General features: G+C 45.5%; 2 protein-coding genes and 2 pseudogenes across 2 annotated transcripts; 2 read left to right on the forward strand and 2 right to left on the reverse strand.

Moving 5' to 3' along the window:
* Positions 1-13,211: 13,211 nt before the first annotated feature.
* Positions 13,212-14,072, forward strand: LOC120839881 (sulfotransferase ssu-1-like). Its single transcript, XM_040210264.3, has one exon. It carries the CDS (start codon positions 13,212-13,214, stop codon positions 14,070-14,072), a length of 861 nt encoding a protein of 286 aa, XP_040066198.1.
* Positions 14,073-22,040: 7,968 nt separating this feature from the next.
* LOC115323562 lies at positions 22,041-34,596 on the reverse strand (annotated as a pseudogene).
* A 5,943-nt stretch (positions 34,597-40,539) lies between these two features.
* Positions 40,540-44,017, forward strand: LOC121046530 (annotated as a pseudogene).
* An 8,601-nt stretch (positions 44,018-52,618) lies between these two features.
* Positions 52,619-53,473, reverse strand: LOC115323561 (sulfotransferase ssu-1-like). The gene has a single exon (XM_029983947.2). It carries the CDS (start codon positions 53,468-53,470, stop codon positions 52,619-52,621), a length of 852 nt encoding a protein of 283 aa, XP_029839807.2. The 5' UTR covers positions 53,471-53,473.
* Between the last annotated feature and the right edge of the window lie 18,616 nt (positions 53,474-72,089).

Below are 72,089 nucleotides of genomic sequence, written 5' to 3' on the forward strand. Positions count from 1 at the left end.
CAAGTGAGGCCTGCAGTCTCGGTCAAAGCATACATGCATAAAGCAAACACGTTTCGAATTTGCTGGAGGTGTGTCCCCTGTGACTTCTGTCATCATGTCTGCAGCGAAAACAATTTATATAATATTAATAATAATAGTAGTTACCCCCCGCGGAGCATTCATAGTTACCCTACCCGCAGAGCTGAATGTTGGGAGGTGGTCACTCCCAGAACAAATTATGGCACACAAACGCTGAAATGCGCTGTTCCTAAATTATTTAATCTATTTTTAGCTAAAGGTATTGATCGGGACAAGTTATCGTTGAGTGAAGTGAGGTCACCGTTTTTTCACTGGTGATTAGTATAGTTGCTATCTTTACTCCGCGTTTTGTTCTTAATACTATGAGCTTGTTTTCGTTTTTGTTTGCCCGTCCTGATCTATATGTCAACATTGTGATGATCTAAGGTATTGTGCTTAACATGTTGTGATAGCGATCATTTTCTGTACATTTGTGTTTCTCTTTTGATTGATGTATTATTTCCCCACTCTGTCGCTGCTGCTGTAGGCGGTCAGGAACCCGTCAACTGTACCTCACAACTTTCTTTCCTGATCGCCACCATCATCTTTAGGTGGAAATAAACACTATTATTATTATTATTTCAAAAGTTCACGCGTACTAATAAAAGCCGGCGTTCCACGGGGATCCGTTTTCTCACCTCTGCTTTTTAATCTATAAGTCAACGACGTTTCAGCAGCAGTGTCTAGTTGCAGTATTTTTCAATATGCGGACGACACGTTACTTGTATCTCGTCATCCCAAATATGAGAGCACCGTTCATTAACTGAGGCATGATGCATTGCAGACAATGAATTGGTTCGATGAAAATTTGATTTCAGTAATGCGTTAAAAACAAAACTGGTTTGTTTCAGAAATCTATTAAAGAAGGTGGCCCTTAACGTACCACTTTTGCTACATAAATCAAGGCGCTCGAATTGTGTTTGTTCTCCGCTCGAGTATGTTAATAATGTGAAGTATTTAGGAGTGTTATTTGATTCAGATATGTCACAGAATTCCCATTTGGCTCACGTTCGTGGAAAATTGCGGAGCGTTAGCTGTTTGCTGTACAACCAGAAGGTGTTTATGCCGTTTTCAGTGAGGAAGTCCATTGCGCATGCCATTGGCTACAGCATACTGCGGTACGGTATTACATTGTTCGAAAAGTGGGCAAGGTCGTGGCAAATGAAAGTTTATCGTATTTTGGGGGGCTTGTTAAAGAGCGTTGGCTATCACTTTGATTCTTTTACTGATATAAACGTGTTCAAGTTTTTACGTATTACGAATTTCTCTTCCTTGTTTTTGGAAAGCGTGGTTCTACGCTACTTTTGGAATGATGATTTTAAACGGCCCTTTGTTCCCAGCAGGAGTGTTCGTCACACGGCCCTTTTTATTACCTCCCGGTGGTAATAAATTTATATGGAGGGCGTAGTGTGTCCTCCATATAATGTACCCTCCATTATCAATAAATTTCCAGGTCACATCTTTGAGAGCACAACAAAGAGAAAACTGAAAAAAAAATGCTGACCAATTTAAGCTTGTAGTAACCCTTTGTTGTTCTGTTTTACTTATCTTCTGCATAGTTCTTATCTTATTTTGAGTTGACCTTATTCTTTGTGTACTTTCGCCATTTCGACTTGCCGGGTCCTGTCCCACAAGCCTCCCGTGGCTTGGACAGACCCGTATTTGTATTGTGTCATTTAATACACATGTAATAAAAGTATTGTCAATATTTTCACAATTTTCAATAACTCCTTGACGTCAGGGATATTCCCTGACGACTGGAAACTGGCAGTGGTTGTTCCGGTACTGAAATCTGGAAATAGTGGTGATGTTCTTAATTACAGACCGATTTCTCTTCTCTCTTCTTTTTCCAAACTCTTTGAAATGGTAATCCATCAATTTCTCTCCTTCAAGTTTCGTAGTATAGTCATTCCTAATCAGCATGGTTTCATGTCCGGCAGATCGACATCCACCAATCTCGTATCTTTTATGTCTGCTGCCTCTGAAGTAGTTTGTAATAGAGGTCAGCTTGACGTTTTTTATTTCGACCTGAGTAAGGCATTCGACGTAGTCAACCACAAAATCCTCTTATACAAGCTTTCTTCGTACGGAGTATGTGGTTCGGTATACAATTTGTTAAAAAGCTATTTGTCTGATAGGCATGCCTACGTCCGCGTCAACAATACTACCTCGTCCTTGTACAAGGCAAGCTCTGGAGTGCCTCAGGGATCTGTCTTGGGCCCCCTCCTTTTTAATATTTTTGTAAATGATGTCTCTCGAGTTATATTAAATTCTTCATTTCTGCAGTACGCTGATGATATAAAACTTTACAAAAAAATATCGACCTTAGAGGATTGCATCGCGCTTCAGAATGACGCATATTCCTTCGGTCGTTGGTGTTTAGACAATGACCTCCGTTTGAATCATTCTAAAGCAAAAATAATGACATATTCTCGCAAGACCCATGATATAGTCTTTCCATATAGTTATCATGGCGAACTGCTGTCACGTGTAAGTGAACTGAGGGACCTTGGAGTTGTCTTTGATTCAACCTTGAGATTTGACACTCACGTCATCAAAGTGGTTCAATCGGCCTTGCGCACGTTAGGTGCCGTGTCTCGCATAACGAAGGAGTTCAAAAGCCCGTCCGCTTTTTTTACGCTGTATTGTTCCTTAGTTAGATCCCAGCTAGAGTACGCCTCGGTTGTTTGGAACGGCATTTCCAAAACTAACAGTTCATCTGTCGAGCGAGTCCAAAACAAATTTATTTCTATCTTTAAATATCGTTACCTTGAGAATGGTGATCCTTGTCTGAACGGTGTGTGTAACTCGCAACTTGTCAACTTGTTGAGCCTCCAGCAGCGTCGGGTGAAGGCAGATTTGTTGTTTTTGTTTAAGACCCTGCACGGCTCGATTAACTCTCCCAGCCTTCTGTCCGAAGTGAGCCTCAGAGTTCCACGTGTGCCTACACGGCTCCAATCATCTTTTTATATAGCTCGACATTTTAGCAACCTAAACCCGATCCAAAGATCGGCGGAGTGTTATAATCGCTACTCTGACACAATTGATATTTTTAACTCATGCGGGAGCAAGTTCGGAAATGCTGTTCAAATCTTCCTCTTGCAGGAAAAGGGCTGATCAGTTGAAGCGCTGATGTAGTATTTGCTTTTTGCTCTCACACCTGGTGATGTCTCTGTTTTGTGCTTTTGATTTCCCTTGTTAATCTGAGTGTTTTTCATACTTGTTAATATTTTTATTCTCAGACTGGAGAACTACGTTCTCCTTCTGCACTCGTGTGTATGCGTGTTTGTATGTGTGTGTTTTTGCTCATTTTTTTTTAGTGTGCCAGCACTAAGACCGATTGGTTGTTCCTGGACACTTTAATAAACATTGATTGATTGATTGATTGATTATTATTATTATTATTATTATTATTATTATTATTATTATTATTATTATTATTATTATTATTATTATTATTATTATTATTATTATTATTATTATTATTATTATTATTATTATTATTATTATTATTATTATTATTATTATTAAACAATCAATAAATAAATGTTTATTAGAGTGTTCAGGAACAATCTCGCGGTTTTGGTGCTGGCGCACTTCAAACTACAAATTATAAAAAATACAAAAACACAATTTTACACAAGACCCAACAAATGCAGAAGGGTAACAAAGATGCGAATTCTACTGGTGAGAATCATCTGTTCAAAGGAAAGTTAAAGCGGGCAAAGTAAATGTGAAGCATCGAAAAGACATCTGCAACGCACACATATAGTAAAAACAATAAATTTCACACAGTCAGTCATTCAGCACTTCTCAGTCCTGCTCAAGCATGAACAGGTTAACAATAAATTTATTAACAGCCCAATAGCACAAGCCAAATATATCAAGTACTTTTGAGTGACGATTAAAACATTCAGCCAACCTGAGGATTGGGACTAGCTGATTAAAAGCTCGAGAGATATAAAAAGATGATTGAAGACGTGTACGTACGCGTGGAACTCTAAGTGTTACTTGAGACAAGAGGTATGGTGAATCAATTAGGCCATGCGTGACCTTAAACAGAAACAACAAATTTCCTTTCTCCCGACGCCGGTGCAGGCTAAGAAATTTAAAAAGTTTTAGCGTATCTTCATAATTCTTATGAGGTACATCATCCTTAAGATAGCGATGCTTCATGATAGAAATAAACTTCTTTTGAACTCGCTCAAACCCCACAGAATTGGTCCGAAAATTCCATTCCACACAGCCGAAGCGTACACTAGCTGTGACCTTGCAAGAGAGCAGTACAATGTGAGAAACGCAGGCAAGTTTTTAAACTCTTTGGTTACAAGACATGCGGCACCCAAAGTGCGGAGAGGCAAGTTGACCACCTTGGTAACATGGCCATCGAACCTCAGGCTTGAGTCAAAGATGACACCGAGATCTTTCATTTCACCGACACGAGACAGGATTTCGCCGTGAACATTATATAAACAACTGGTATTAAGCGTCTTAGAAGAAAAAGTCATGAACTTAGTTTTAGAACGGTTTAAACAAAGATCATTTATATAAGCACTACTGGAAGAAGGAACATGCGTCTACCCGAAGCTTAGTGCAATCCTCTGGCCTCACTATTTCCTTGTAGATTTTTATATCATCCACGTATTGAAGAAACATGGAATTCTAAATAACACGGGAAACATCATTTTCAAAAATTGAAAACAAAAGTGGACCTAGGACCGATCCCTGAGGAACACCAGAGCATGTCTTATACAACGAAGATGACGAATTGTTGACACATACATATGCGTTTCGGTTGCACAAATAGTTCTTCACCCACTCAATTAATGAGCCGCACACACCGTAGGTGGAAAGCTTGGACAATAGCATCATGTGATTAAAAGCGTCAAAAGCCTTACTGAGTTCAAAGTATATAACGTCGAGCTGACCCCTGTTACAGACCACCCGAGCTGCGGTCGACATAAAAGTTACAAGATTAGTGGTTGTTGATCTTCTAGAGATGAAGCCGTGTTGATTAGGAATTATTACGTTGCGAAACTTGAAAGACAGGAATTGATGAACTACCATTTAGAAAAGCTTAGAAAATTAAGAAAGAAGAGAAATAGGCAGGGAGTTAAGAACATCACAATTATTTTCCGACTTCAAGACCTGAACCACAAATGCGGTTTTCCACATAATGGGGAATATTCAAGACTTAAAGAGTTATTTAATATTAAAAAGATCTGACAATTGCGGTGGGTATTCCGTCGTGGCCAGAAGATAATGTGCCTTTCATTTTCCGAACTCAAAGCTCGACACATTCTTCGTCAGCATGGATGCAATTCACCATTTCACTGAACTCAGACAAGTTGAGCGACGCGGTGCATGTGGAGTCCGTACTATCCTTGTAAACCGACCTAAAATACTCTGCAAACAACTCGGCCGCGAACCTCTTATCTCGCCCGATGTCCAAAGGAGTGTCTGACTTGATATTTGTTCCACGTCGCGATCTAGCGCATCTCCAGAATTTTTTCGGATTTTTAACAAAATCCGATTCTACCTCAGCATGGTGGGTTTTGCGATCGTGCTTTAAAAGCTTCTTACGCTGTTTTCTACAACTGTTGAATTCTGCTTCCCACCAAGGAAGACCGTTTTTCTTAAATTTATTATGAAATAAGTTTTTCTTTTTCAGAAGCATCCTTAATTCACGAGAAAACCAGACAGAAAAAGAATATCTTTTCTGAGCTCTTAGAGGGATATAGGTATCCATAGCCTCCTGTAGAATCCCCGTGAACACTAAAACTTCTTCATTGACATCAGTGGATTCAAAAACATATGACCGGTCAACAGCCGATAAATGGTGGTACAGTCCGACGTAGTCTCCTGCCGAGAAGCTATACGATGCTTGCGGCGGAGAGGCATCAGAGTGACTGCGAGTTGGATAATTAAAAATAGAGATTACTAAATCAAGCGCGGGGTGGTACATATCCCCAGGCACCATTGGCATTTCACTCAGAGTCACACGTGTACCGTCCGTATTTGAAAAAAACATAAATCTAAAACATTACCTTGCTTATTAAGAGATTGTTGAGCTGCTTCAAATCCAAAAAAGAAGTATAAAAGTTGGTTGCGTTTGTGCTTACAATAAATGCTGTCAGTCAAGACGTTGTGATCAGTCCAGTTGATACCTGGGGCGTTAAAGTCCCCCAGAATAATAAGATTGCACCCCTGTAACTCGTTGAGTTGTTCTAAGCCAACCAGACAACGCTGAAAATCATCAGGTGGCGTTTGGGGGGGGGGGGAGAGATAGGACAGACAAATAAGAACGCGTTCTCTCTTTGCGTACTTTATTTCGACGAACAAGCTCTCAGGAGAGTTTTCTAAATCTTGACGCCTCCTTGAGCTGAAACGACTGTCGACAGCGACCAACACACCGCCTCCCACTCCAGCTCCTTGAAACAAGTCACGGTCGCGCCGGTACACAACAAAACCAGGCGGACAGTAATCGGAGCACCAGATGTTAGGATGTAACCGAGTTTCCGTTAGACAAAAGATTGAGTAATTAGACACTGTAACGTTAGAAAAAGAAACACCGGCTTTTGTGCGTAAGCCGCGGACGTTTTTATAGGTAATAATAATAATAATAATAATAATAATATTAATAATAATATTGTTAATAATAATAATAATAATAATAATAATAATAATAATAATGTTATTATTGTTAATAATAATAATAATATTATTATTAATAATGTTAATATTGTTAATAATAATAATAATAATAATAATAATAATTTTATTCAGGAATGCAGATCTCGCAGAGTTGATGTCGGACTGGTCCAAGCCAGCTAGGGCTTATAAGACCAGGTCCAGAGATTACACTAAGAAAACAAGCAAACATGAGTAAGAAATGCAGCTTTATAAACAAAATTTAAAAAAAAAATTCACGAGTACGGAAATGTTACAGTTCCGTTGGAGACATAGCATATTTCTTTAGAAGATGGAAAAGTTACACTATAGAAAAGGAAGTAAACACAAAATACACACACGCACGCACGTTGTCATAAGAACAGCACCACAGCGAATAGGAAAGTGCTTCTCGAAGATGTGGCTGAGAAGAGTTAGCAATCGTAATCGTATAAAAAAAAAAGATATATATATATATATAAAAAAAACAAATGCACACACTTGTTGGCGTTTTTCCAGGACACAGGCCTCGAGGTTTGCTCAAGGGTTTGCTCAGCTCACTAAACAAAATTTGATAAAATTCACGAGTACGGAAATGTTACAGTTCCGTTGGAGACATAGCATATTTCTTTAGAAGATGGAAAAGTTACACTATAGAAAAGGAAGTAAACACAAAATACACACACGCACGCACGTTGTCATAAAAACAGCACCACAGCGAATAGGAAAGTGCTTCTCGAAGATGTGGCTGAGAAGAGTTAGCAATCGTAATCGTATAAAAAAAAAAGATATATATATATATAAAAAAAACAAATGCACACACTTGTTGGTGTTTTTCCAGGACACAGGCCTCGAGGTTTGCTCAAGGGTTTGCTCAGCTCACTAAACAAAATTTGATAAAATTCACGAGTACGGAAATGTTACAGTTCCGTTGGAAACACAGTGCAGTTCTTTGGAAGGTGGAAAAGTTACAATATCAAAAATGAAGTAAATACAAAATGAACACACGCACGCACGGAAAAAGACAACAAAAAACAATACCGGCGCAAAAGCAAAAAAACAAAAAAATAGGCCTGAAATTTTGGAAAAGTTTGGAGCCAAGCAATAAGGTTGTGTGTAGAAATTAAAATAAAAAGAAGAAAGAACGACGACGACGACGACGACGACGACGAAGTAGCCGTGTTCCAAAGAAAGTTTGTTTTAAAGAAACAGCGTAAAGCTGAACGCTCGTCAACCCGCGGCCTCTCTAGGGGGGGAGTATCTGTAAGAAGAACTACAGCCACAACGAAGAAGGAAGCAGGGATGCTTGAGAGGCGCGCAAAGAGAGCACGAGAGTGAGCCAGTTTTCGGCCATACCTACCAGCGAACAACCTTCACGTTTATTTCCTTTTTTGTAAATATGTAAATATAATACATTATGGGCGCTCGCGACTCCTCGCTTTCATAAGAACCCACAACATCAACCACATACATGGCGCAAGCACTTTTAGAGCGCAGTCTTAGGCGCCCGTTTCCGGCTTGAGCGGCGTCGCCGTCGCCGTCGGCATAACCGTGAGGTCGCGTAACCCCCTGAGGTCACGTAACCCCCTGAGGTCACGTAACCCCCGTGAGGTCACGTGACCCCGGTGACGTCACGTGACCTTACGGTTACGCCGATGGCGACGGCGACACCGCTCGGAGGGAGGAGTTGCAGGCAGGATCAGGAGGTGAGGACGAAAGAGGAGAGGTATACCTTCCCCTCAGTACCCTTCTCTCCTCCTCCTCAAGAGCTGCGCTCTAATTCGGCGTTTCAGGGAGTTGACATTTGGATCATCTCTTCCAGGTATATGATGGTGCACAGATAAGAGTAAAGAGCTAATGTCGAAGTAACTGTGTATACATTTAAACAAAAATTCAAGGCCGCGCTAGCACTGTCTTGCTGCAAGTTCAGATATCTGTAAATTCTAGCAAACCTTTCTGTATACGTTCTATATTTTTTGAGGCACTCATACTAAGACTGTTCCAGAACTATTCTCCGGTAAAGCACAAACAGAAAATATACCCTCGAAAAACGTTTGCTAAATCATGCGATTAAGCCGAGAAGTCTGAAACAAAAGCTCAAGACATGTGACACATGCGAGGTAAAAATAAGTTTGGAGTCAAGCAAAACTCCAACGACTTTTACAAGCAGTACACGGTTAATGGCCGCTCTTCCTAAGCGGTACACAAAATAAGTAGGAATTAAAAAAAGTGGGACTGCGGCTAAATAAACCTTCAAGTTATTTACTTATTATTTATATATTAATTGGTATATTACAATCTGCTGGTCAAGCTGGCTGTGCAAAAAAAAAAAAAGAGGAATACAAATCGCAAGCAAACACATGAAACATACGTAACAATAAATGTTACGATCTCGAGGCACTTTCGAGAGTCGTCTTGAGGGGTCACTTCTACTCATCTATCCCGCAGGCGCAGTAGTGACGTCGTTATTGCTAAGTGTTCCCGAATAGCGCCTTTGACCCATGGATACATACCTGTTCCCGCAAAATGACTGAATTCTGTAGAGATATGACACCCAAGTAATTTTTCATTGCACAGTCAAGTAGCTGCTTACACAGTAAAACACTAACAAGTTGAAGCCAGGTAAAAAATAAATAAATATTTCAATTTTCCATGCATTGGCACTCTAATTTAGCACGCAAGTGCGAGGGGGGGGGGGGGGAAGTAAGTGTTGTTTGAAAATATCAAAGGGCACATATGCTTAAAGGAAAATACAACACTGATAAAAATCCTCTTAGGGATTAGTGTGCCGTGAAGGCCGAACAACATAATCATCTACTGCCGAAGAAAAAAAAAATGGTTTCCAGATTTTTTTCTCCATTCGCTCTTGCTGTCTTCTCTCCTCCTGACTCCACGGGAGCTCGTCTCTGAGCTACTCCCAGCAGAAACAAGAATGGTCTCCCTCTTTTGCGAGTGTAAATAAGAACTTAAGAAAGAGTTTCTCCGCTCTTGCTGCTCGTCTACAACATCGACTTAAATTCAGCCGAAAAGAACACAGAGTCGAAGCATGGAAAAACGCCTCAAAGATATTGTCGGAAAACGGGGGCATTTACTGCTCGAAAATTGCGCAGATTGTTCCATTAAATACATGCTTTCGATTTCAGGTGCCATATATGTTTACGTTTTTTTTTTTTTTTTTCTTTCTGTAAAAACAAGTTTTCGCTGCAGAACTTATTTTACCGATATTTTCAGTTGCGCGAGATTTTCGAGGCTGTTTCGCAATCGTTTAAACTTTTACACAGCGATAGCATAAAACTAGCATAATCCTGGAAAAACACTGTGTTGGCAGTCATCCGGCTAAAACTTGGTCCACTGATTGGCAATGAATTTAGCGGCAACGTTCAATTTGACATGGTAGTCCATTTACCGCTTCTCCTATCCTTGTCGTACAAAGAATTTAGAATCTGGTTTACACTCCTGTGAAACGGGCACCTTAAAGGGACCATAAAACAATTTTTGAAATCGAATTTCCTCCACCGAACTTTGTAAAATATGTAAAAAAAATTTTAAAACACAAATATATTAGCCAATAATTTTTTTTTTACATAGAACTTTTAAAAGGAAAGCGGACTCTTTTATATATTTTTCCCTTCGAAATAAAATGAAAGAGGAAGCTCTCTGCATTTTCACTGCGATGCATCCGCGGTGCCAAAGCACGTCAGACAAATCAACGTCGCCTATCAAATAAGAGCCTACCTCACCAGTACTGCGATCATAAATAATAAATAGCCGGCGAATGTTTCTTAAATGTGTTAAAACGTGAAAGCCGGTTACAACTCCGTGTAACGCCGAATTCGAGCGCAGCTCTTGAGGAGGAGGAGGGAAGGGTACTGAGGGGAGGGTAGACACCTCCTCCTCCTCCTCCTCCTCCTCCTCCTCCTCCCCTCATTCTTTAATATGCTGCGGGAGGGTCACCTGACCTCGGGGAAAGGGGGGTCACGTGACCTCGGGGGGGGGGGGGGGTGTCGTATGATTTCGGGGGGAGGGAGGGGGGGTCACGTGACCTCGGGGAGGGGGCTACGTCATCTCGGGGGTCACGGGACCTGGAGGTCACGTGACCTTGGGAGGGGTCGCGTGACCTTGGGAGGAACCACGTTACCTTGGGAGGGGTCACGTGACCTCAAGAATCACGTGACCTCGGGGTGACCTGGGGGTCACGTGACCTTGGGGTGACCTTGGAAGAGGTCACGTGACCTTGGGGTGACCTTGATTACGCCGACGGCGACGGCGACGGCGACGCCGACGCCGCTCAAGCCGGAAACGGGCGCCTAAGAGCTGCGCTCTAAAAATATTCTGACAACCAAAGTGACAAAATTTGCCGAATTTGATAATGCTTGGAGAAATGCGCCGTCTATCGTGAGGTATACGAAGCAAGAGGAAGATGAGTCTTCTTCTGGGCTATTAACCCATGAGCGTCGTCTGCCGAGGAGAGCCCGGCCAATGGCACGGCCGCGCGCGTTGCACCCAGCTCGACGCGCGTGGAGCGAAAGCTCGCGCTGCAGCAGCCAGCGATCCTGGGTTCAAGCCCCTCCCCTGCCCGTTTCGATCTGGATGAGCATCGTACCAACGTGCGGTCGTGTATCACTACTACGTGAGCGCGTTAAAGACCCCAGGTTAGCAGTCGTATTACAATTGCGAAATTTCTCATCTACAGTGTAAACCAGTGTCGCCCCTACTGGCAGACCGACCTTACGCTGTATAAATCACTAAAACGTACAATTTTTTGCACGCCGGTCGCGGTTACTGCAATCTTCAGATAAAAATGGCGTCGGTGGGGATCGTCGACGGGGTCGGCGTGGTGAAAGTTCATCATTTCGTGTAGAGTGCTATCCTTGACTGAGTTCTCGTCGTGTGTCACGCTGACAACCCAGCACGTCCTAAAAGGGAAGATTCATCTACTCGTGAGGCGATGCTGTGGCGGAATCTTCAAGAGAAAAAACGCTGGTGCTGTCGTGTACGTTTACGTCGACTACAGTGGCACTTTCTTATTTTGTCTTATTCCTTATTTTGCGCAATACATGCGTGTGCTCAGGTTCCAGGAATTACTAATGCGTATTGTTTTTTGAGGCGTGTATAAAGGATGCGAATTTCGACGTGTTTTAATCACCCGAGAAAAGGGATTAGTCTGAGAGTTCCTGAACTCTCCCAAGGTCTATGTGATCACAAAATCATATTCCTACGTTGCTATATCGCTGCTAATATTACATCGACTTTTGCAATCATAGAAAAGGCATGTGGCGAGATTTATAATATCGGCAAAGTCTTGCATTGAAGTAGTGATTTCTTTTATTTTTCTATCCTCTCCGCCCTGCGAGCCTATCCTGGCAAAAGAAAAATTAATACAGCTTGAGCCCATAGAAAATTCTGTCGATTTTCTGCTACAAGAGTGAGTGACAGCTCGTTCCCCTTTTTAGAGATACCGCGGGAACGACCGACGGCGGCGGAGAAGGAGCTGTCGTGCTGACGTCCTGCTGCGCTCGTTCCAGCGGTTGCAGGAGAGCGTACGCTCGGCGCAGAGCGGTTGTTCCGGTCGCTGAGGTCACAACGAACCCAGTCCCAGCTGAAGCGCTCGGTTCAAGTGTCCGAATTACAGTTTGTGTAGTCCGGAAATTCAAAATAAGCGGCTGCAGTTTCTTCGCTTGACACTCGAGGAACCACGTTGAAGCATTGGTGCAGGCTCATCGGTTTAAGATCATTCGTGTATGGTCGGAACATTCGATACATTGGAGTCGCTACTCGTTGTCGTCTGATCCTGACTAGGAACGGGAGACTTCGTCGGAAAACTCACCGCACTCTCCAACAGGCGTGCCGGCGTATAGGACCAGATCGATATTGTCGCTGTAGCGCAACATATCTAATTAAATTTCGCTCAGCTACGATGTCTCCATGGCTATCACGGTGATGAGAGACGCCGATTCAGAAAACATGTGGGTAGCATCGGCGCCATCAGCGCAGTTGAACCGTGTGGTCACACCTAATGGCAAACCGCCAGCTCGCTGCTAACGCTGTCATTCTCCTACTGCCGAGAGAACTTCCGGTTCCGGTGCGAGAGTACGTCACGATCATAAAAATTACGCCGCGGCTTGTTTTTGGGGGGAGTTGGAAAGCAATAAAAACTCGATATTTAATTATTTCTTCGCGTATAAGTTAATAAACTGAGAAGAAAACGGATGCCTGATTGGCGTTCAGTGAACATCGAAGGTGTAATATAAACGACGTCTGGCAAAGGTAAAAAAAACGTAATTTTATGGTTCCTTTGACGACCTTCAAAACGAACTCCTTTTAAGGTTAGACGAATCAGTGCAGACCGATGGGCCCGAGATCGCGAGCTCATTCGCCAATCTTTTAGAGGGGGCCTGAAGGCCTTTAATGAAGGCCTTTAATGTGCTCTTCCAAGACGAGTCTATGACTGACAGTTTAACGCCTACTGCTTTCGTTTCCAGAGAATGAAAGAGAGAGACCGACCCACCTCCCAGATCATTGATGGCTTTCGCTTGCCTGGATATTTCTCCGAAGTGGTCTATCGGAGTGGTCTACGCTACCAACCGGAGGAGACCGACATCGTATTGGTCACCGTCCCCAAAGCCGGCACTCACTGGATATTAGAAATCGTCAGAGCATGCTTCCGAGTCGTCAGGGGTGTCAGTGCGGGCTGGAGCTTTCTCGAGATGCACGGTCTGGACGGCATCCTCAACGCCGAGAGACCGCGAGTCATTGTTACTCATCTGCCCTTCCACTTGACGCCCTTCTCGCCGTCCACAAAGTACATCTACCTGGCTAGGAACCCTAAAGACTGCTGCGTGTCTTATTACCATCACACAAAAAAATTGCCTGCTTACGGCTTTCAAGATGGAACATTTGACGAGTATTTTGAGCTTTTCATTGAGGGCCTCACGGACTTTGGCAGCCACTATGAGAACCTTTTGTCTTGGTACGCCAAGAAAGACGAGCCTAACGTGCTGTTCCTAACGTACGAGTCGATTCATGCTGACATAAAGGAATCGGTGCTCAAGATCGCTGGTTTCGTCGATGACGAACTCGCTAAGGCGCTTGCGGAAGACGAAGCAAAAATGGCGGCTGTAATTGACAGTACGAGTGTGACGAAGATGACGAAGGATTGGGATGCGCAATTCGTGAGGAAAGGCGTCGTTGGAGACTGGAGGAATCACTTTTCAGAAGAACAGTCCCGGCGGCTAGAGCAAAGGTTCTTCAAAGAAATGGAGGGTACTTCTGTGCCAAGGCTATGGGATAATGTGGACTGGCTTCTAGACCGGAAAGAAGCTGCTGAGATGACTGTGTCTGTTTAATGTGTCAAATAATAAACCATAATTACTTCGTTCCACTGTTACTGATAAGATCGATTTCTGTCTTGTTTATCATTGTCTTTGCTGTCTTCGACTACATAGTTGGAGAGAGCCGAAAGCAAAACTTCAATCATAAACGTAACACACCGCGTTTTTATGTTTGCTGTTTTCTTTTTCGAGTCTCGGCCATCTTCTTGTAGCATTATCGCCAGTGAGTTTGCCCCAATACAAAAGTCGAAGGGAGAAGCAGGAGGGGTGAAGATAATAAGCCAAGCCGTACATTTTTAATCTCTCAGTGGCTGTAACTCAACTGAAATTTCATGTATACATTCATTAAGATGAATGAAATAAATATTTTGGGTTGGGAAGCTCAAGGCTTTAACTACGATACATTTCAGGACGTTGCTAGGAACCCCTTCATTGGAGTGGACGAGCTATGGCTTAATTTTAAACCTAGGGTGCATTCATATGTGCGTTCCAATGCGCGTAAACTATCAGAACTTTCCCAAACGAAAATGCCAGATTCAGGCCGGAATGAAAAATGCCAGTTCCGCCTGGATCTAAAATTGGGGCACCAGTTTGTATCCAGCCTAAAACCACGCAGTTCCAGAAGGGATAAAAACTGGTGCCCCAATTTCCGGTCCAGGCGGAACAGACTTGTTCCGTAATGCTGCAGAGCCACTGGTATGCAGGCGGAACTGCCTGGGTTTGGTAGATTCTAGCGGCTCCGCCGCGCTACACTCTACCAGAGCCCCGCGGCTCCGGCATGCCGGTAGGATGTAGGTCCTCCGGGACCCGGCGGTTGATTAGATCACCGCAGCCCGCTGCCGCTGTGGAAATCGTTGCGCGGAGAAGAATGCGATAGTATCGCAAATGCTATCGCACAAGTTTCGCTCGCCACACAGAACTACGCTCACGCTTTCGCCAGGGCACAATTATTTCAACGCGGTCATGGACAAACCGCAGTGGCTACGAGTGCGAGCGACTGGCTTTGGCGGGTGCTGTGACGTGATTCTGCCAAGGCGCGATCAAACGCGACGGTGTCTCGCCCGTAACGGCTAAGGGCATCGCGCGAAGTCCAAGACCCACGTAGGGCCTCAGTGCCGATCGCCGGGTGAGCACCGGCGCACGATTAAACGATCGTTTGGTATCGAACGCGTGCTCCAATACATTAACAAAATTATGTCAAGAAAAGCATGTTTTGTCATGGTTTTGCAAAAGGAAGTTGAATGCAATATCGCCTATATATTTTCCAGTTGCTAGTGGTGGAGGCTCGTAGACCTGTGGCCTCTGGTTATGTTTATGAACCGCCATATCTATTAACTTGTCAGCAAAACAGAATGAGCCCGTGAGCACAACCCAACACGCAATGAAGCATCATTACACAAAAGGTCGCCAACAGGAAAAAAGTAATTAAGCCATGCAATAATTATTAAGGCAATGAGCCCTGCACCGCCGTGCTCCTGCCAGTTATGTGCGGCATAGTTATGCTCAGAAAAGCATTCAGCTGGTATCTCTCTAACAGTATATGTACTATCCTGAAAAGAGTTAACATCATCATGATAGCTTGCGTTTTTTCCTGAGGAGCGCATGGCTGGTGACTTGCGAAAAAGCTGACGTGCAAAGGCACGGGGGGGGGGGGGGGGGGAGGCGTGAACGCAAGCGAAACGCCGAGTCAGAGAGCAGCGGAAGCTGCGGGCCCCCAGCGCCGGGAAAATATCACCTGACCTACCCGTTAAGGCCGATTCGCGCGATGGACTAATCCGCGGACGGATTGATCACGTGACGACATGTCCGCGGTTCGTTCGTCTCCCAAGCGCATTCACACGAGGGAGACCACGAACAGACGCCAGCGAGGATGGACCGCACCTCTTCGCCACCCTACAGTGCCGCGAAACTCCAACATCGCACCGTGGCACCGTTGTCCAAGAGAGAAATTGACGTTTGCTACGGCGATAAAGAATCCTACGTCGCTGTTAAGTGCAGATCGAGACAAAACACCGGGACAGGCTTCGCGCGAAGCGCCACTAACTTTACTAACCCAAAGTATGACCACGTGGTATGACAGTGACACAGGCATGGTCCTGCTCGAGAAAGCTTCGGCGTAGACGCGACGAAGTTCTGGGCTCGCAGAGGGGCGTTTGGAGATGCCTTCACGCACTCTGCGCTCGTGCAAAACACTCAAGCATACCGCATCCACAAGAGAGGTCTTGCTCGGTGAAATCCTGATTGGACGTGCAAGAATTATCGCGGCGTGCTAGATGAGTTTTGACAGGACCTTCTTGAAACGGACCCGGAGGAGCACCGGAACCTGCGTCGCGTCAGCTGGACAAAGTGTCTGGAGTTTCTTTCACGTGTCGAACCAAGAATCGCGCGACAAGATGAACCAACGAACGGACAAAACACAACGATGCGCCATTTTTGTTGTGAATGCCTAGAAGCAAAAAACCAAGAAAATCATGTACCATTGCCAGACTAAATGCTTTCCAAGTCAATCTCCCACCAAACGTCCGCGAGTGGAATAGGCGCTCGACTTTATCAGTACGCGCGTCCGCGGGCGAGGCGCGGATCGCACGAATGGGTGACGTGCCGGTCACGTGGTACACGGTCCGCGGACGAAAATCGCGAATCGGTCCGTCGTGTGAATCGGCTATTAGGAGCGACACGCGGAGCTCAAGATTACGCCACACACTCTCAACGGTGGGTGGGCTGGGGTGGCCTGTAAGTCCGCTGCGGCCGCCCAAATAAAATAAACTGCCGGGCGAAAAAAAAAAAAAAACGAGGAACGCCGTTGAACGCTGTTAAAAGAAACGATGTTTTGCTCAGCGATCCTGTTTCTTTTTTTTTTTTTTTTTTTTGCGGAATCATCTCTTCCTTTTCCCCAAACTACGCTAGCACGCAGAGAGATGGAGAGCGGCGTTTCGCTTGCGTTGACCGGCTGCCCCGCTGCCCCCCCCCCCCCTCCCCCGCCTTCCCCGTACGCTCCAGGTGGACTGGCCCAGATCAGCTCTAGTTACATTGCAAGTCACCAGGTAAGCACTCCTCGGAAAAAAAACCCCGTTCCCGTGTTAACTCTTTTCGCGATAGTGCAATAACCAGACATCTTAAAATGTGAATGATAAAAAGAGAAAAAAAAATGGGCTGACATTACAGGAACTTGTTGATGTACGTAATAAATGACATGGGCATGTAGACGCCACTGGCAAGGTCATATAATTCCGTAGGCTCTTGGAGGGGGGCAGTATTTAAGTAAAGGCAATACTATCGCAGGCCCACCAGGATCACAGATTTCTTGTTTGATGGCTATTCCATTTGTGCAACTTCACCAGCCGTCATCGTTTCAATGACCACAGTTGCCGAGAAATGAAGGCATACACATCACCACACATACTTCCATGTACTTTCACAGTGATCACAACACAAAACCTCTTGCTTGCCATCAATGGATGCTAATCACAGCTCTGCACACAATCTTGCTTGCATCACAAGGTTCAGCATTCTCCCTTCCCTGATAATGCTGGCCCACAAAGAAAGTCGCAAGTATAGACAAAAACTTACATGATGCATTCATAATATCCAACTGGTTTTCTTCCAGGCATGGGGTTGCAGGATTTCTTTGTCACCACCAAAGTTCACATTAAAATTTAACTATATGTAAGCAACATATCAGCTTTGCAATTGCTACTGAGACGAGATGTAATACTAACCAAACAGCCAGCAGCCCGCTCAGCCTCCTCCCAAACACTATAGTAAAGATGGTGACGATGGCCTTACTTTTGGAGAGCGCTTTAACGTGGGCACTTCGTCAAATGAGTGAAAGTTTTATATGGACAGTGTCCATATAAAACTCTGTCAAGAGACAACCGGCTAGGGCTTTAAGCATAAGGGACAATTATGTTTAGTGAAACATAAAAAAATATAAAGAGTAAGGTACTATACCTTCTGTTATTTACTACATAGCAAATTGGGCCAGTTGGTATGAACTCAACATGAAGGGGAAAAAACAGCTTTAAGTATGACAATGAATAAGTGAAACACACAAGAGGATGAAGGTGACTGAACTGTAGTTTTAATAGTACACGGAAAGGATAAAAGGAAATATATCTTATCAAGCAGATGAAACACAAACGAAAGTGCTGGCCAACGGTGTAGTGCGAACTGTGCAACTATCTGGTGCCACTCATGACTGATCGTAGGTGTGTCAACAGTACACCACAGTTGTAAGTCAGCTTTCGTCCCGTAATGTGTGTTCCTCTTTGTAATTGTAATACTAGAATCAGTTTTTCCCATCATGTTTAACAAAGGATATCTGATCAAAAGATTATTTTTCATTTTGGGAAAAATGCGTGTTAAAGTAAAATCTGCTCGACAATGACAGAAGCTGTATATATAATGCTTTATTTGGGAAGTTGACGTACAGCTTAGGACATCGGGCCAAAGACTACAAAATGACTAGTATGTTAAATACCTAACTGAATATCTAAAAAAAACAAAGGTAAGTGACGTAGTGTATTATAGGGAATATGATGTTCCCTATGATAGACTAAGAGAAGGTGAAAAAAAATGCTCAGATAAGTAAATTATAAGAAAAGGCACTCATTATGACATTAAAAAAAATATCACAACAAATGTTCCCAAAGAAAACAGCGTGATGTACAATGGGGAATATACCAAGATTAAAGATATGCAACTGTGCATACCATAGAGAAAGCGATTCACTACAAAGTGAGTAGAACATCAAAATACATAATAAAATATCACAAGGAAAAATGCTTTCAGAGAGACTGCACACGATCATGATGCTGGCTACATTTTTGCTGCCTTTTCACCGCCATCTAAAATATTTTTAAATGACAATCATAAGCACGAAGCACCTGATGTAGTACTGAGAGCATGCGAGGAAAGTAAGTTACGTTTTCTGGCGACAAAGATAAAGTAGGTATTGTGGCGAGCTCAAACTCTATCGGAAGGTAACACCAGTGGTCGGAACAAGATGATGTAAGTAATATTTCTTTAATTTTTTATCAGACATTTATGGCCAACAGAGCCACAAGTACGTGGAGATAAATAGCTTCTAATGCCACAAACTGACCTATTTTCTCACTGAAAATTCCTGAAAGTAGCTTTGAACTTATGAATATGATAGTGCTAAGCTCTAAAACATTCACATTTAGGTCCAACCACTAGTGCTACCTTCTGACAAAATATGAGCTCACAGTAATGTACAGTTTATTTTTGGAGTAAGAAAAGATGTATTTCCCTCAAAAAACACCTTAGATATTCCAAGTGCAAAATCATAAAAAAGGGTAAACTTTTCTTGTCCTCATGACATTCTTGCGACATTTCTGGTGGTGTTAAGCATAGCCTGAATGGAGCAATGATCTATTTTGTAAAGCCACCAATTGTTGATAGGATGGAAGCTTGGGCGAGTTTCTACTGCGTTATACGAACTTAGAGCGCAAAAAGAATGATAGACAGAGCAGGCACGTTGCCAGAATTTTGTTATGGGGGGGGGGGGGGGGGGGGGGGGGGAGGGCGGGGTGCTTGCCCATGACAAAATGCTGTATGAGGGGGATGGGGAGAGGAGGTCCCAGCAAAATGAACGATTTTTTTAAAGGGGGGGGGGGGGCCGGGCCCCATGCCCCCCCCCCCCTCCCCTGGCTATGTGCCTGAGACAGCCCCCCCTGGCTACGTGCCTGAGACAGAGTGAGACACAAGTGAGCAAGGACAGCGCTCTCCTTGTTTATTTGTGTCTCACTCGGTCTGTTTGTTTGTTTTTTGCACTGCAAGTTTCTATGAAGTGGCCAAACTTTGTATAATGATGGAGATCTCAAGGATCCAAATAATCAGATCGACTATCAGTTCCAATTGTCTCTGGCATCTACCATAAACATATACCAACTCATCTGACATGAATTTTGGTTGAATTTCGTTATGAGATTGGCCGCGCCCGCAACTGACCAAGGAGGCAGCGAGCGCGTGGCCTAATGGTTATCGTGCCTGCCTCCCACGCGAAAAGCCAAGGTACGATTCCTCGGAGCGACGCATCTTTTGTTATTCCTGCAATTTAATTTTCCGGTAGTTTCGGGTATCTTGTTGCGTGTTCGAGATGCGAATGTTCTAAGCCTCGAACATTCTACGCCGATTACTCCAGAAGCTCACGCATGTACAGGTCCCCTCAAAGTAAAATGGAGCGCGGGAGCGGCGACCAAACTGCAACGCCGCGCTATCTAATAGCGCTGATTTCCTCCTCCCAATACTCTGACTGACTGACTGAACCGGAGTCAGTTTTCGCCTGAGCGTTCGACTCTGCTGTCACGTCGACTTCGACGCCCGCGGCGCTCTGCTTTCTTCTGTTCCCTTTTTATTTTTGGGCACAAGATCGCCCCATTAAACGTTTTGTTTCTTCAGTTATTATCGCCTCATCAATTGCCATTCGTGACAATATATGGGGCAAACATTTTTATAAAAATATTTCAGATAATGCTACAAACAGCATGAGCAGCTTCAACAAGATAAAAGGAGTCATACCGACTACCTAAAAAATTGTTGGATATGAGAGGTCACATGCGAAATTTGCTTAGAATTTTGTTGGTCGCAGGCATTGAAGTCACATGCCATGCATGCTGGTTTCATTTGCAGCATATTTGCAAAACGCTGCTTCTACGCATAGGAATAATTTTCTCTGGTAAACCAGAGAAATTAAGCAATATGTGCTGACATAACTTTTACTTGATTTGATAAAAAAATGGTCATACTGGCTTGCACTACTTTAAAGAGATGCTGAACTGAAATTTTAATTTCAGAAAATAAGGCAGCAGAAGCGTTTAACAAGATTCTAAGAACCGCAAAACATTACTCATCCGGCGACATTCCCAACATTTTTAGAAAAGAAATGCGTGACTGAGCGAAGAATGTGACGTAGACATTCTCCCGGAGCAGTTGAGAGCGAGAGAAAGCGGCCTGGTTTTTCTTCTCCTTAAGTGAACGAAGCAAAGAGGAGAGCGAATGAGAATCGCGACGTGGCATGTCTTGTCAGCCTCGTCGGCTTCGTTCAATCACGTCCTCCTTTTCCAAAAATACGGCCATCTATTCGAAATACCGCTGCATGAGTGATCTTATAGGGCCTGTAGCGTCCTGCCTTTCGCTCCGGCCTTGTTTTGTGAAATCCAAATTTCGGTTCCACATCCCTTTAGAGATAAACCACCACTGCCCAACACTAACACTCTAATTGCGAATAATTTAGCATGCTTTTTGATTGTTAGTTTCAATAATGTATTACAAAAGGTGTATTATTAAACCCCTTGTCCCATATAATACACCCCAAAACTTCAATTCGACGTACAGCGCCCTTTAATCGAACAGGCTGCCCCAAAGTTCACGAGGGGCTCGATAGCCGTGTGGTACAACTTATTAAAATAGCTGATGTACCGTATTATTGACTGCAAAGAAAAAGGGTTATTGGAGTTTTCTTGGCCGTACTGCAAAAGCTCCGTGTTTTATTTCTTTTGTCTTTGATACGTACTTTAGCAATTTAATACGTTATATCGCACCGTTATCAAGCCCCTGGTACAATTTGGTGCTGTCTGTTCGACTATAGGGCGCTGTATGCGCCCAACACTAACACTCCGATTGCCAATAATTTAGCGTGCTTTTTGATTGTTAGTTTCAATAATGTATTACAAAACAGTGCTCTTTAGGCTAACAGGAATATACCATAAGATTTTAACCCACACCTTGTCCTTGTTTGTGCTGAAAAATTTACGCATTGTTCATTTGAGTCAGCGATGTAAAAGGGGTTAGCAATCAACTTAAATTATGTTCCTCAGCAGGAAATGAAACCCGCTCCCCCAATGCACACACACTACGTAGCGCCATCAAGTAGTACACTCTGTTGTCTACTCATCACGTGACTTTACTACAGGTGTGATGACAACCACAAAAAGATGGCAGGACTCAGTGCCTCTGCCTTCAGCAGGGGTGGCTAGATTAATATTGTCGAGGAGCGGGAAGTGAAATTATCAGGGAGCTGTTTGGTTGGAATGATTACAACACTGATTTGTATGCCAGGACTATTGTCCCTCTCCACATGTTTTCTGAATTATATGATAGATACACGCTGCGCCATAGCTTAATAAAAGCAATGACGCAGCTTACCTTAATAAAAGCAGCGTGATTTTACAGTGCCTTAGTTTCACATACCTTATTGGTGTCTGCCAAGTGCTTTCATCGGAAAGAAAAAAAGATAAGACAAAGGTAAGCCACTAAATACAATTCACAGGTCTTTGAACTGTATGTGTAGCTCAGCCTTTCATTTAGTACTTCGATCCTTGCCAGAATATTTCGTGCTAAATTGTGCACAAATAACACGCTGCCTCTACTTGTCATGTGGAAAAGAATCAAATAAGCTATCGAAATTTAAGATCCAGGTCACGTACCTTTGATCTGCAAACCTTTCCGACTGCTGATTTTATGTTTTTTTTTTTTCACATTGAGTACCCATACCACGGCTTTGAACGCAGTAACTTTACGCCCTTTTGCCTGTTGCTCAAGGGCATTCTTGCACAAACAACCTTAGTTTTTGGTCATAATGATATTGTTATCATACGCGCCGCACTTGCGCACACGAAGAACCGCATGTGGCTCACGAGCCGCAGTTTGGCCGTCGCTGGAACTAGAGCCGCAGAATGTTCCCAACGGTGCCTACTTACAGCAAGTATTGAGCATAGCTTGAACTATGCCCAGGCGTTTTGACTGACCGATATCGGTGGCGACATAGCCGAAGTCGTCAGTATTGACGTGAAACGAATAGACCAGAATAACTGAAAATTGTATGTAAAACGTATCGCTTGACCTATACAGGCCTACCCCGGACTTGGGTGATTCCCAAGGCGAGAGAGACCAAACGAGCGAGACCAAAGGAGTGCAACGACCTAGAGCAAAGAAAAATAATTTTAATGAGGAAGTGGAGGTGAAGGTGCAGGTGAGCAGCGCAATCTTTTTTTAATTGATGGAGAGAGAAAAAGCATGCAAGGCCGCTCGTCCGCTTCCTTTGTCGTCTGCTCGTCCGCTCCCTTTGTCGTCTGCTACGTACTAGCGCGCGCGCGCTTCGGGATCTCGGAGGCCGTGGCGCAGCGGCCAATGGGAGCCCCGTCGACGCACACCAGCCAATGGAACCGAAGGCGCACGGAAACTAGGACCCATTTTCGCGCTTCCCTCTGATGACGTCAGCTCGCTCCACTGAACCAGTTAATGCTTTCGCATTAAAAAAAATTGATGAAGAGAATGTGCACAAGCACAGTCGTGGCATAACCAGTCATGGCAAAGCGCCGTCATGCTGACGAACTTGGTTGACGCTCGACTGGAGTGCCACGGCGTGATTTTGAAACAAATTTTGGTAGTTTTGCTGTTCTGGAAACATTCAATGGTTTTACCCTAGACTACTCCGACACACACTGGGTACTGCCATCGCTTGGCCATAGTTTCATGCATTTGGTGAACCGATGTACGAGTAAAAAAAAATGCATGGCTGTGGCCGCGGAGGGGGATCACCTTCAGCTGCCGGTTTATCACTCTAAGCTCCTTTACGTCGTTGGGTTGAATGCATACCGAATTTAAATTAACAATTCTTCCAGTAGCGTAACAAGAACTAGCCCACTGCCTGTTTTCACGCCAGCTGCCTTCCTTTTGGGGAGGGAATATCTTGTAATATGATATATAGCACGCCACATATTGGTGTTGTTAAGAACGTATAAGCAGAGTAGAATTCCAATTCTTCCACCAATAGTGAGTATAAAATTAAAGGTGATCTATATAGCAAAACACTGCACCTTGCTTGTATGCTTGTGCTCTGAGCTCGCTCAAGCGAGTGCCAAGGCCGTTAATCAGCTTCAATGGGTCTGCGCCCCAGGTTGGCAAGCTGTTCTTCATTGTAAACTTTGAAACAACCAGGATTATATATTATGCCCATCTATCTTCACGTTTTCTTATGCATGCCAGGAACATTCTATGCAGTGGTTTATTTTTGTACAGAAGCCTTTATGTAAGAAGAAAGAAAAGTAAATGTAACTCTAATTTCAAGAACACCTGCTGGAAAGGACCAGTGAAAGCACGTGAGCACTTGCTCTATGTTGGCACCACCTAGGTAGCACTCCTAGGAAATTCTACTGGTTTTATAATTAAGCGGAACCTTGTAGAATTTCCTCTGGCTACTTCAACTGGCATATATCCAAAAGTGTGCCTATTAAATTAGTCTAAAATGGCACCTTTTATGAATAGTATTAAAACCACTTAAGAATATCAACCTAGAATGGCGTCGACTCCTGTCTGGTTGAGAGCCGGACGGGTGACGTCTTGACTTCTGAAGAGCCCATGTGCACCGTGTCCCGTCATGGAGCACGCAAGGAGCGCCTCGTTCGTAAAAATGGTGGTTAGCAGCACCAGTGCCATACTGGGGGCAGTCTTGCATCGTCTCACTGCTGCGAGGCTCAATTGAGGGAGGAAAATTTCAGATCCCGCCAAAAGTTCCACAGCCTGTAATAATACGAAGTAGTGTCAAATCCTTCATTTTTACGGTCCCACGTTTTTCGCGTATCAGGCACAATGGATGTATTCACGGCCATTAAATTTTACGAATTTTAGAGGACGGAATGCGAGCCTTTACAAACCAAAAGATTTCGTGTGCTCTTAAGGGACAGCTCCGCCGAAGTTTCTGTGATCACAGACTTCTATTAAGGTTGCACCATCTGTTATCCCATGAGCATGTGCATAAAGTAACTCGACTGAAAGGCGTACATTTCAGAGACAAAATTATTCTTGAAACTGATGCGCTCGCGTCCCCACCACCACTCTACAGGCAACACCGAACTCAAGGTGGCAGTCATCTTGTATAGCTGGGGCTGTGACGTCACATATTGTGAGCCAGGAGCTCCCTGCATAGCATTCTGCCAGTATTTTTCACGGTGGCCACACTGGCCACCATAAGGGAGCAGCAGACCGCGAACAAATCTAACTCGCCTCGTTACTCTCCTAATCCAGTGGAATTGCACTCAACGCGATAATACCTGGAGCAGCAGTTCTTCCTGCATTCTAGCTACCGTGAACACAATATGTGACGTCATGGCCCTAGCTATTCAAAATGGTGGCCACCTTGAGTTGCAAAATGGTTTCGGTTTCGATGTGGACTTCAATTTCGATTAAAAACTCAGCAAATGTTTTTTAGTGAAATTAACATATTTCCCAGCGCAGTTTATTCCTGTCATTAAAAAATATGTACTGTTGAAAAGCACCAAACCAGGAGCTGCCCTTTAAAGAGAAGCTAAACAGGTTTTAGAAAAGAATGATCTAGAGATAAACTTCAGCACATTTGTATCCTGTGAATTCGAATTGGAACAGCTTTTCCTCCAGAAACATCAATGCAAACAAATGTGATAAACATTTGCTGGGGCGGGACGTCACGTCAAGCGATTTCAGCTGGGAAGCGAAGCTCGAGCGCCATCTCTCGATGACTAGCAGCGAGTAGCGGCAAACGCTTGCGTATGCAAAGAATAAAAAAGAACATCACATGTTTTTACTTACTGGATGTTTACTTACATGGAAATATGTGAACATCACATACACGTGTTATTAAAACATTTCATTCGTTTTGGAGCCTTATGTAAGCTCAGAAATCTTGTTTGGAATTAACAGCGACCTCAGCAGCACCGACCGAGCAGACGACAAGGCAAGCAGTGTACACTGCCGCGATCCGGCGCTTCACAAGTGCACAGCGTCATCCAGTGCAGCACATTCTGTTCTCGCCAAATAGCGCATCGTTTGCTACAGATGCCTAGTTCCCGCCGCAAACCTTCACGAGTGTTCAACGTTCACTAAAACTTATACAAACAGTGGTAGCAGTACTAACCTTCCGTTTATCAGACCCAGCATGGGAGCTAACATTGGCAGCAAAAGACGAACAACAAATGCTTTTTTGATCAATCAGGTACGCCTTGCGGAGATTCCAAGGATCCCTTGTCGTGATGCCGCTCCTCTTTAAATATCTCCCAGTCATGCTTTTATGCCGCGTAAGGCGGGGCTTCAGCTCTACTTTCTGAATGGTTTTATGGCTCCTCCAGGCATCCAGTCTAAAAATAAATTTGGTATTCGTGATTTTCCAGGCCAAATGAGGATGACTCGTGTTTTTTTTTAAACACAGAACTGTTATAGGTTGGCCTTTAAATTTAGTGAATTTTCTCATTCTTAAAGGTCGCGAAAATGAGTAGCTTGCAAACATTAGCAGCTCTACAGTATCACTCATGTCTGTGATATTATGGAATAGTGCCTCCCTTTGTTGGGCGCTTTAAGTTAAGGCGCTTGAGTGCGCTCCATCCGTCACAGCGCACACTCCAACTAAATGAAATGACCATATCTCACTTCCAGCGCACACTGATAGAGCGCACTCTGCTCACTTCGTCGTAGATGGAGCTCGCGCTGCCCAGCTTCCGGTAAGACGACATGTTTCAGCTTTTACGCTGGAGCGTCAGGCATCCCAGAGTCTTCCGACAAGAACTAGCAGGAAATAGTTTATTTAAGTTTTGATTCGATTTTTTAATTGCCGCACCAACAGCGTGCAGCATGAAAGTAAACTTTGAATTTATTTAATGCCTATAGCTATCCTCAATAAAAACAACCTTTAGGTGGTGCTTCTGGGCAACCAAGGTGAAAACAGAGGTTGTTAAGTTATGTTCCAAAACTGCATGCCCAGGCACAGGTGCTGGCCGGCAGTAGTAGAGTTCGCTAACCGCGTCCATTGCTGTCACAGACGCCTTAAGTTGACCCACTTATACACAAACGATTACCTTGGTGCGGACAAGGCAATAAAGACAAAATGTTTAGTTGGGCTAGTTTGTTCATAAGTGGAAATGATCACCAAAGGGACGGGGACAATTTAAGAAGACGACAACACGGGGCGCACTCGCAACCGAGAGTTTATTAGAAAACACAAATACTTGAATACCTAAATAAAACCATCTCACTTCCAGCGTCCCCACTCTTTTCCCAAATATAAAAGTTATTTATCTAACAAAGCCAGATAAGGCTCGCTGATGCACTTATCAGCCCCTCTTGTTTTGATGATGAACGCTTCGTGAATTTCTCTGTCTGGTTTTTCGCTGCGTCGTCCCAAAGTGGTAGTGTTGGACAACAACAAGCTGCACGGTTATCGATCACTATGCACAGCCAAATGCCCATACGCCGCCTGTTTGATAGTGGCTGCGTGCTCTCTCGCACAATCATTTATGCAGCGGCCTGTTTAAGCAGCTGTGCTCTTATGTAGGGCAAACAGGCGGCTGCATAAATGATCGCGCGAGAGAGCACACGACAACTATCAAACAGATGGCATCAGGGCATTTAGCTGTGCATTGTAATTGGTGCCCGTGCAGCCCATTGTTGTGAAATACAAGCATTTTGGGACGACACAGCAAGAAAAAAAAAACAAGCAGAGAAATTTACAAAGCATTCATTATCAAAACGAGAGGGGCTGATAAGTGCATCAATCACAATGCACAGCTAAATGCCCTGATGGCGCCTGTTTGATAGTTGTCGGGTGCTCTCTCGCGTGATCATTTATGCAGCGGCCAAACAGGCCGCTGCATAAATCCACAAGAGAAATTCACAAAGCATTCATCATCAAAACAAGAGAGGCTGATAAATGCATCAGTGAGCCTTCTGTGGCTTTGTTAGATAAGGATAGTAGTCCCCGTCTCTTTGGCACTCATTTCCAGGCAATGGAGAAGTCTCCACACATGCAATGAGCAAAGAACACAAAATAACAGATGTTCTGGATCCTATACAGGTTCCTAAATAAGGCCTCTGGGAGCCACAATCTTGCTGCTGGTGTGTGTAGGTCGTTGAAGCCTTGCTAAGGCGTGCCCATGGTGTAAATTGGAGACTAGTTTTTGAAACATGAATGCTAACATCCTAAAGGGTTTCTACATACGTATCATGTTGTCATGTTTCTTGTGCCGAAACTGGCACTGCGAAGGGTGCGGTTGTGGGGCTGGGGGTGGAGGTGGCTTTGGGGAGTGTTCTTTTAGATGCTCTTATGGGGAGTGTTCAAGTGAGCGATAGTCTTGTGGAGGGTCTTGTGGCACGTCTTCTAGCTCCTCTGGCTCTTGTGGCACGTCTTCTAGCTTCTCCGGCTCTTGTGGCACGCCTTGTGGCTCCTGCCGCAGCGGCATGCCATCTGGTCTGTCTGGTTGTAGCTCGTCTCGCAGCTCCGGACCTTTGTTGAATCTGACCACTTGGCTGGTAAATATGTTGGGCAAGAGCAGGAAACTTACTCGCACGTGAGCGGTTTTCACACGAAAGTGTACTGCGAAAGCTCCTGCAGTTTGCATTAGGGTGCAAGAAACACTGATAACAAGCGATTCTACTCCACCTGACAAAGTTCCGAGAACAATGTTTGGTGAAGACGAGGCACACTGGTCTCTTTAAGGTCCACATTTGTGACTGTGTGTGCAAGAGGGATAACAGGTGGGCGAGATTGAACCGGGCCCCGCATTGGCGCTCCTGGTACTTCTGCACGTAAAGGAATAGTGTTCAAGCACGTACCAAATACTAAAAGGAAGTGCTTTTCTTGCAGAAGAGCAAGGTGGCGTAGCCTAAACGTATTTTTTACGCTGCGGACCTGCAGATTGAGACATTACAGACTGACAAAGAAGCAGAGAGGAGGAAACTGCCTGTCGATTTTGCCTTGTTCCATCCCAGAAAAGAGAAAAGTAATTTTCCTCTCCGAGTGCATGAGCTCTCACATCTGTTTCCAAGGCGGGGATCAAACAAAGAACTTACCTTTCTGAATTAGTGCCTGACCCATCCAGTATTATGACATCATTTCCACTAAAAGTGACGTCCTCTCCCTGGGCAATGCAGAGGGTCTGGGAACGTGCGACTGCGCTCAGTATCTTTTCAGCCCACTCCAGGTATTCGTCTGCAGCTGTCATAAAAGAAAAAAAAAACTTTTCCGAACAACTATAGTGAAAGTCAATATACATCATGTTTACTTGAGGCCCGCCGCGCATGGAGCACCTTCTGCGGGAAGAAGACCCTTTCCCAATGTCCTTCGCTCAATTCCTCCTCACGTTCTCCCCCCCCCCCCCCCCTTCCTCTCCCGGGAAGCAGGTCTGGAAGGTAACCTTCACCGAGAAGAGGGCTCTCCCTCTCTTTCGGGTGGAAAGGAGAAATCGAAACGAACCTCCCGCTCTGCTTGTTGGTTGGCCTTTAACACTGCTTTTCTTTGAAAGTACCTTTCACTATAAGAAGTGCCCATAAAACTTGGGTAAATTACTTCGTAAAAGTATTTAAATTACAATTACAACTACTTCGCTCCAAATATAGTTAGGTACAATTAGAATTGCTACTGTGCAAAAACTAATTCTTTACATTTACGAATTCCTTTTAGAAAGTAATGCGTTAACTTCACAACTGGTTTCCTTTGAGCTACGCGACTTCAACCGATAGCATTTTATGCACTAAACTTCTCCCCCCTTCCCGATGTATGACCTTTGTCATGAGCAAGGCCCCACTCCCCGTGAAACAAAATCCTGGCTATGTGCCTGATCCGATATAACGGCTTACATGCGTTCTGGGCCTATGTTTAGTCGAATTTAGTCGTCTGATACTCGACATATTCAGTTCAAGAATGTGATTCAGTAAAAAAGAAACCAAGAACTTTCACGGATTCAGGAGCCTCTAAATGGGATCGTGACGACACTGCTTGTCAGCCAACCGTGAGCCACCGTTCTAATAGCGGACGACGCGGCATCAACTGCTGTGGCAACGGTGGCTCACGGATGGCCGACGAGCAGTGTCGTCACGCCGCCGCCGCCTTGGCTGGATCATCCCCCGCCTTTTCTGAGCAGGAAGTTCCTCTAGGGAAGGGGCGCGTCCCAATCGTAGATCCCATTTTTAGCAGGGAAAAAAACGTCGCATGAGCTCAATTTCTTTTTATTCTTAGGATGCTTAGAGCCCGTAGATTGAGTTAACACCAAGAGCAGACAATCTTAGAAACGCCCCTTTAAGCGTACTATATTATGTATGAATATTACAAACAACATGGTCCAAACAAGCTCCCTTGGGGACTCTGGTCTCGTTTCTGTTGATAATTCTATTATAAATATGTTTCGTAGTTTTAGTGCAGATCCGCGTATACCCTAGTGCTCTATCTTTTCAATACAGTATTATGATTAATAAGATGAAACATCTTACATAAATCAACGTACAGACCTAGAGTAACCTCTATCTGTTTCTGCCTATGACTCGAAAAATCAAAATCACTATTTTTATATCATATTATCCTGAGCATATTTTAATTCCCTTTGCCGATCCATTTTGATAATATGGTGTATCCGTATGATGTCAGGTACTGCCTAAAATTTAGTCACTACACGCGTGGCCGCTAAAGGCAAAGGCGATTATCTAATTGGCAAGTTTGCTCTTCCTTTCCTTAATTTCACAAAGATCAGGAATGTGTGTGTGAAAACGTTGGCTCACTGGCCTAATTAAAACAGAAACATGAAGCGGTCGCACTGCTGGGGACCTGTTTTTGAGATCTTTTGCAGCAGGTCGCTCGACATTGTGTGGTCGATTAGCTTGTGAATTGACCCTAAAGCAGACGTCTTTCCTGCGCTTTTTATGTAGGCATGTCCTGGGTGCCCCTTATGTGCTTTGAGAGTTTAGCTGTGTTTACATAATCAACACAGAGGCAGTTTTTGTGCTTTGAATGCCCTGGAAGCTGATAGAAGAGAGAGAGAGAAGGGGTCAGAGAAGGAAATACATTGAGGTTGTCCCAGGTTAATTGTCCTGGTTGGCTACTGCTTGGACAACCAGGCAGATAACCAATGCTGTTTTTACTCTCGGTGACTCCATAGAGCTGAGTTAGAGTTGGACGAAATCATGAAAAGGGTTGTAATAATCATTCCAAATTTTGCTAATACTAGTACTATAAGTTATTAGACTACAATTACAATTACTTTTGTCAATGTAGTGAATTAGGTTCCAAATTACTCGAAAAAGTAATTAGATTGCAGTATTTCAATGACTGTAATAAATTACTACCAAAGTGTGGTACCCATGCTTCTATACCTCGCTTTATTGCCGGCAGAGACCAATCACTCACAGCAAAAGGAGCCCAGTGGATGAGTAGACAAATATATAGGTCGCGGCAAATAACTTTCTCCAAACTTAAAAAAAATGGAGTGCTTTGCGGAAGTGAAACTAACTGCATGTTGTGAGCAAGCGACTTGCGAGAGTGCCCGGATTTTTTTAGTGCGCCTGGTTATTTAATTAATTAAGACTAATTAACTAACTTTTTCTATATTTGTTCAAGGGCTGAGGTGTGAATTGGAAAGTTTTAGAGCACACTGAGAAACACCCATAAAAGCTGTTTGCAGAATGATGCGCTTGGCGTGGTAATTTTTTCCGGCCTTTAGAGAATATATAGGGGGAGCGCATTGTCATGTAGTATTTTGTGTTGAACATCTTGGGAATAAACAGCGGGAAAGAAACTTGGACAAGAGTAAAGGAACAAACACGACAGGACGGCGTCGTCGTGTCGTGGTTGTTCCTTTACTCTTGTTCAAGTTTCTGATGTTCCAAGATGTTCATCTCAAACCAACTAGCCCAACACGTCACTTTGTTGCAGTATTTTGTGCATTTTGCAGGCGTTTTCTGAAGGCTGAAAAAAAAAGCACGATAAGCATACTATGTAGAAAACACTTCAATTGGGTGTTTCTCAATGCACTCTACAAGTTTCCAGTTCACACTTCGATCCTTAAACGAATATTGAAAAAGTTACCTAATTAGCCTTACTAAATGAAATAACAAGGTGCGATAAAAAAACGTGCACTTCCGCAAGACGCTTGCTAACATCATACAGTTAACTTTACGCCCGCAGAGCGCTCTTTATTTCTTTAAGTCTAAGTTTACACAATTTGCACTGAAAGGTGAGCGTGACGTTCATATGTTCAGATTCTCAGGGAAGATCACATTTTCGGGCCCTAACAGTATAAGTACATTGTCGTTCCCTGGGCTTCCTTATAGATTTCAATAATTGATGTTCCGTGGAAACTGCAGGAAAGTACACAAGGCTAACACTCAGTGCGAGCAAGCAATCGCTGGTTTTCGTTGTTTTTCTCTTAGATTTTAAAAGTTGTCATGAAAATTACTTTTGTTGTGGCGAGTGCCCATTTAGGTCGTCGGCCTAAGCAGTTGAATGTTATGCTCGTCAACACCACACTTGAGCAAAATGCGAGAAAGCGCCGATGTCGTGTTTACGCTAAATGTGTCCTGCTGTGTACAAGCACATCCTTTAAATATGGCGGTGCTGTTCACTTAGTTAATACACAGTTGTATTAATTGATGACACTGTCATAGGAGAAGAATTTCAAAAAGATTAATATATTACATTGAAATAATATATTTCATCCGAGGTATTTATAAACTATTGTTCGATTTAGAAAAAAACTGACTTGAAAATTGCCTGGTGGGCCTAAGTGCGTTCAGATATATCATGGCGTTAGTCCCCATTTCTGTTGATATCTCTTGCTTGCTATCGTTCTCATTTGAGCACTTTCAGTGCACAGCAGAGGATGCTTTAAAGGGGCACTAAAGAGGTTTTTGAAGACGCTTCTTTTTGTTGTTACATAATGTGGCAGGTGCCAGTTAGTATGTATTCAAAATTTCAGAAAACAAAACCGCTTATTGTACCCGTGGCGATAGAAATAGACGCGGACAATGCTTTCTCCTCACGTTCCTTTCGCGAAAGCGATGTGCCCGCTCGTCTGCTCCTCTGAGCGTTTGCGTCAACACTTGAGGAAGATGTTTTCTTTCTCGATGCCGCGGGTCCTGTGTGCGAATTATTATCCCTCGTAGAATGCAATTATATTGTGTAGTATTTCTATCTCTTAAAATAAGAAATTACACAGCGTAAAAAAAAAAATTGGAGAAGCAGCGTGCGTGCTGTTCAATCCGCATGCGCGTGGATTTCAGTTCCCACTCGGATTAACGCTCGCGATTGGCCAGCGCTGGATCTGCCAGCGCTCGCGATTGGCAGACGAGCATCTTCGTCGCTCGGCTTTGTTCGGATGCACTCACTGCACTCTCCAGTGTTCTGTGATATATCGCAGAAAAGGGAAGTGTTGCACACATTTGGACACATGTTTAATAGGGAAATAGACTGAGCATGGCTGTTATTTCTGGATTTTTAGACGATCTCAGAAACCTCTGTAGTGCCCATTAAGCTGTTTATCGGAACTGTGAAAAAATAAGTATTATCACCATTAGTATATAATTAAAAGGAAACAGCTGGCACCGTGGAGCAGGCTTCTTAGATATGCTGTGGCAGTCTTACACGCCCCTCAAGGCCTACCAAAAGTTAAATATATATTCATCAACAATTCACATACTTCTTCGTTTCCTCACCTCCCTCTACAAATGTTTGTTTTCTTTCCCTAAAAGCCCAATTTCCGTCTTAAAAACATCAGCACTGCCTTTGTCCATTATCCGTTTCAAGAGATCTTGGGCCTGCATTACATGGGCAGAGGGGGTCCTTTTTGGATGCGCCTGAAATGTAATAGAACACAGTTCAAGGCAGAGTTTGCAAACGTTGAAGTATGCCCGGAAACGCTAAATAAAATCAATTATTTTGAGTTCAAATATTGATGTAACGAATATGTTGGGCAAGTTGCCGATAGAGCAAAGATGATTTTAATTTCTTGATATATAAAAATGATATGGCCTAAAATGACGATCAGCTATAAATCACGTTTGCATTGTTAATGTGCCAGCTAAGAAGAATATTTAAAAAGACAACTAAGAACTGTCGGGTCAGGGTCCGCCGTGGTCAATAAAAGAGATAAATTTGGTAGTTTACGTGCCCGAAAAACAAAGTGCATCTCGTGCAACCCAAATCTGAGTTTCACGACGCCTTTCTGCAATGGGCCTTCGTTACAGTGCGGGTACCTCAACCGGATTTCGAATCCTTAAACCAGAGACCCGTAGGCCACAGTTTTGCCTCGGAGCCGTGGTCAGTAAATTAATTCCAAAGGAATAATTGATTTGCTTGAGCTGTTGTGTTCGGTAGCACAACATTACACAACACTATCAGACGCCGTTGATTTCGTTTTTTATTTCTTTTCTTTTAGGAAGCCTGTGGCGGCGTCGGTGTTGTGGGCACACTATTTGCGTTGGCGTCAGCCTTACCCCAATATCAGCACGCCTGTACATTTCTACCTCCCAAGCGAAATAAATAATATCAACTATTGCATCAAAGCAAAAGAAACAAAACCAAAAAAAAAAGAGGATTATTTTGAAAAAGACTTGGTCGCACCATGGCCTTGCCCTTAGTTGCGATCAGGTGGTTCATTTCCTGGGATAGGTCATGTTCATTATCTGAAATTACAGAAAAATATAGTATTTGCAAGAGATCGTGCAAACTTGGCCACCAGAACAACTTACCTGAAATGTCTACTACCACTGCTTGGTAAATCCCCATGCCGCGCCAATTTACCTTGACTTTGTCTCCCGCTGTCACCAACGATCGCTTTCCGCGAATGTCTTCTTTTTTACCACGTCATACGTGTTGTCGTCGCTAAAATGGACTAGAACACGAGACATCGTGCGAGAAGTTCAGGTGCGAGCGCGTCAACCATCAAACACGGTAGCCAAATCTCTGGCAATTTCACGCGCTTTTACGACTAACGTTGCCAGAGAGCAGCCTCTTTCACGCTAAATGCTCAATAAGCCAAACTTAGCAAAATACTTTTATGTGCAAGCTGTGCGAATAATGCCAACAGAATGTTAAGCAAATGAAATTATGTATTTGTTTTCGAACTTAACACTAGTGTTTTATAAAAAAAAATGTTTTATATTATAATGCCGCCATGAATATCGTTTACTCTGAGCCACGGTGCTCTGAACCAGAGCCAAACAACGTTGATACTGAATGTGAACTGAAACTCCAAATGAGCCAAACGCGCGTGCTTGGAAGCGACTTTGACTAAAACGCTGAAACTTCATAAACTTATGTTTAGTCCGCACTAGTCATTCGCCGTTTTGACGAACGCAAAGAAATGAACCGCCGCAGAAAGACATGTCCGTCTAAGAAGTATCTGAAAGAGTACAGTGAGGTAAGTTATTTTTGGTTACTGTTTTAACAATCGGTGTTTGCGCGTAGCGAGCTCATTCCTAATATTATGTTATTTGGTTGTACAGTTTACGTTGTGAAATATCGAAGTGTAGCTCTGTTTCTGCGAAACAATAAGAAAAAAATCCTCGGTCGGAGTGCAAACGCGACTCTCGTCGATATTGGCGCCTCTCGTTTTGAAATGCTGAAGAATGTTCTACGCAGTTTCTTCCATAAACGGAGCTATGGCTTCAACTCTCGCGATGTAAAGCCCACTACTAAAACTTTTCAGTAGAAGGAGCAGACACAGAAAGGGACGTTTGAGTTTGAGAGCTGAGTTTGAGACGTTCCTTTCTGTGTCTGTTCCTTCTACTATACTCCGTTTCACATTATGTTGTACCGCAGCGAAGGCTAGAAGCGCGAGCTCATAGCGTTGGCAGCAGCCCTTAGTGCACGAGAGCTTGTGCCGCCAAGACGTGCCCTGGAGCAAGGAGCTCGCGCTTGTAGCCTTCCCTGCGGTACATCATTCGGTGAAACGGAGTATAAAAAGCAACCGCATCTCCACGTGGTGAATGATGTTGATCGGGGCGAAGTACTGGGTCGCTAAACTCGTCGAGCACAACTTTGTGCCCAAAGTTTGCGGAACGCGCTAATTGGACTCTCGCGACGCTGACGTCGCGCCGAGCGAGGTGTCAATCATTCGCACGCTAATTTCTTTGAGAGAGGCAGAATGTAGCGAAGTTCATCGAGGCGCGCGTGCAGCGCGTGAGGGGCGCGAGGAGCCCGCTGATTGAACGGCATCGCCGATGACGTAGCGCCCGTTTGTCCCTACATCCCTACGCCAAGCGAAAATTAATGCTTTGCAGATTGTCCCTAGGCGACCGGCTGATGCTCCAAATCCCTCCAAAGTTTGTGTTAAAAAAAAAACCTCGTTTGTCGAAGTTGTCGCTGACGTCAAAGTGACGTTTCCGAACTTTGCGAGAGCCGTAGTTTGAGCTCGAGATCTTCGCTTCGGATCGAGGCGAAGTTAAACTTTGTCAACATGGCGGTGCCGTACGCTGCGGCCGAGCTTGTCTTCCGCCATCGCCGGCGTCGCTACCGAGACCACAGGGGACGCCTTTCAACTCCCCGACGACGACTTTCGGCCACAGTACCGGCTATCGAGAGCCGTTGCGCGTTGACTCTGCGACGAGCTTCGTTCAGCGCCCAGACTTCGAGGCGGCCGACAATCGCGTCTACCATGACCGTGGAACCACAAGTTCTCTGCGCTGCGGTTCTTCGGAACCGGTAGCTTTCAAGGCATGGTGGCGACTGACGAGCACCTGTCAGTCTCCCACATGACTGTGAGTCGGGCTGTCAGAGGTTTTGCGGCTGCCATCGATTTTTTCTGTAATATCCGAAGAGGTACTTACTAATAAGTTGGTATACAATTTAGAATCTTGGAAAACAAACAAGAGCCGGGGTAATTCTAGGGTAGGGTCGAGTCTCCCGGCAGCCGGCAGAATTATTTGCCCGAAATTCTACTGGCAGTCGTTGCTCATTGGCGGTCAAATCAATTCATCGAACGAAGTGTCATCGACAGACTGTTTCATCGGCACGCGATGTAATCACATGAAAGAGATTTTCTTCAGTTAGAGGTATATACACATTCAACATTTTCACACCCTTATACATGTAAGTAGGGTGTCCCATAAATAACCCTCTAATAAGTGTATCAATAGACCTTATAAAAAAATGTAAACCTCACACCTTTAAAAATTCGTGATTTTTTAAACACGTTCCTTAAAACGTGTGATAATGTACTACACCCTTTTGAAGATGTAAAACTACAATACCCCTTCTTGTCAGGCACGTGGCCAGGGAGGGGGGGAACCATAAGGCCCCCCCCGAAATCTTCCATTTGCTGAGGCCTCCTCTCCCCCCTCCCCCTCATAGAGCACTTTGTCATGGCCGCCCCCCCCCCCTCCCCTCCCCCTGAAACAAAATCCTGGCCACGTGCCTGCTTCTCGTCAAGGTGTAATTACCGCAGTACATTTCTTTTTTGGGGTGCACACAGTGGCCCGGGACACAATAAAATGAATGAACAAATAAATTACGCAAACGAGTCGCCGAAGAAGCGCGTTGCTTCTTGGTGAGTGTCGAGGCAATTTCAGCCGAAAACCGGCTTCAATACTGGCCGGATGTACGGTTTTGCGCCTCGTCCCGACATCCGGCAGGTATGGGTGTACCGATGCAAATAAACGATTTATGTCTGATAGCACTGCCACCACTGATCTCTTAGTAGGCTGGATCGCGGATATAGGCCTGTATTGCTGGGGTCGAGCAGCACCACCGGCAGTCATCGCTTGACATGAGCTAATGCATGCAATAGGAGAAACGGGAAAACTCAATTTTATTACGTTAGTAGTTTGTTCTCGATAATGAAACTTCTACCGTGCTTCCCCAAATAACAGTTAATATTGTGGGCAAGAATATTAAATGCGTTAGAATACCAATCTTGTTTAAATAAATGTTGTGTGGTTGAGGGTGGAGGGCGACTTTGTTGGGCGTTAACTGTGATGTGTTTAATGAGACAAGGGCTACCGAGAGTTATTGTGGAGTCAGACGTGATCTGGGAGTCATCAGAGCTCAGCAAACGATAAGTTAGAAGCCCTTTACTGGGGACAGTCGCATCGCATCGTTTTAACCGCTTGTCATAGTACTTCATGGGGAAAGCTTTTTCTTTGAACTGCTACGAGGGCTTCCGTGACAAACTGAAACTCGGAGCGTGCCGTTCAGTCGCTGAACGCGCCATTTATTTAGCAACCGACGCAAGCGACGTCGGTAAAATCGGTGGTCCTCCGGGCCATTTTTCTTAATCGATGTTCGAAAGTTTGACGAATGTCTATTTGATCTTCAAGCACCTGATATAATCGTCGCAGCAGGTCATAAAATACTCGCCCTCGAACACCGCGTACAAGCTTCCTGTTTTTGCGTGTTTCTCCCTTAGACTTGTGTTCATTGCCTCATGGTGTAATACGCCAAAACAACAAGGACGAAACCAAAGGGAAAACTAGACAGGACGCGGCGTATTGCCTGTTGTCAAGCAATAGCCGCGGTGAGGCCAGTGACGGGCTCCCAATCCGCGATCCAGAGTTGCACTGTGAGAGTTCTAATGCATTGCTCCCGCGGAGTGCTGAACGGAGAACAGGCCCCGAACGAACTTGCCGAATGCACCGAGTGCAGACTGGTGCTGACGCCGTAGGTTTTGTAGAAAAGTACCGGCCTCAAACCAAAACTAGAGCCTTTTTGTTCGACGTGATGGGTGGGCATGCGAGAGCGTCAGTCGCAGCCATCGTTTATCTATAAACTTAGGTTGCTGCAACGTGTAACTTATATTTGCGATGACTTGCAATTACGGAACTCGGCTGTTAGAAATATCTACAGACGGCGTAAGTTTCCGAAACTTGAGAAAATTGATGGCACTGTACGCGCAAGAGCTTGCTTCGTTTTAAGCATAGTATAATGAGTGAACCACTGAAAGGATGCGGCTTAAATCTAGTTCTTTGGAACATCTAACAATACGTTTCGTGAGACTTTTTATTTCTCTTGTGAGGGCATTGAAAACGAGAGCTTTCTCAAAAAAAAAAAAAATACGACGGGGCAAGATAGCTGCCGTACAAATATGACTTTGCGTGAGCCTCGAGACGTCTCCATGTTTAGCCTTCCCGGACGCTGAGTGGATGAGTCACGGGTTTCTGGCAAGGGAGCTTTGTCGAAAATGTTACAGTTTTCACCCGCACATACATGATGCGATATCTCGCGGCCTCTGTGTTTGTCCTGGGCCTTTCATTACACACTGGTAGGTTTCAGCGTCTGCACGGCAACAAAGCGACTCAAATTTTGCAAATAAAACACGGGCCGTCGATTCCTCCGTTCGTGAAATATCAGACGCTTACAATTCAAGCTCGCGTTTGGGTTTGTGGCCCGCGGGACGCGATTTTGAGCGTCTTTCGGTTCCGCTGTGCGAATGCCGCATTATAGCAGACAAACTCTCGTCGTCTGCTCTCGCTCCTCGCCAGGGCGAGGCATGACGGGATTGTCGGCGCTAGAGAGCTCAAAGACAACGTACAGCGAGCGGCGTGAACGCTCGCCTCCCCGCACTGTCTCGTGCTTTCGTGCACCGCCTAGGGATCGCGGGGAATTTTTCGTCAAAAGTTGCGAAGTTGAGCGCGCGCAGGGAGGAGGAAACTTTGCGGCGTTTGTTTGGTCACTCCTCACGCTACGTCAGAAAGCGAATAATGTTTTTCTCCAGGAGTTTAGCTACCCAGAAATGTCTTTACGCGCACGTAATCAACCAAAATAAGATTTGCAGTATATTGCCTCTAAATTTTTCTGAGGGCACAATGTAGTGAGTCTTGAAAAAAGTCTTGTGCTAACAAATTGAGAACTAATTGATGTTAGGATGTCACCCTCTTGCTTGTGTCGTATTCTTCTGCTTCCAAGTTTCTCTTTTCCTTACCGCAGTCTCGGGTTCAGATCACATTGATTGCACTCATTGTGCGACTTATCCCTGGGCAGTTTGCCTGAGACAGTAAGGTCTTACACGTGTACCGGCATTCCACGACCATATCCCCCACCCGACATTTGTAGAAAAGTTTTTAGAATTTACCACTGTGTCGTGTTGCTTAAACTCAACGTCCAATAGCGACAAATTATGTGCGTCTTTAACAAATGCAGACCTAAGATCTATCGGTATATCACTGCTCCAGCCAAGCACATAGCCAGGAGTTCTTTTTTTGGGGGAGGGGGGAGGCCCATCGTTGTCAGTTTGGCCTTGGTGAGGGAGAGGGCGTGCCATCAAATTTTGTAGGTGTCCCGAGAACCCTGGGCCTTGCCCCTAAATATGTGCCTGGTTCCAACATCAATCTCCACTCTGTCTGATGCACACTTCTTTGATCTGCACAATAATCTCGTGAGTCTCCTTTTACCATCAGGAGGCTACTAATTTACACAGTGACATTTGCTGAGTACTGTGGCCGGCAATTTAAGTCTGTTATTTCAAGTACTCTTCGAAACGCATGGTATTTAGCATAGTTTTCTGCACAGTAGAAATTCACCTCAAATCGAGTCGTCGAAATATTTTATGGGAAGCTCGTAGCTGGTAAAGTATCACATTACGTTTAATTTAAGAGGGGGCAGTGTAAAGGCTTGTCTAGCCTGAAGGTGTTGCAAACTAAGAACATGGAACTCGGTGATGTTGTTTTTACAGTGAATGCTTTGATGAACTAAGTTGCCCTACTTTTGTTTCAGGGCACCTACTCTATAGTCCTGATGGCTGTGGTAGACAGCAAGTAGAAGTTTGTGCTTATTGACGTCGGTGCGGAGGGACGACAAAGTGATGGCAGCATTTTCAAGGCCTCCGAGATTGGTCAGGGCCTAGATCAAGGCATACTCAACCTGCCGAAGCTGGGAGTGCTCCCAGGGTGTCAAAAGCCACGCCTGGCACCCTACGCATTTGTGGGCGACAAGGCGTTTCAGCTTCGCACCGACTTTCTCCGCCCATATCCGGCGAAAGGTCTTGCTGATGAGAGGAAGGCCTACAACTACAGACTCAGTCGAGCTTGGTAGGTTCATGCGAGAGCCGTATATGGGGAGAATTTGGCGAGTTTATGATCTCACCGCCCTAACGCCCCCCTCCCAAGTGAGCCAGTCAGCCTGCGGCGCAGAGCGAGAGGAATGAGCGCATGCGCATGAACTCCCGGCTCCTCCCAGCTGCGCAGGGAGGGCCACCATTTTCATTCATTCGTCCGGCGGAATGCATGGGATTGACGTCAAAATTTCGGTTTTCTCTTTTGATTTGGCAGGCTCTGGCAAGAAAATGACATAGTGTTATTCCTCGGTGGCTTAAAGAGCTAACGAATAAAGTTTCTCCATGTTTAGACGCAAACTTTGATTCAGGCGAAAAAGAAATAAGCCCGTAGTAGACAACTTGTAGCCTCAACAGTGCTTGCCGCGCCGACAGCGTCGCATCAAAACGGTGGTACTCTTTTCTTTGCTCCCTTCTTTCTCTCTCGCTCCTTCGGCACTCTCCTCCCCTTCTTTCACTTTTCTCCTCTCCAGCACCTTCGTCGCCACAGCCACTGGCCAGATTCTCCCCATATACGGGTCTGGTTCGTGTTGCACAATCAAACCACCAGACAGAAAATTGTGGTGCAATGCATGTTTTGATAACTGCTATACATAAGAAGTTGGAGTCAAGATTAATGAAAATCTTTGCACTAAGACAAGCTTGCTAAATTAGTGAAATCTGAGCACACGAACACAGTCTTAAAAGGACACTGAAAACAATTTGCATGTTCTATTTAAAATTGAAGTATATGTCAGGAGTTTCCCCGGCTATGTTGAGCATGTTCTAACCGAAACTGAACTTCCGTCTGGCACAAATCATGAAAGCAGTCCTCTTAATAATCATACTGTGAGCAACACTACTTGGGGTATCTAGTGACCGGGAAAACCGGGAATGTTCAGGGAGATTTTAACTACCGGGAAAAATCAGGGAATTGTCAGGGGTATTGTAAAAAAGCGAGCCCAGTCAAGGAAAATGAGACGGCAATGCCATCGAGTTCCCTGAGCAAAGACTTGAGGACTGGGGGGCAAAAAAATAGGCAATAAGCTCTGCTTAGAGCAGAGCGCGGGCTCTGCTCAACCGGTGTAGAGTGCACTACCCGATGCAAATGGAACGACCTACAAATCCAGTCCGAGCTTGGGATTGAATTGGATTGATGGAGCAACACTAGGCTTTATCCAGTTAGAGCTACTAGATTCAGGCCGTGTTCAAAAATTTACTCAATCTTGCTCCAGGGTAAGGGTTTTGTACCTTAGCGTTCTATAACCTACCCGCGTCCAGCGCTTTTCAATCGGCGTTATCACGTGACACGACCCTCGGGAGTAACTCGGATCCATTTGGGTAAGATTTGGAACACAGCCATAGTAACAAATGAAAAAGCCGCAAACCCCAATCCAAGCCAAAAGTATCCGAAAGTGCATCTGGTGGCTTTGCCGCCATTCGGTTATTCACGTTCATAGTTGAGCTTCGTGTTTCCGGAAGCAGCCTTTTCACTGCAATGTCTGCGGCAAGAAGATGCTTGTTCAATCCGGACTGGACAAACCCGAATATTTCGGAATATGCAAGTTGCATCAAGCCTGTGGAAAATTATCCTCACAGTGCTCAATTCCTTGTGTTGTAATTGTCTTGTATATTTAACCAAATTGTTTTATATATTTAAGTGGTCAGGGAATTTCGCCTGAAATTGTCAGGGAATTTCAAAATAATAATTTGCTAGACACCCTGCTTCGATATTGGGGGACGAAAATCTAGTTAGTTTTGATTTTGCCAGTTTATTTGCAGATGCAGGCACAGGAGTTAACAAAAAGGATAGTGACATGTTTCGGCGTGCTGCAAGTCCTGAACATCTTGAGAGTGGGCTATCCAAGGAGGTTATAAGTACTAAGAGGGGGCACATTGCAATATGTGTGAAGCCCAGTCATAAAAAAAGTTTAAACAATGTTGTGCCAAACTTGACCCAAGATCTCTCTGGCAATTGGTGCACGTGACATGTCACGTGCGAGATGGATGGTTGATTGTAGCAGGATTGCTTGCAGGCTTGCGCGCGCTCCGTCCGGTAGGTTTTATCAGATTGAAGGCTAGATGTGAAGAAAGCAGCTCCGTCCGGTAGAGTGCGTCTTGGGCCGATAAGTGAGGAGGGTAAGGAGGAAAATGAGAAAGAGGCGAGGCGTCAAGGGAGCTGGGCTTGTGGAGGCTACACGGCTGACGTCATGCCCCCTCCTACCCTTCTATTCTAATCTTCCAATCGACAACACTCGTTTGTCGATTGTGCCGAAGCACTGCAGACAGTGCCAACAGGGCAAACTCTCTTGAATTTTCAATTTGGTCACACTGAGCAGGATGCCGCAGATGACCTCAACCTCGGCATACAACGGATGTGCTCAACTCGGGAGCTCATCACTGTGCAAACTTCCACCTCCTCCACTAATTTCACTATCTTGAGTTTAGCGCTCTAAGAGCATTGTACTCTACTACGAGGAGGAACTTTCTTAACCTCGCGACTACAGAAAAGGTGCACCTGCCTTGCAACAGAAATTTTGCCATCTTTTTTTTTTCTTTTTGTCCCCAATAGTATTACTTTCATAACTGCCTCTTGTGAAGTGCTCAACACATTTAAGAAACATAAACCTTGCAATAATTTTGTGAATCGATTTACACTCAGGTTTCATCATACGTATTTTTTAGTCCCAAGGCTGTTTCATAAATTGCTTAGAAGTGCACGCAGTTTCCATGTCTAGAACATCTGTCAGTGTTTCACTATTGCTTTTATTCCAGTGCTACTGTGTGCACTAATCACTTTAATAACTTCTGCCAAACAGGAGATGTGCTGAGAATGCCTTTGGGATCATGTCCGCCCGGTGGAGAATTCTCCTCCGGACAATGAACCTCCTACCTATGTCGTCCTGATCAGCCTATGCTGATCAGGACGACAACATGGGAAACCCCACGGCAGGAGGGTGGCGCCGCGAGATCTCAGACTCAGCGAGGGAATTGCTGTTTCCGCTGGAGGCCACACGTGCACGGAACTTTGGTGATGATGCAGACTTCGCCAGGAAGATGTAGATGTATTATTTCTGTAGTCCTGCTGGAGAAGTTTCCTGGCAGTGGGACCAGACTGGCGTGAACAAACAGGTTGCACGAAGCAACCTGCGAAAGCTCGGAGTCCATGTCAACCTCATGTAAAATTTAGAGACAAGTTGACACTTATTTGGCAAACCTCGGAAGACACGAAACAAAATATTAACCAGATTCTGAACTTTAATAAACACAATCATCAATGTTTATTCACGTAAAGATGTACAAAGAAATGTCTGATTAGTCATCTGGATCCATAGCCTACATGGCTAGTAATGGATCCATTAAAGACCATCCGCAATATCCCCCAAGCGCCCTGGCCCGTGCTAGAGGAATCATGGGAACGGTGTCCCTTTAGCTCCTTAGTGATCGGTAATTTCAACCCAATTTATGGTTACATAGCTTTTGAGCGTAAATCGGAGTCACCCTGAAGAAGCGCCTGAAATACCCCAAGTAGTGATCCACTAGTGCAGTGAACGATTGTGTGAAGCGCTTCGGCAGATTTCGCTGAGTGAGCATGAAAAATGGTCATAGGTCACTGCACACTGCTAAAAAAGGTGCAGTATCATTTCCATTTTTGTGAACCTCTAAAAATAGTCAAATTCTATTTCGTTCTTTCTGTACTTCTCATCACACTGAGTATTAACGAGTAGAAAGTTCACATTGTGCAGGAAGCTTATGCTTGCCGAAATGTTCGATCGGCACAACTACTACGCAGCTCCAAATCTACTCAGAGCTTAGTGTATCAGAACGTCACTAAAAGCGAATGTAATATAGTGCAACAATGCCGCGGTTGCATGACCGGCAGGCGTGACCGGCGCGTGAACTCTGAGGTGCGCGAGCTGCCCCCGCGCTCGTGTGGTTCGATCATCGGCAACCAGCCATGGTCACTGAAGAACGCCTGTCTCCATTAAAGATGTATGTTGCCGTCATGACTCGGCTTGCATAAGCCACAACAATTGGCGACGAAGCGGACGAAGACAACGGGCAAGCGTCCGTTGTCCGGACCTCAAGGATGGCTGTGGGCGGTATCAGCGAGTATCGCCTCAGCACCAACGCTTCCTGGGACGAGTACGTAGAACGACTCGAAATGTACTGCGTAGCCAACAGTCTGACAACGCCTGAGCAGAAGCGTGCCGTCCTGCTGAGTTGCTGCGGAGAAGAAACGTACTCCTTAATCGTAACCTTGGTGAAGCCGACGAGACCGACAGCAGCAGACTATACCACGATAGTGACAGCAGTCAAGGCTCATCTGCACCCAAGGCCGTCGGAACTCTACGCAAGGTTCCGGTTCTACAAGCGCGACCAGCACGCCGGCGAGACAGTTGCAGACTACGTGACAGCGCTCCCAAAGCTGGCAGAAGACTGCGGTTTCGGAGATAGACAACTGCCACTTGAAATCATGATGCGAGACAGGTTCGTCTGCGGCATCGCGCCCGAGAGAGTGCAGCAACGGCTTTCGGCTGAACGGAACTTGACGTTCGACGTAGCCTACGACTTGGCCGTCACTGCAGAGGCAACGTCACAGCAACAGCGAGACATCAGGAAGCAACGGCAACACAGCGGCAAAGTTGACTCTGATGGTGAAATTCAAGCGACAACTATGAAACCTCAGAAGCAACCAGACAGCGAAAACTGCCACCGTTGCACCGGTAAGCACAAACCTTTCATGTGCAAATTTAAAGACTCCGTCTGCTACAAATGCCAGAAGAAGGGGCATATAGCAAAGGCATGCCACAGTAAGGCAGCCACATCAAAGAAAGGAAAAGACACAAAAAAGGCAGACAGCGTTTACGAAGTAGACGAACTCTGTTCGATCTGCGAGGTGCACGAAACCGAAGAAAAGTTTCTAGTGCCAGTAAAGATAGAGTCACAAGAAATAATCATGGAAGTTGACTCTGGAGCGTCTTGCTCTATCATGAGCGAAGAAACGTTTCGCCAGATAGACCAGAGACTGATTCCCATCGAGAGCACACCCACCAAGTTGTTAACCTGGTCAAAGCAGACATTGCCTACACTTGGCAAAGCAATGGTGTGCGTCATGTTTAAAGGACGCAAGGCTGTTTTGCCAATCATGGTTGTGGCACAGCACGGAAGAAGCTTGATGGGACGAAATTGGTTTCGACCACTAGGTATCGAGTTACACGGCATCCGACACCTCAGCACGTCCGACGAAGCGCTAACAGCGCGGTTTTCCGAGGTTTTTCGCACCGATTTGCCCGGATTCAAGGGAGCTCCGATCCACATCGAGCTCAACGACGTGCAACCCTAGTTTTTAAAGAGTCGGCCAGTGCCGTTCGCCCTTCGAGAGGATGTGAGCAAGGAGTTAGATCGCCTGGAGAAGCAAGGCATCCTGGAGCCGACCCAGTACTCCGACTGGGCCACACCGCTCGTCGTGGTGAGAAAGAAAAACGGAACTTCACGCCTGTGCGGAGATTATCGTAGCACAATCAACAAGGCGGTTAAGAGCAACGTCTATCCACTACCGACTGTCACCGAGTTGTTTTCCTCTCTAGGGTCCAGTAAGATATTTACGAAACTAGACCTAACCCAGGCCTATCAGCAGCTCGTACTTGACGACGAGTCATCAGAAGTCCTCACCGTGAATACGTTGAAAGGGCTGTACAAAGTTCGCCGACTTCCTTTCGGTATATCAGTCGCACCAGGATTGTACCAGCGTGTAGTAGACAGCTTACTGTCAGGTATACCTGGAGTCGTCGTATATCTTGACGATATCGTTGTCTCGGGCTCGACCGTGGCAGAGCATGATGAAAGACTAAGAGCAGTCATGCAGCGGTTGCAAGACTCGCGTTTGCGGGTAAACAAAGACAAATGCGAGTTCGGTAAAACAAGTATAGAGTATTTGGGTCACAGAGTTGATTCTACTGGCATTCACCCAAGTGAAGAAAAAGTGACTGCAATCAAGAGTGCGCCGAGCCCAAAGAACAAAAAAGAACTACAAGCTTTTTTGGGACTTGTCAACTTTTACAGCAGATTTCTTGAAGGGAAAGCTAAAGTTGCTGAGCCATTGCACCGCCTTCTAGACCAAGGAAGAAAATGGGCGTGGACGCGGGAGCATGAGAAAGCGTACCGGAACCTAAAAGGGCTTCTCAGCTCCGACGCAGTGTTAGTACGCTACGACCCAGCCCGTCCACTGGTCTTGTCGTGTGACGCTTCACCGGTTGGTGTTGGTGCAGTTCTTTCTCACAAGGATGATGATGGTGCAGAAGTGCCGATAGCATATGCGTCACGAACATTGGGGCGAAGTGAGCGTAATTACGCTCGAATCGACAAAGAAGGGCTTGCAGTAGTTTATGGTGTTAAGCACTTTCACCAGTATCTCGCGGGAAGAGAATTCACGATCGTGACCGATCATCAACCGCTTCTTGGGATTTTTGACACAGAGAAGCCAATGCCACAAATCCTGTCACCGAGGATGCTGCGGTGGAGCTTGCTGCTGGGAGCGTACGACTACAAGCTTGTGTTTCGATCAGGAATCGACAACACCAAAGCAGACGGGTTAAGCCGCCTTCCAGCACCAAGCGATGTCGACGAGCCAGTGCCACCAGGTGACGTCCTCCTCCTCGAGGCCGTCCAGTACCCTCTACTGCAGGCAGCAGACATCGGAAAGCTGACAAAGCAAGACCCTACGCTGGCAAGAGTCAAGCAATGGATACTCTCGGGTTGGCCACAAGAAACCCTGGGAGGATCTTTTGCACCTTTTGAGGTGAGACGCACAGAACTTTCCTTGCATCGAGATTGTATTCTGTGGAGAAATAGAGTGGTCATTCCCGAGCAAGCCATAAGGAAGGTCCTACAATTGCTTCATGCCAACCACCCAGGAATGACAGCAATGAAATCGTCGGCCAGGGCGTACATTTGGTGCCCTAAAATCGATCAAGCGATCGAAGACTTTGTGCGCCATTGCCAACAGTGCCAGGAAAACAGGCAGAGCGATGCAAAAGCACCTGTTCACTTTTGGATAAAGCCAGAACAGCCCTGGAGCCGCCTGCACGTAGATTTCGCTGGACCCGTCCAAGGTGAAAGTTTTCTCGTTGTGGTGGACGCCTTTTCTAACTGGGCCGAAGTCGAGATTATGCCGTCCACGAAATCAGCTGCAGTGATTACGGCGCTAAGGAAGCTATTCACGACACATGGGTTGCCCGACGTAATTGTGTCGGACAACGGAACGGCGTTCAAAAGTGCAGAAATGAAAGAGTTCCTGAAACTTAATGCTGTTCGCTTCATCTACACAGCCCCGTACCATCCTGCGAGCAATGGCAGGGCAGAAAGAATGGTGAGGGAAGTCAAGTCTGCCTTAAAGAAGCTAACTCAAGGCGACACACAGGGCAAGATTTCACGTTTTTTGTTTAAGCAGCACACGACACCACACTCGGACACCGGGAAGACTCCGGGAGAGGTCATGATGGGCCGGAGGCTGCGGTCGCCGTTGGACAGACTGCATCCTGACCTCCAGAGAGATCCAGGAGCGGATCAACCAAAGGTCAAGCGGTTCTACGTAGGCGACACCGTCTACGCCCGAAATTTTGTGACGGGACCACGATGGAAAGCATCAAAGGTTGTTGCAGTCACAGGACCAGTCTCCTACAAGGTACAGCTGGCCAATCGAGAAGTTCATCGCCGTCATCGTGATCACCTCAGGAAGGCTTGGCTTGACTGGGATGAGAACTTTGAAGCTGACATTGACTACGACGTCAAGCTGCCACTAACGGCTGCGCCTGGACATGGAACGCCACAAGCATCTCCTGCCAGGCGAAACCCAGAAAGACCTGTTCCTCAGGTTGTGCCATCGCCAGCGGCTCAGCCGGAGCAGCCGCTCAGAAAATCAGCACGAGAGCGACGTCCAGTCATCCGCTACGGAACTGTTCCTACCTAAGGGGGAAGGAATGTAATATAGTGCAACAATGCCGCGGTTGCATGACCGGCAGGCGTGACCGGCGCGTGAACTCTGAGGTGCGCGAGCTGCCCCCGCGCTCGTATGGTTCGATCATCGGCAACCAGCCATGGTCACTGAAGAACGCCTGTCTCCATTAAAGATGTATGTTGCCGTCATGACTCGGCTTGCATAAGCCACAACAGCGCCGTAAAATCGAGTAATTATAATAACGATAATGTTTATTTGCACTCGGACGCCGGTGAATCAAACCAGCATGTCCAGTCGAAATTTTTTTTTACCAAAATTTATATGTTATTTGTTGTGCAAGCGCAAAAACAATTTGAAACATTTTTGTGGATAAGAAAATTTCTCTGGAGAAACAAGAATAACAAAGCCACTGACTGTATACGCGCACGTTTTTCCGACTTGCGTGAAACCGTCCTTCTGGATATTTATAAAAAAAAAAAACTGTTGACGCCTTTGGTTTAATATTTTTTCTGCAGAGGCTGGAAATGAAATAATAGGAGGTAAACATGCATTTTCGATTACGAAGCAATTCAGAACTTTATGATTCCGGATATTAAAAGACAGGAAATTCAAATTTTCAGACAAGATTTGGACGCGTTTGCTCTATATCCGCCTCAATTGTTCTTAAAACTGAAAACAGTAACCTTCCTAAAAACAAACACTGAAATGTAGACAGGCTACCGATTTTGCAATAATTAAAAAATCAGTTTAATATTAAGGCCATCTTAATTTTTCTTCTACATTTTACAGATCCAGGCTCATAATCTGTTCCATGAGGCCCTTCAAAAATGCTTTGCAACATTTTTTTATTTATTTTTATTTTACAGAGCGCTGAATATACAGATTTGCCGTAATGTGAGTAGAGAAAAATAGGACGTTGCCCACTTTAAACAAGGGCAAGGAAGGGGTCGAAAATGTAGGAAGTCTGTGAAACGAAAGCACTGTGACAGGAGTTTGTGAAAAATAAGAATTAAACAAAAAATTACAGGCGAGTTAGAAGCACAAGTCAACATTTTAAGTACAGATTTCTCGGATCATACCCTTCGTAGGGAGGCTGGGCTGCTGACGACCAGGTTTAAATAGTGTTAAGAATGAATACATGTTTAAATGGTTCAATTAAAACGAGTTTAATGAATCAAGATCCTGTGCGCGCATTCGGCGCTTGTCGCGTGCATTCTTTCTGCCGGACTCTGACCTAAGTCGGTCACTGCTCTCTCCTGGCACTCCGAGGAGGAGCATTGTTTTCACGTTTTGCCTGTAGCGATCACTGTTCGTTCCTTCTCATTGGCACCACAAGCTCACGACCTCGGTCTGCTTTTCGCAGCCATAGGAGACTTTACTTTCAAATATATATATTTTCTGCGTCTACTTTCCTGCTAAAACAGCTGTGGTTGTGAAGTGTTGGACCGCGTACACTGCCACAAGTGACAGGACTGATTTCCACGCACAGCTGAAACAGATTCCCATTTCTTCACTTTCACGTCCCTGAACGCTTGTACGTCAGCTTTCGGGAGGTGGATTTGTTTCACGTTCGGCAGTTTAGTGTTCATAGGTGCTACCATCTCTGACGCCGACTTGATCACCGACGTGGTGAGCCGTCAGAGGTTGTACAACGTTGCCTGGTGCTTGACACGACCCCGATTCTATCACAGGCATTCTTGCCATGACCAGTTGCGCAAAAATACACTTCGCTGACGTGTACTTGTTGCTTGCAGCTGGTGTAGTTGGTACTTTTTATTAAAGTGGCTTGCTGCACCATCACTGACGTAGGTCACATGAGCATACACATATTGGATTTCACGATTCTCCAAACCTTTGCCATATAAATTAAGTTACAGACAAGCTTATTCAATTGCATTTTTTTAATATCTTTATTTTCTACGCATTGTGCGGCCCTCCACGGCGGCGGATATATTGGCGCTCGAAGGCGGCGCAGGTTCAGGTTCTGCCGCGCCCTACCTCATATATCACGTTACCGCCAAGGTTGTAGGGTGATCAGTTTGCAAAGTCGCACCGGTTGTTTCCCTCACGTCGCGTAGACGGAGACGCTATACGCCGGCTGCCGTAACAGGCTCCGCGAAGCAAGTTACAGGGTGGCGCACATCGATCACTCTTTCCTATGGGCATTTTTGTGCCGATTGTACAAAAATGTGTGAGACATTTTAACTTCAAAACTACCGTCCACCTCTGACTGTCAATTTGTCTTTTCCTGATAACCCCGTAGCATTTTTACGCTTTTTAATACTAATGAAATATTGAAGAATGGGTATGTGCACGCCCCATTTATGGTAAGCGCGTTAGAGTCGATTTGGCAATATTTCACGCTTAATAACTTAAAAGCCACACAAATGTTGCCTTATGTTTTTGCAGACTCTCTGTACATATTATAAACGTTAATTTCAGAGAGTTTAAAGAATATTAAAGATGGCATTTTTTTAAATGATTTTCAAAATAATGCATATTTAGTTATATGCCCCAGTGTGAGCTATTCTTGTAAATTTCACCCGCTAACCAGGACAACAATATTTCATATAAAGATGCAATATATAGAGGGAAACACACTGGCAAAGTTTGAATACCTGAGCTTTTATAGATACGGATAACGAAATCTTTAATCCAGAGCGTTATTGCGCAATGTGCCGTGTTTTGCGATTTGTTCTCTCAAAATAACAACCATAATACTCTGCGATTAATACTTTTCGTCAGTTTTTCTTGTGCCCAATTTTTCCATAAAAATTTTCTATTTCTAGACCCGTAGCAAGAATAGTTTTTTTGGAGAAGCCGCCCGAAATGTCAATATTGCGCGATACGCAAAACGCACACATAACTGAGAGGATGCTTAAAAAGTTCTTTTCTCAAAGACAATTTTTTTTTTTAAAACAAGGATTGGTTTTATTCTTCTCGGCATGAAGCCAGCAAAATAGATTTTTTCCATCAAAATTAAAAATGGTCACCGGACATGGTTGTTCGATCTTATCTGAAAACGCCCTTCAGTCTCAAACTACCATGCAATTAAAGTGATAAAATTGTTAATACCTTATTCGTAAAAAAAAAATAAAAAAATAATGCGAACTTCGAAAGGTAAAGTACTTTCCAGTTCGTGTAAGTGTAAAAAGCAGGTGGGACTAGTAATGTTCACAGAATCCCCCCAAAACCCCCTTAATCTCAGTCCAACACTCCTCCAGAATTCTCTAGTCAAAATACACAACTTTATGATACATGACTCCCCTTCGCCGGAGAACCCACACACAAAAATTGAAGACTCTCCAAGAATGAGATTCATATTTAAACCCCTGGGTTGCACTACCGAGCAGCCGTGTCCACCCTTGGCAGCATCAACTTTGTATAGAATAATGATTCAAAGTGTCAGTAGAAACAAATACATTCAAATTTATTTAACATTTGTAAAAATGCATACACGCGCAAAAGAATTCAGTTTTAGTGATAAAACTTATACCTTGGCTTATAAGCAAATGTGTTGAAAATGTATATTTCATAGTCAGTAAGTTATTCACATGATAACCAGTATTTTAGAAACAAATACAAACCAGAAAAAAGTACGTACAGTAAGTAGACAATGCAGGTTAAATGCCGAGTGTCCCAATAACGTATCTTCTAAATGTTTGCTAAAAGATGGTTACTTTTCGCAGGCAACAAAACAGGTAAAATCGCATTTTTCTTGTTAGACATATAGGAAAAAAGAACAAAATAAAAAACTTCGCATGTACCACATTTAGTCTGCTATTTGTTGATCAGGACATTAGGACAGCTTGTTCAATAAAAATTCAGCAAGTATAATTTTGCTTAGCTGAATCAAGCAGCCAGTCGACACTCTCCCATATCTCAGGGACTGTCGTCTCCTCCATTTCAAGAAAAAACCTGGACTCCAACTTCCGGGACTGTTCTTCTGAGAAGTAGTGCTTCCACTCTCCCACGACGCCTTTCCTAACGAACTGGAGCGGCAAATTCTTTTTCATGTTGTTTATGTTAATTTCTTCCAGCACAGTTTGCATCTTGTTGTCATCTTGTGAAAGCTCATCAGCCAAGGCTTGGTCCACAAAGCCGGCTATCTTAATCACCGATCCCCGGATGTCAGCGTGTAGTGACTCATATGTCAAGAATAGCACATTCGGCTCGTCTCTTTTAGCATACCACGATCGAATGCTATCGTAATAGTTTCCAAAATCCGTAAGGCCATCCAGGAAGATTTCAAAATACTCGTCGAATGTGCCATCCTGGAAACCGTGCTCTGGTATGATCTTTGTGTGGTTGTAGAAAGACACGCAACAGTCCTTCGGATTTCTTGCTAAGTAGATATATTTAACAGACGGTACGAACGGCAAAAGAGTCAGAGGCAAATGTGTGCAAACAATCCTTGGACGATCTGCTCTCAGAACACCTTCCAAACCAAACATCTCCAGAAAAGTCGATCCTGGGGTAATGCCCTTGCAGAGCCGGTAAGATTCCTTCAAAATTTTTAACACCCAGTGACTTCCGGACTTGGGAAAGGTGTCCAAAACGACGTCGCCTTCTACTGGCTTGTAGAGCAGGCCGCTACGGTAAACGTCTTCCCGGAAGATACCAGGCAGGCGGTGGCCGTCGACGATTTGGTAGAATGGACAGTCCCTCTCCTTCATAATCTGTGGAAAAAGATCATTGATGTGCACACATCATCGGAGTGCTAGGACGAGGTATAACCAGTATATCACAATCTCTCCCTCGCTGCTCCAGGTAAGTTAACGCTTACTTAATCCAGTTTTCACCCTTGTGTTTAAATTTAATCTTACGTGAAAACACACTCTACTGGGTGTCAAAAAAATTTACACGTTTTTTTTTCCGCAAAAGTAAACTAGGCCTCGCCGAACGCTCATTCTCCGTCCAAAGGTAGCGCTAGAAGTCACAACCAGATGCCAAAGTTTCAGCCCGATCCGATACTTTATTCAAAAGTTATGTGATTTTCTGAAAAGTTTAATGTGAAAATGGAGCCCATTTTGCTCGTTTTCGGTTTCTGGTGCCATAGGGCCCCATGTATTCGAAAACTCCTTCGGCCGCCATTTTCCCATTGAAATTTTCAGAAAATCACATAACTTTTGAATAAGGTATCTTATCGGGCTGAAACTTTGGCATCTGGTTGTGACCTCTAGCGCAACCTTTGGGCGGAGAATGAGCGTTCGGCGATGCCTAGTTTATTTTTGCGGAAAAAAAAATCGTGTGATGTTTTTTGTGACACCCTGTACTTTTAGCCCCAAGCTCGAAAATATTTGTGGTTAAAAACCATTTGAAGTGATGCCTATAACCGGTGACAGGTTTTGATTGCAGTAGATGCCCCTCTTTATCCATATAGCAAGGATGGCGCGCTTCAAGCGCTTGATCCTCTTTACGTCAGAATTAAATATGGCAAGTGTCACGCGAAAACAGTTCCCAAGACAGCGGAATGAGGGCTGCAGCAAAGCGGCCTGGTTTTAAATCTGTGCCGCCCGTGTGGGACGCACATGTGGCTTTATTGAACTACTGCTCTAGAATGACAGCGAACGCCTTTCATAAAAGTGAGTTAAATATGAAATTTCTCGTAGTTTTTTTTTTTTTTTTATACGAGTGAGCTTATCCCGTGAGGTTTTCTCCTGGACTCGCGTTTACTCGGTCGCGTCTGTGTGCCTCCAACTGTAAGAATATTCCTCAAAGTTTGCAACTTAGGAACTCCACATATCTGTGAAGAATAAGAAAATATATATACATCACTATGTCCTCACCTTGAGTGTCGTGCATCTACAAAAATGACTAGTCGACTCGACGGTGGGAAATTATTTGGGTAGTCAATTCAGAGCTCCTTCAGTCCCCTTGTGGGAACAAGAATTTAGTCAGAGGCGGCTCTCGCGAAGATTGAGCAATAGCAGTGTTACCACAGCGTGCGCGCAAGATATAAACACCTTAGACACCTTTTAACTATTTCAGAAATAGTAAACATTTAGGTTAATTTACGCGGGTCTTATATTTATTAAATCACGAAAAGGTTGCTAGGTGTAGTGAAATCAGAGCCTCACCTACTCACCCAGAAGCTTCGGTAAGTACTTCAACACGAACTGCGGCCCTCTCTTGTTCGCGCGAGAGTCACGCTAATTTGCCGCTCGTAAAAATAGAAACCTGATGAGCGCGGTGAAACAGCAGGCAAGCTCACGGCATGACGCCAGTGTACCACTGCATCAAAGCTGACACCAAATGCCGCTTTGTTGAACCATATGGGTTTGATACAAAATCCCCATTACATGACTCTCTCGCGGCGTTCGTAAAAAGAAGAACAAAAAGAAAACAGTGAAGTGAAGTCAAGATGAACACGCACACTCCTTTACGTCACGGGGATGTTGAAAAACAAATATAATCTTTTGTTCCATTGCGCAGGCAAGCATTTGGATTCATTAGATATTTTGCAGACTTGCGCGTCACCTATCGCACGTTGCGCCAACGTGCTTGCATAATGGCAAGCATGGCGACACATCTTTGAGAAAATGACAATGAAGTGTTTTGAGCAAGGGAGTCTATAATTCGCTCTCTTGTTTTTTTTCTACGTTTTAAACCTACGTACGCATATCATGACCTGGAAGTTTTGTTTCGGCAAGTGGAATTAGGGTTGTCTTCTACCACCAAACACCTCTGAATGCAAAGAGCTATGTCTTCATCCGAGAGAGCAGCGAGCATTGGAATGATTCATTCTCTGACATTAACCCTTGGCAATAGACCCGTTGCTCTAGGGCAGGGGGCGTTAGCACGTCCGCAAAACGCGACCATGTTAGGCTGGCTGCACCATTTACGCGATATGAACCTAAGTGCGGTGCTGTAACGTCCAATTATGCACGTGTCACGTTCGAATACAAGCATCTGTCAGCATCTGTAAACGAGCGATAACAAAACGTGTAAAAAATTTAAAAAAATTTAAAATAATTATGGACCTTGCGGCCTCAGCATCTCATCAAACATTACCTTCAGCTTCATTATTTGTATTACTTTTTGTCAAAGCCTCTGTGAGCACGTATTTTTCACTTTACGTTATAGCGAAGCAGAAACTACGTGCAAAAGCATGTTCCTCTGAACGATGCACGCACTGCACGAGCGTGAGTGCTCAGCACGGACAGTAAAAGTCAAATTTGGGGGTTTTACGCGCCAAACCAACGACGGGCATCTGGCACACTCCAGCGGAGGACTGAGGATTAATTTGGACCACCTGGGGACCTTTTGACGTGCAACCGAGCTTTCGGTTGCACGTCAAAGGTCCCCAGGTGGTCCTGCCGCTCCAAACGCCTCACCTGAATTTTTTGTACTGGAAACATTCCCACATGGACCAGGATAACGACTTTGGAGGACTATGGTACATCTCTGGAAATCGGGAACGAGTCCGAAGAGATGACTCACTCCCCAATTCTGGCACAGCGTGTGTGTCACACAACGTCTCCAACAGTCCAACCGTCGTATATGCCCCGACCGACTCAGAGAAGGAACTGACTTTCCTTAGCAGTCTCAATTTCACACAGCCTCTTGAAAAGATAAGTCCGGAATGCATTCTTCAAGTTCGCTACAATCAACGACTCAACATTACTGCAGTTGACGTCCGAAATGGACATGCAGCATAAGTCCTGATGAACGGTACATCACTCTGCGGAATCTATGTTTGACCACACTCTTCGTTGTCAGGCAAAAAGGGCATCGGAGTAACTCACGACGTTGATGAGGATGTCACCGATGAAGAACTGACACAACACCCACGATTAGAAGCAAAGTTTGCCAATGTGTGACGACTTGGAAAACCCCCAGTCATCAAAGTCGTCTTCAGCAGCAGCCGCTTTCTAGGCTATGCCATACAAGGATATCTGCGACACTCTGTTGTCCAATTCAAAGAGAAACCCATAAAATGCCACAACTGTAGATGTATCGGACGCAAAACGATTGTCTGCAATAAAACCCAAGCATGCAATCGATGTGCTCAGAACCAGGTTCTGAGCACATCGATTGCATTGCATCGAATGCATTTCACTCAGCTAAGTGAAATGCATTAAACGCATCGGCAATCATGAGGCTACATGAAATATATGTCAGAAATTGAAGGAAGAGAATCTGTAGCTACATATTCACGAATTAATAAAGTAGGGTTTCGTGAAGCAAGGTCCGCCATTTCCCGTCAAAACACGACCAGGGACATCACCGAGGGTACCAGATGAAGATCAGAGCCAAAGCCAGACGAAACTGGCAACGACGCTTATGTTTCGGCGCTCAAAATAACTGGCCAAAATGTTGAAGAAAAGATTGACCCAAATCACATAACAAGTCAGATCTTGACGCAAGCTTCGTCAAAAAAATCTATACATCAGCCATCATTCGACGTGAAAATTTCAAAACGCCCCTTTGCCAAGAAATACGAAGTTGTAAAAGAATATACTGCTAACGACACAGTGACCCTGAAAAAGAAGCTGCTGGATGGATATCAATCATAAGGACTTGTGCTAACATAGCACTCGCAATTTGGACAAAAATTGAAGCTTCCTGGGCCGGATCCCTTTCATCTATCATGCAGACAATGCTTCAGATTTTAGGAGGTTGTTAGTAGGACCACTGAACACATAGGAGCATCGTTAAAACGAAAACACGCCCCGAAGTGTAGAACTTCAAGTGTATTCCAACACTTCAGCACAGCGCGCCACAGGTATAGCCCATTGTTTCCCTCGCGTCTTCAATAAAATGCCAACGGACTGCGCACACGACTTGCGGAACTGCGGCGAACGCTCACCAACAACAAAGATGATGTCCTGACCCTTCAGGAAATTAATGTCTTACCCGGAGAGACACGTTTATCACCTCATGTTTTATATCATAGATCAACTATAAATCTCAATAGAAGATGACCAGTGTCTGTACTTGAGCCAGCTGAAATACTTCACTGTGAGCTTGGTCTTTCCGACTTATGTACTCCATTTGAAGGGTATGTTGGAGTGACGATCAAAATTGGAACGAATGAAACGACAACTGTGTCAGCGTAGACCTCGCCACAAGGCCTCTGGGACACCAAACGGATTGATGAAATTTGTAAAAGAAGCCAAGGTAACTTAGTTTATCTGTGGAGACTTTCATGCTCCAATAAAATATAATGGGGCACTCGCACGGATGCAAGAGGATGGCAGGTAGGGTCAACAGCAACAGCGTTCACTCTTCGAGTTCTGAACGACGGTTCGGCTACATTATGCCTACGGTACACAAAGGCGAGCACCCTGGACATAACGCCGGGCTCGGCAGAAATCGACGCTCTCTGGACAGCGGAGCAGGACACGAGGGGAAGTTAAAATTTTTATATCAAAGTGATACACCGCGGCGCGGCTGCGAAGACCCTCAAGGAGTGCGAAGTTGTTAACTGTGATTTTATTCGTCACACGTCACATCCACCATAGATAGTAAAAGCTATACAGATATCATTACTTGCATTACGGAATATTCGCAACGCGCAACCCGCATTGTTAAGATTCCAGCGACACGTCCTCCACCTACCCTTGAGTGGCTTAATCTCTGAGCCGCACGACGACAATCCCAAAGAAGGGCACTCCTTACAGATGCCTTTTGGGATTGGTCAGAATACCACTCCAAAGATGCTTGCTTCCGACGCCTCTTAAGAAAGCTTGTAAAGTGGCAGAGGAGTAATGACTGTGCATAGCTAAGTTACTTTGGAAAGGAACGCATGCGTGGGCGCTCGTTCGAGCGCTTAAAAGGGCCAATCTTCCGCAACATCCCATAACAACACTTCCAATCAAGACTGGTCAGACCATAACCAAAGTGGTGGAGTATCTGGCGGACGAGTTTGCTTGATCCTCTACTACACAGCCTGCAAACCAACAGACATCTAATGCCCCGCAGTTAACCAGTGTCCCTCCAGACACCGATATCATATTGCTCAGCTAAACCGACTTCACTCTGGCAGAGTTTACACACGCACTTCATTACACCAGAAGAAAGAACAATCCAAGTATTGACAGTATAACGAGCCAGATAAGCAAACCCCGATAATCTTGAGCAGCTTAAAGCCACCTGGAAAGTGAGACACTCCCAAATACATGGAAAGAGTCAAGAATCATCCAGATACCAAAACAAGAAAAACCATTGGATGAAATCTTATCCCATAGGCCTGTCTCGTTAACAAGCTGCCTGGGAAAACTTCTAAGACGCATGGTTCTCCGGCGCCTCACATGGCTTCTAGATCCAGCGAATACTTTTCCACCTTCATTGGCGGGTTTTCGAGCAAAGAGGCGCACAGCGTCTGCAATAGGAGACCTCGCGTCGACCCTTGATGAAGACATAGCCACTGGCCAAATTGTACGCTGTTTTTCTAGACATTAGTCGCGCGTTCGACGCCCAGCCTTATCCTATCGCCATCCACCGACTCAAGTAGTTTGGTATCTGTGGCCGAATCCTCGCCTCCATAGAGTCGTTCCTCACTGAACGGAGCTTCACTGCCAAGATCTCTGGTGCAACTAGCACTTCACACCAACACTCAAAGGAGTTCCCTAAGGCAGTCTACTCAACCCCCTACTTTTCAACGTGGCGACGGCAGCACTTTCTCGCTGCTTTCCGACCAGCCACAAAACCCTGCATGTCGGCATGGCAATATACGCCGACGAAGTTGCAATGTGGTGCGCGTGTCTCTCTGAAACTGCCGTCGTATCTGAAATCTACTTTAGTATGTTACGGAACTAATAAAAACAGAGCCAGAAAGATAGACCATACGATCAGGATGACCTCACTCTTTTACTGTTCGGCTCCATCTCGTTCACAAAGATTCGAGCTCTCGATTCCGTTCGTCTTCTTCATCTTCCATTTGCAACATCCCCCCGAGCCTTAGGTTTGCTTTCCCGAATCTCCAGCAAGTAGAGTTTCTGCGCTGGTCTCTTGACGAGTGCTCCATATTGCTGCTTCACGAGACAGGCGCGAACAATTCCATCGGGTCCCGGATACGTCTCAACAATCCTCGCAAGTTTCCAAAATGGCTTGAAAGTTCGGAACATTTCCACTAGTACCACGTCATCCACCTCTAGGTCGGAAGTGTTTCTGGTGGGGTACCGATGAGCAGACCTTAGCTCCAGCAGGTACTCGGACCTCCAGCATTTCCGAAAATGATCCACGAGTATTTTTCTATATTGGAACTTGCGAACCGTTTCCTGGTGCGTCACAGATCCCTGAACCTTGCTGGAATTGCTGGTCTCTGGCAGAACTGCCAAACTTTGTCGAATTAAAAAATGGGCAGGAGTGATGAATGATGGTTCCCCTGCTCCCTCCTAAAGATAGGCCAATGGTCTTGAGTTTAGGATTGCTTCGACCTTAGTGAGAGTCGTCATCAATGCTTCGCAGCACAGGCTGTTTCTTCCCAGCACTTTCTTAAGTGCTGTCTTAACAGACCCGATGAGCCTCTCCCAACATCCACCCCACCATGGAGCGCCTTCTACAATAAATTTCCAGTTAATTCTGCGTTCTGATACGAACGACTTAAATGCTTCTTGCTTTCATGCTCGACAAATATGCTGAAGGTCTTTTGATGCTTCTTAAAGGATAGCGCATTATCTGAATATATGTCTCGCGGTATGCCTCTCCTTGATAAGAACCGCCGAAATGCAAGCAAGAAGGCTTCCGCGGAGAGACTCGTTGAAAGCTCGAGGTGGACTGCTCGGGTAGCAGCACACGTAAAGAGTACGACGTATGCTTTGTCGCAACTATCTGATCCTTTTTTTGCATACAGTGGTCCAGGTAAGTCGACCCCCGTTACCTCAAATGGCTTCGCCTCTTTAATCCTGTCTGTCGATAGTGGAGCTTGCTCTACTGCTGTGGGTTTCGCGTTGAAGCGTGCACATATAAGACAACCTTTTACTACTTTCTTGGTCAGTTGTCGGGCACGTATAATCCAATACCGCTCTCGCAGATGACTCATCGTGCTTGCTACTCCACGTGCAGAACTTTACAATGAGCGTCCATCACGACCAGCCTCACAAAACTATGTCCGTTAGGAAGTATGATTGGATGCTTCACATCGAAACTTTCGGTAGACCTCTGGAGTCATCCTCCGTTTCGAAGGATTTCGTTATCATCAAAAAAAAGATGGAACTGAGCGAGTGTTGGATTCACTTCCATTGAGCCATTTTTTTCTTAACAGAATGTCAGTCTCAAAGCTTTCCTTTTGTACTTGCTTAACTCAATACCGTTCTGCAGTGTCCAATTCCGCTGCACTTAGCCCTCCTCGGAACTTGTAATGTTTTTGTTTGCGTTGTTGGCGAACCTAATGACCCAGGCAATTATCCGGAGAACCTTTTGGCAATTATTATGAGCTGCGGCACCAAACAATGTTGGCACCGCTCGATCGTTCTCCAACAACACCTGCGTCTCTTTTTTGACTTCCGGTTGTGACGTGATTTGCCACGGAGCTGCGTTTCCAGGCCATTGTGATGGCTCTTGGCACAACCAGTTGGTCTTTTTTCCACCAAATGACTCGGTCTCGAAGCTCATGAATAGTCAATCCTGTTGTCAAGAGGTCAGCCGGATTGTCTTGACCGGGGCAGTGCCTCCAATGGTCCGGTGACGTCACTGCTAGTATTTTCATTACCTGTTTTTGACGAACGGCTTCCATTTCTCCGGCCCTGCTCTCACCCAACGGAGGGCAACTGTCGAATCCGTCCACATGATGTAGTCCAGGTCCACGTCATAATAGGAGTCTTTTATGTTTTGTAAGAGCTTGAATCCCATAATAGCTCCCATGAGCTCAAGCCTTGACAGTGTTAAAGGTTTTATCGGTGCGACCCTGCTCTTCGCGACAACCAACATGGTGGCTAGATTCCCTTGGTAATCCTCAGTTCTCAAGTATGCGCACGAGCCGTAGGCGTTCATACTTGCATCTACAAAGACATGCAATTGCATTTCTCTCGATCGCTCCTGCCAGAACACCACGCCTTATGTATCTCGGTACTTTCAAAGAGTGCAGCTGCACAAGACCCGTCGTCCAGGCGTGCCATTTGTTGACGAACTCTGGTGGTAGTACTTCATTCCAGCTCATCCCAATTAGACATAGTTCTTGGAAGAGCACCTTGGCCATTAGGATGAATGGTGCGATCAGTCCGAGAGGCTCAACTACTCTTGAAGCTGCCTTGAGGATAAACCGTTTGTTGTCTAGATTTGCAGTGAGGAATTCGAGAAGAGACTGCACCTCGTACATAAAAAATCGTATTGCTTGTCCGAGATCATTCCAAGTACTTTGGTGATTTGCGAACGTGTGAGACTCTTTCCTTCTGATATAATTTCAAGTTCATCATTGTTGAATTGCAGCTGTAATCCTTCACTGTTAGCTGTCCATTTCTTCAAGGTCATTCCAGCGTTTTTCATAACGTCAATAGACGTTTTGTAAAGTCTCATAGCCTCCTCAACATTCTCAGCTCCAAGAAGTAGGTCATCGACCTAGAATGCGGCTCTCAGTTTGTCTGCTCACACAGGCTGTTGCTCGCCGACCAGCTTCAGGTGGTGACGGATAATGGCCCTGAGCATGAAAGGACTTGATGTAGATCCGAAAGGCACTCTGGTCATCCTCCATTCTCGTATGTTTTTCTCCTTCAAAGGAAAACTTGGCTTTCCCGCAAACCAAAGAAATCTGAAGGCATCACGATCCTCTTTAGGAATACCAATCTGTAAAAATTCCTTCTCAATGTCGGCAGTCATGGTGATCGGGTAATGTCTGAACCGAAGTAGGACTTGTAGAAGCTCGGGGTTCAAGTTGGGCCCTGTTTCCAGGCACTCATTCAAAGACTAGTACCCTTTGGCGTGAGAATATGCATCAAAAACTATCCTTAACTTTGTTGTCGTTGAATCTTCTCGTACAACTTCTTTGTGTGGCATGCAGTAGATGGTCTTCGCTCCGTCACTTTCTTTTCTGCCTTGTACCACTTCCGCATGTCTATTAAGCAGGTACACCTTAATTACCTCATCATACCGCTGTAACAATTCATGTTTTGTTGAAAATCTCCTCAACAGAGTTTCCAGACGTGAAATTGCAATTTTGTGATTGTTTGGCAGCAGATCAGTAGCGCCGTCTTTCCATAGAAAAGCCACTTCGTATCGTTTGTTCTTCCTGACGATCGTCTGTTCAAAACGACTGATGGTTTCTGCATCCGTATCGCCGAATTCGCGTTCGGCAATACCCATTCTGTCTAGCTCCCAGAAGGCCTTCAGCGTCTCTTCTACCTTGGCGTCAGTTCTCTGCGCTCCAAGGACGCATACCATAAGACAGGAACCTTCTAGAATCTTTCCGAATTGTGTTGAAGGACCTTGCAGCGTCCAGCCCAGTTTCGTCTTGATCGCCACCAAACCATCTACGTCTTTGCATCTCATTACCTCTCCTGCGCAGAACTTCCACAATTGGTCAGAAGCGACCAGCAGACTTATCCCAGGAACTAATTCTATACGTGGAAAGATTACATCGTCCGCCACGTTCTTCTTGTCCTGCCGAAGCTGTCGCACAAATGCGGTGTCGATTGATGGTGTAGAGACATCCTGACAGATGACTGGGATGGTAATAGCCTCAATTGTTATTTCAATGTTGTTAAATTGGCTTCTGAGCTTTACCTCCACAACGGAGTTGTGCTCTATAACTTTTGTATTACGACTAGCGAACGTGTTCAGAGCGATGCTTGTTGTCCGAAGGACCCTCAATCCAAGACATTGTACTAGCTCTTCTTTAATAAATGAGCGTTGGCTACCTCCGTCGAAGATTCCTTTGACATAGCTGGTACCTTCGTTAGTGACCGCCCATGCCTTGAACGTTTGTAGGTATATTCCATCACTTCCTTTCTTTCGGAGCGCGTGGCCGCGTGGGATGCAGAAACACAAATTGTCTCGTTTCCTGCAGATGAACCTTCCCTTTTCTGTTTGACGAACGCTGGCTCGCACATTGTGGTTGCGTGCCTACCTCCGCATATCGCACATCTCAGTTTTCTTCGGCAATTTTTTCCCCCGTGACCCTTGAGTGTGCATCGAAAACACCTAAAGTCCAATGACAGCAGGTTCGTTTTTTCAGCTAGCTGTTTGTCGCAATCACAAATGGTGTGTCGTCCTTCTTGGACTGACAGAAGTAGCACTCACCCGCCTTTACATTGGTGGTGCTGTACAGAGCGGATGCAGATGGAAGCAACTTCATCTTTGTCTCATTCTTGGTTCTTGGGTACTCGAGCCCGCTTCTTTCTCGGCTTTCCACTTCCACGGCAAAAAGCGGAGCATTTCATTCAGCTCTGAAACTGAATCCGACGGAATAGTTCGTGACCTTGAAGTTGAAGCTGCAGGACCGTTCTCTTGGTCTAGAGCTGAAGAGTTACCGAAAGTCATGTTGCTGAGTTGCCTGTGATATTCAACTGTAATCTCGTAGGGTAACGCCCTGACAAGGATGTCACACAGCATGGCTGAGAAACTTGATGTGGGTACCTACAGAGAGGTGAGACATCGAATGTTCAGCTGGGTGGTGTCGTACAGGTTTCTCACGCCTTTAACATCGCCGGCCGACGCAACTTGCGGTAGATTCCCAAGGGCATTCAGGCGCTGTCTTTCTATTCGTCTCTGGTCTCCAAACCGCTGCTGTAAAATGGTAATTGCTTCAGCATAGCATGTTTCCGTCGTTGGTAGACCGGCTATTGCTGCTGCCGCATCTCCAGTAAGACACCGACGAAGGTAGTGAAACTTATCTGTAGATGCCAATGTTGGATTCTTGTGAATAGCACCATCAAACTGCTCCCAGAATGCTAACCAGTTGCTTAGCTCTTCCTCAAAAGTGGACAATTTAAGGTTTGGGAGCTTTGGTCCTCGACTGGCTGAGTTGGCTTGAATGACGGCCTGCGCTGCCATATTCGCCACTGAATTTTCTATTCTCCGAGGTTCCAGGGCTTCAATGTTGCTTTGCAGTTGGCTGACTATCATGACTGCATCGTCTTGATATTCAGCAGTAGCGATACACTCCTGTTCCAACTGCTCTACCGGAATGAGTGGCTCTAGCTCACCATCAATTTGCAGAAGCTCTGCGTTGTTGGTAGTGAGCCTTTCCTTGATCGAACGGACTTTAGCAATGTCCGGGCTGGGATCCTGTAGAACTTAATATCCGTCGTTTATAATCCTGGTGTTCTGTGCCCGCCGAGCCAAGCGCCTAGCCTTCAACCTCTCCAATGCCAATCAGTAGTTACGATGCAATGTAGTGTCCTTTCGAGGTTCCGTTTCTTTTCTTCGCCCAGTGGTCTGCTTCTGCCTATGATTCGTCGAAGTCCGTCGCAGCTGTAGGCTTGGTATTTCTTTGGCGTGCAGCTGACGGCCTTGTGATGCAGAAGCGTCCCGGGTTTCGGCATCAAATGTTACGGAACTAATAAATACGGAGGCAGAAAGATAGACAATTCGGTCAGGATGACCTTGCTCTTTTACTGATCGGTTCCATCTCGTTCACGAAACTTCGCGCCCTCGATCCCGCTCGTCTTCTTCATCTTCCATTTGCAACAAGGTAGCTCTAGATGCTACGGCTTTGAAGATTTAAAAACTCAGCCTCTCACTATCAGTGAAAAAAACTGCGTCGCTCATTTAGAGACAAATAGGACGAGACCCGAGCACGCACTACGGTCAATGGTTGCAGGAACTCCTGTTGAGAGAGTTAGTAACTATTTCTATCTTGGGGTAGAGATGAGTGACCGCGTGACCTGGAGACCTGAGGTTCGGAGTTCTTTGAAATGATGTCGCGAGCTAAAAGTCATACATCTTGGAGGTCCTTCGTGGAGAGCGCCTCGACGCACACTCCTACAACTGCACAAATGTCTTATAATGTCCGGGATCCTGTACTTCCTGCCACTCCTAAGCATTGGAAGGCCCCAGATGCGGGACACTGACAATTTTCGCAGGAAGGCGCTGCGTTGCTGCCTCGGACTTTCACCGATCTCAGCAAACAACCCGACCGTTGCTGTGGCAGAACAATGGTCTTTATCCTTAAGGCTTGAGAAGAGAGCAATGCCTCACACTGCTTGAATTAACAGTGCTCCCGTGGTAGCCAATATGAGTGCCCACCAGTTGGACCTCACAAATTCTCACCTAGGACAGCTGGCATCTAAGTTCCAGCACGAGATTGAAGCACCAGGGGTATATTTATATCGTCCTCCCCCAATTCAAAGTGAGTGCCGTTGTTGATAGAGGAAGCACTACCAATTTTCCAACGTAAGGTGAATGTCCCCACACTTGTTGCCCAATCAATCACGCTCAAACGTCTGGAGGAAGCTAGCGGTGATTGGAGCCACGTACACATGGACGCCAGTTTCAATTTGTTCAAGAGAACAGAAACTGTTGATATTACTATCCCAGAAATGGACTTAAAAGTGTCTGGCAGGCTTAACGCCGAGACATCACCGACTACAGCAGAACTTGTTGCCATCTGGGCAGTGCCCGAGTCCATCAAAAACATCGCCCCGCTAACCAAAGCTGTGGTACTCATAAACTCTTAAAATGCACTGCAACAACTTCAACGTCTTGAGAGGGCCACCCCACTGTTAAATAGAGCAGCATCAACAGCTGCAACGGTGGGAGACTTTGGCTGGACTCTGTCTTTGCAGGAGATTCTATCACACTTTGGAATTCCTGGCAACGAGAGAGCAGACGAGCTTGCTGCGCAGACCCATAACGACGGTTACTCTATACATTCCTTTAAGTTTGCTTTAATAACGACCACATACTTAAACACACCCGTTGGCTTTTGGGCTACAGTACATCGGACGTTCAAACGAACTCCGTATTGGCGGAGAAGCGGTCACGTGCACCGAGCCACCTTGCAGATGCCGAGTTTCGGACGCATCGTGTTTCTTGTTTTGCTCTTGTGAAATATACATCTTACACTAAAATAGAACAAACTGGAAGATTCCTGACCATTCAACATTATGTGTAGCCACCGTAGACATCATAATCGCGTTGTTTTATTACGCGAGCGATGTTTTGAGACATGATCTTAAAGTCTAGGAAGAAGACGACAGAGGGGACGATCGCGTAAGTCGCGCATCTGGGGCTCTTGCAGAAGCGACGGTCGTTCCTTGCAGTGCGGCCTCGGATCCAACATGGCTGGCCTGGAAGCATCATTGCAGTACTCTGCTTCGTAAGGCGGAACATATACAGTTACTCTAGCCTACACCTCTCCTGTCTCCCTCCTTTAACTTCACCCCAAAATAAAAAAAAACAACAGCCCGTCCTTGAGGTTACGGGCAGGACGCTGCAGTGATTAAGTGATGCCCCACTACCTCTGCGTCTCGCTGCGCTACCAACGGTGTAATTATTCAGATTCTGTGGTAATGCTATCCAATCAGAAGTGTCTACATTGAATCTTGGAGAAATTGTAGCGTCTTACCGGACCATTCAATTATCAAAATCACAGAGCCTGTGCGGCTAGCTTCTACCGCGGGCTATGTAAATTTTCTACATGAAGCTCACGCTTACTGTAACAAAGGAGTAGGGAAACGAAGTGACGTAGCCGCGTGCTCTCTTCTTCTTTTCAAACTCAGCCCGCCAGAAGCGCAATGCGTATTGCGATCGTGACGACGAGTGCCTCTCTACGGCCAAGGGTACTGTAGTTCCCAGGGTAGCTAAACTCGTCGAGCACAACTTTGTGTCCGAAAGTTGTGGAGCACGATAATTGGACACTCGCGACGCTGACGTCAAGCCGAGCGAGGTGTCAATCATCCAAGCTCTCTCGGTGCTCAAATTCCAGCGAGAATGTAAAACACAAAGTCGTAGCGAGCCCCATCGAAGCGCGTGCGAGCAACACGTGGTGCCAGCCGATTGAACGGCTGCACTGATGACGTCTCGCCCGAGTGTCCCTACATCCCTGCGCCGCGTTAGAGTCAATGTTGCGTAGATTGTACCTAGGCAGCCGGTAAATACTCTGAACTTTCTCGTCGCAAGACCGTCGTTTGTGGAAGTTATTGGTGACGACAAAGTGACATTTCACAACTTTGGGAAGGGGTTATTTATGGCCAAAATCTTCGCTTCGGAATCGAAGCGAAGATTGAACTTTGTGATGTTGTGGAGCCGTGCGCGGTGTACGCGGGCGGCTTTATAGAGCTTATCTTCCGCCACTGTCAACAACGCCACCGGGGTCACCCACAGCCGGTTTGTGTAGCGACGTCGGTAATGTCTGAGAGATGAGGGGAAACGGGGGATACCAGAAAAAAAAAATACCGAAGAAAGGGAACTAAAAAAAATTAAAGACGTTTACAAATCTTTGCAATACGAAACTAGAACTTAACTCTTGAGGGGGAATAAGGAAGGGTACGGAGAGGAGGGTATGCCCCTCCTCCTCCCCTTCTCCTCCCATTCAGTTTCTCCGCTAAATTTAGCAGGGAAAAGGACATCACATGACAATCTAGCGGAGAAGTGAATTGGCCTTGAAGTCACGTAGCTGGGAATTGAATTGGTGTTGAGGTCATGTGACGTCGATTTCGCGCTAAATTTAGAGGGCCGGTTACGCCGACGGCGACGCCCACGCCGCGAAACTCGGAAACGGGCGCCGAGGAGCTGCGCTCTAAATAAAGAATTAAGGTACGATCAACACACACACACACACGCACATACAAATAGGAGCCTCAAGAAGGGCCGTAGAAATTGTTCGGGAGAGTGAGGGAGAGAGAGGAGGTGATGGTAGTGAAGAAGGGGGATATTCCTTTCCCCTAATCTTTTATTATAACTCTCTGAAATGCTATGGTGGTTCGGGGCTGGGACGATACCCCCCCCCCCCCCCTTTTTCCACCCTTGTGCCCCTTGCCCCCCTTTCGACGCAACTGGGGGAGGGGGGGCTAAATCCCCCCCTCCCCATCCTCCTGTTTCGACGACCCTGCTTAGAGGTGTACCAATGAGCAATGACGAGGAACAGCACAGCCTGCAATTTTCGAAATATCGGTTCAAGACATTCTGGAATTAAACCGGCTCGCGTTCCATGAACTCAAGAGTGGCTATGGCAGACTTTCAAGCAAAAGACTCGTGCCAGGGCATGTATATAGTGTGCGGGCGCGTTCAGTGACGTCATTTTATAGTTGATACCTTTGACGATGGAGGCAGGGTTATCAGTTGTGAACGACAAATTTGGTGGTGCGTGTTCAAATCGACGATGTCAAGTTTAGTGTCCTTGCGTTCTTGAAGCATCACCGCCAATATTGACAACCTGACATTACTTTTATTTCCTTATTTCCGTTGATAAACATACTTAATCCCAAACTGACTGATCTTCGAATGTCTACCATAAAATGATTTTATCCCGCCGATGAAGGAACAACTGCCCGGAGGCGAAATTCACCCGAAAGTGGACAATGGTAGTCGGCTGGTTGTGATCTAGCCACGTCGGGCTACACTTTGGCCAGATTCAAAAGGCCGCGATAAATTAAAAGAACGGCAGGGACGCTTTTTAGTAAATTCTGCTTTATCGTCGGAAATAACAACGATACCAGACTATCAACTTCGACGGTGTTGATTTTAAAATTCAATTCCCAAGCATCCATCGTACTTCTTAGAGACCATCAAACATGACGGTCGCAGCTGATAATCTTTGTTGTGACGTCACACGTATGAGCCACGGTCGTCTCCGCGCGCTCTCTTAGGGCTCATTCACACTGGAAGCGGATCCGCGTTCGCAAAGCGGTTGCGAACGCGGTTGTATAAGGATTCAGTACAATTGCACGCGCATTTGATGACATCAAATGCGCGTGCAATTGCACTGGATCTTTATACAACCGCGTTCGCAACCGCTTCGCGAATGCGGATCCGCTTCCAGTGTGAATGGGGGCTTAGCGCCGAGATGTTTCGGTGGCGCCCTCTTATGGCTTCCCACCGTGACGTCACGACTGCGATTTGCCTCGCCGTGACGTCACCAATTGTTATTCCGGCTACTTACCATCGGGCGCGACGACGAGTTCGATGGTGTGTTTAAAAAGCACAGCAGAAGCTAGGAGCCATCGCAATCCCAAACTTACACCGTCAAAGTTGACAATCTGACAGTGCTCATTTGCCCATGGTTTGGCCAATCGTGGAAAGCTGGCCACAGCGACGCTTTTGGCCGCGCACATCGCTACTAGTGCTGCTCTTGTTCGGTGCCTAGGGAGGCGTAGGGATTTTTCGTCCCCTCAACGAAAAACGTCACGAAGACAGACGGATCTGCGGGTTTGTGAGAAAAGAAAACTTCGCAGCAATCTTTCGGCTCCTCCCCCCACTATGTCATAACACAAAGAATATTTTTGTTGACGAGTTTAGCGACCCAGGAATGCTGTTTGGTGCCGTCAACGCGTGACAATGTATAAAGCCCCATTCAGGCTTTAGAAGTAGCGCAACGTACGCCGGTGCAAGAGTCACGTGCAACGTGCAGCCCTTGAGAAGATCATGGCGGCTCAGCGCAGCACTGATACAGTGTACTAGTGAGCGTACTAGAATATGGGGTGGTGTTAGGATCGGAGCGGCTCGCGTGAGGCATGTGGAGGAAATCGGAATGGAAGTCGCCACCGGCGCATCGGCAGTAGTACAGCAGTAGGTCAGTATGGTGGTGGTTGTGCGCGTGCACCGCGTGCATGCTCACGTGCGGCGGAACGTCTGGACTGTAGCAACTTTCTGCTGCCCTGTCGACTTTAGCGCCGTGAATATTGTCTACACGCGCAGTCTCGCATGTTCAAATTGTCTAGTCGCGTCTATTCAAACACTACCCCGTATTCTAGTGCACTGTAGCAATCAGCTAGATCTCAGACGACATATTCTTCCTAGAATTCGCGCGCGGCATGTGTCTCGAGCATTTCCACAACAATGAATGGCGCCACTTTTCCCAGTATTAGCCCCGAGATCAGGGTGCCTGCATGTCTGTCTGTCTTGGGGTGAAGACATCCATTGTTGCCCTGAATGTGTCAGCGCGTGACGCCCTCGCGCACTCGGTGCGGGACTTGGGTGGTAAAATGGCGTCTATGCATTAGCCAAAGCTACGCGCTCCAGCTGAGTAACACCGGATTGCGCGCAATTCAAAATGCATAAAAAAACGATTGGGCACAGAAATGGCTGAGATGTCACCACTCACGCAAAAGCACTCGTGTGTATGAAGGCACTCTACCCGAGATGTTTTGGTAGCGCCCTCTTATGGTGGCCTCTCGTGACGTCACTACCTCGCGAACAACAAGTTCGATGGTGTATGTAATTAGCTTAGCGGAAGCTCGAAATCATTCCGCTCTCAAAGAAACACTGCCAGCACCGTCAAGATTAAAGTTCTTACATTCCTATTATTTCCGTCGGTGGTAAATCCTTTGCTGACGTCATAGTCAGCATTTGGCCCGTTGTGGCAGGCCGACCAGAGCCACACTTTTGATCGCGGACGGTGCTAATAGAGGGGCTTTAAGAGCGTTGGCTACACTCCGTTCAACCTTAAGTTGAGACGACTGGAAGCTCTGCCTTCAGCGCGAACTCGCTGGTTTCCTCAGTGTTTCGGTTGCGTGTTCCTCTACGTTCAAGCCTGTGTTAGCAACACTCTAAAAAAAAGTCTGTGCGTCTACTTTCACGCACAACACTCGGAGAACCAATCAGCGCAACTTACGGAGGCAGCTCAGCGAATGACTATGCCGAAACATCTGTTTAGACCAAAGAACGCAGACTGAGGTGTGACATTAAGCAATGCAAGCGCGACGTTTTGCATAGCTTAATGTCACAACTCAGGCTGCGTTTTTTGGTCTAAACATCGGTTTGGGCATCGCCATTCACTGAGCTGCCTCTGTAAGTTGTGCTGATCGGCTCTCCGAGTGTTGTGCGTGAATGTAGACGCTCAGATTTTTTTCAGAGTGAAGGGCAAAAAGCTCGCGCTGAAAGAGGAGCTCAGATGAAGTGTGAACGGAGTATAGTAGTAATACCTGAGAACTGTACACCCTATGGCCTATACATAGCTTGCACAAAACGTCATTCGGGGTCATGCCGGTATTTTGTGTGCAGTGACCGTTCGGTTCACCGTGTTTGTTTCACAGAGCAGAAGTAGGAGCGGGAGGGAACCAGTAAGTAGAAATAACTGTCAGTACCTAACAATCACAACACGTGCAAGCTATGTATAGACCCTTTGAATGTTTACAAACATGAACTGTCGCTTACATTTCAAGCGACTCCTCTGGAACTCCCCGAACGAGTTGAGAAACAACTTGAGACAGTCTCAGCCGAGATCGAACGTGAGCCACTTGCTCGAAACGAAAC

Source organism: Ixodes scapularis, unplaced genomic scaffold (genome assembly GCF_016920785.2).
Source record: "Ixodes scapularis isolate PalLabHiFi unplaced genomic scaffold, ASM1692078v2 PGA_scaffold2__306_contigs__length_199485367, whole genome shotgun sequence".
Taxonomy (NCBI): domain Eukaryota; kingdom Metazoa; phylum Arthropoda; class Arachnida; order Ixodida; family Ixodidae; genus Ixodes; species Ixodes scapularis.

Coding starts and splice junctions, on each gene's coding strand:
- LOC120839881 (XM_040210264.3), top strand. CDS start 13,212: ATGAAAGAGAGAGACCGACCCACCTCCCAGATCATTGATGGCTTTCGC.
- LOC115323561 (XM_029983947.2), bottom strand. CDS start 53,470: ATGAAGGAGAGGGACTGTCCATTCTACCAAATCGTCGACGGCCACCGC.